General features: G+C 50.5%; 3 protein-coding genes across 3 annotated transcripts in view; 1 reads left to right on the top strand and 2 right to left on the bottom strand.

Moving 5' to 3' along the window:
- USP10 (ubiquitin specific peptidase 10) overlaps nucleotides 1-16,262 on the bottom strand; it is a 25,559-nt gene extending 9,297 nt beyond the window's left edge. Inside the window, 12 exon segments of the mRNA XM_040408970.1 lie at nucleotides 3,537-3,589; nucleotides 3,591-3,668; nucleotides 3,670-3,732; nucleotides 3,734-3,806; nucleotides 3,809-3,865; nucleotides 3,868-4,137; nucleotides 4,140-4,221; nucleotides 4,223-4,500; nucleotides 5,520-5,583; nucleotides 6,481-6,534; nucleotides 7,828-7,896; nucleotides 16,113-16,262. Coding sequence (XP_040264904.1) covers nucleotides 3,537-3,589; nucleotides 3,591-3,668; nucleotides 3,670-3,732; nucleotides 3,734-3,806; nucleotides 3,809-3,865; nucleotides 3,868-4,137; nucleotides 4,140-4,221; nucleotides 4,223-4,500; nucleotides 5,520-5,583; nucleotides 6,481-6,534; nucleotides 7,828-7,896; nucleotides 16,113-16,229 — 1,258 coding nt within the window. The 5' untranslated portion in view covers nucleotides 16,230-16,262.
- A 9,456-nt stretch (nucleotides 16,263-25,718) lies between these two features.
- Nucleotides 25,719-50,823, bottom strand: KLHL36 (kelch like family member 36). The gene is made up of 5 exons (XM_040410549.1): nucleotides 50,570-50,823; nucleotides 46,842-46,919; nucleotides 32,950-34,023; nucleotides 32,470-32,627; nucleotides 25,719-26,456 (listed from the first exon to the last, which is right to left on the bottom strand). Exons 2-5 carry the CDS (start codon nucleotides 46,899-46,901, stop codon nucleotides 25,901-25,903), a joined length of 1,848 nt encoding a protein of 615 aa, XP_040266483.1. The 5' UTR covers nucleotides 46,902-46,919; nucleotides 50,570-50,823; the 3' UTR covers nucleotides 25,719-25,900.
- A 72-nt stretch (nucleotides 50,824-50,895) lies between these two features.
- COTL1 (coactosin like F-actin binding protein 1) lies at nucleotides 50,896-62,093 on the top strand. The gene is made up of 4 exons (XM_040410574.1): nucleotides 50,896-51,125; nucleotides 52,271-52,353; nucleotides 59,854-60,011; nucleotides 61,038-62,093. Exons 1-4 carry the CDS (start codon nucleotides 51,049-51,051, stop codon nucleotides 61,146-61,148), a joined length of 429 nt encoding a protein of 142 aa, XP_040266508.1. The 5' UTR covers nucleotides 50,896-51,048; the 3' UTR covers nucleotides 61,149-62,093.
- The last annotated feature ends 8,891 nt before the right edge of the window (nucleotides 62,094-70,984 follow it).

The raw sequence follows: 70,984 nt of genomic DNA, 5'->3' as shown, positions 1-70,984 counted from the left end.
GGGAGGAGTGATTGTTTTACCATCGCTCCTCCCCATACCGAATCATTGCTTTCCGGCACCAGATTGTGATTAGACACCACGATCTGCCGCCTGCAAACAATCACTTTTTAAAAGATTTGGATTGCCTGGCGATCGAGCGTTTGCTTGTTCATCGGGCAACCAGTGGCAGTATTACACTGCCAGATCATCGCTAACAAGCGTGACTACGACTGGCTCATAGCGATCAGCTGGTGTAATACAGGCTTTACACAGACATCGACCCTGAGAGCGCTTGAAGCCAGGGGTGTTCTGCCTTCGCCTGCAGGCTCTGAGCGCCACCTTGTGGCCAGAAAGGCTATAGGAATACTACAGTCAAAAATAAAAGCAAACCAGGTAATGTGCAGTCACATCCCTGCAGCGAAGAAGGCTTTGTGCCCCTCACTGACAGCACGGTACCTACGGTTTATAGAGAGTAGGCTACTTTCACACTGGCGTCTTGGCTTTCCGTTTGTGAGGTCCGTTCAGGGCTCAGCGGTCGAAATCGGATCAGTTTTGCCCTAATGCATTCTGAATGAAAAAGGATCCGCTCAGAATGCATCAGTTTGCCTCCGATCCGTCTCCATTCTGCTCTGGGGCGGCCTCCATGCAGCGTTTTGGTGTCCGCTTGGCGAAATGAGCCAAGCGGATCCGTCCTGACAAAACAATGTAAGTCAATGGGGACGGATCCGTTTTCACTGGCACAGCAGAAAACGGATCCGTCCTCCATTGACTTTCAATGGTGTTCAAGACGGATCCGTTCTGAACGGATCCGCACAAAACGAGAGCGTGAAAGTAGCCTGAAATGTCATACATCCTATATGAGGGCTGACCATAATTTTTTTTTCTATTAAAAAGGCATTTGTAATGGAGGAAAGACCTAACATTTATTATAATAATGGGGCAGATTTACTAAGATTGGAGTTTCATTCACACAGTTTAAGTCAAAAGTCGGTTGAAATTGGATGCACCAAATGTATTAGATTCGCATGTCTCTTAACCTCCAAGTTAAATGACTTGTACATCATCCATGAAGCGGGAGTATATAGGGACGAGATCACAGGATGAACACGGTGCATACGCAGTGGGTACCGGCTGTGTAATACAACCGACAACCCCGGGAATTGAACCTTTATGGTGAAATTGTGGAGTCCCGATCAGATGCTATGGCAGCCTGCGGCCTTGTGAAGGCTCCCAGGCCTGCTATAGCAAGCCGCCTGTAGCAGTGCTTAAAAGGGAAGCCGCTAGCACGTCCGCAATACCCAGTCCCCATAGCTCTGTGTGCTTTTATTGTGTAAAAAAACCGATTTGATACTTTTGCAAATTACCCTGAGATGAGTCTGTCCCGCCTCATCTCACCTACAGGACTCATCTCAGGTTCATTTGCATATGTATCAAATCGTTTTTTTTTTACACAATAAAAGCACACAGAGCTATGGGGACTGGGGTATTGCGAATGTGCTTAGCGGCCATATAGCAGCCCATGTCCTCAGCTCTATACCAAAATCCCAGTGACAGGTTCCCTTTAATAGGTAGCCATATACTATTGCAGGTCTATGGAATAAGTAACCCCGCAATCACATTTTATAAAAAAAAAAAAACTAAAGAATTCTAAACCCAAATCACCCCCCTTCGATGGCATAAGGAGCTATTTGCACCCGTTGTGTATTTGTATGAGGATAATCTGCATGAAATCGTGCACCAAAACTGCCTAAAGACATGTTTTGTTAAGAGCCCCACTTAAAGGGGTATTCCCATCTCAGACAATGGAGGCATATCGCCAGGATAGGCCCTCATTGTCCGATAGGTGCAGCTCCCAGAGGTGGGACCTGAACACCTCTCTCTAAAACAAAGCTTTGCAAAGTGGTGGCGGGCAGCGTCGGGTCCGTCCGCCAGCAATCGTTCCTATTGGCCTGCCGCTCGGCTATTTTCAGAATCCCCACAGAAATTACTGTGAGCACACTGCATTGCGCGGTCACTGCTTCCATTCACTTTTATGAGGCTGACGGAAATAGACGAGCCAGCGAGGCTATTTCAGCGGCCCCACAGAAATTAAAGGAGACATCCACGCATGCGCGGACTGCACCCTCCATCACTTGCCGGCTGGGTTTTCAAGATGGGTGGGTGTCCCAGAGGTGGGACCCACACCTATCAGACAATGGGGGCACACCCTAGCAATATTCCTCATTGTCTGAGATGGAAATACCCTTTAAGTCTATGGGGAATATAGATAAGGAACGAGATCGCACAAATCATGATGCAGATTTGAATCCATTGACAAGACGCTGTAGCGGATGTCTCCTTAAAGATGGTGTCCGCTTCCGAGCGAAGGGAGCACCATAGCCACCAGGTCCCTGCCGTTTCTCAACAGCAGACACCTAGGGCTAATGTGTGCGATCGGAGGCAATGCAGATCGCACGCATTTAACCCCTCTAATGCAAAGTGCTGGAATGGCTCCCCCTTAGCATTCATTGCCTGTGGCAGCTTGGTCCCTCTGAAATAAAAAATATCGGCACCACCGCTAACACCAGTATTCATCCCAACCTGATAGATTGGCGACATATCGCTATGATATACAACGTCTAAGAATCGCCAGAATAGCTGCCCTCCCCCCAAAGTATTGGGGGACGCCTCCGTTCTCTGCCATGGGAGTTCTGAAAGTAGCCGAGGCCCTGGCCCACCTGGCAGTCCCATAGAGGTGCATGGAGAGGTGGCCTGCTCATACGCTGTGCACGCTCCGTTAACTTCAGAAAATAGCGGAGTGTTTGATCGGCCATTTTCCAAACTCCCATAAACGTTGAACGGAGAACACACGCGCATGTGCAGTACGCTCATTTTCTTTGGGGGGGGCCCATTCGGGAGATAGGAGCTGGTCCCAGATGGGGGACCCGCTCCTATCTGACATTGGTGGCATACCCTAGTGATATGCCACCAATGTAGATTAGACAACCCTTTAAAATGCACATGGCAGCACAATTTCTGCACATAAGCGTACATTAAATTTGGCAGATCTCATTCACTTGCTGGTACCGTTTTACACAGGTTTTTTCTGCATGGAAAAACGCAAGTAATCTGCACTGTGTGCAGTTATCTATATAGCAGTATAGGGCCAAACAAGCGTCCTAGGGGCCACAGGACAATGACACTACTGACATCTAATAGTCCTAGGTGGGGTACTGGTTCCTGTGTAAACGGTGTGAGCACCATTCATCAAGGCTCGGGCAGGACGGGAGCTCTATCAGTTTGCACCTGCAGCGCCACCTTGTGCTTAACAAGAGTATAAGGACAAAGTCAGAAGACCTACCAGAGCAGTAAAAGCTTCATAACTAGTGTTGAGCGAACTTGTGTTTTAAGTTCTGCGTCCAAAGTTCTGGTTATCGAAGAATCCCCGTTCTAGATTCCGCTACCACGGACCATAGCGGGATTTCTTCGATAACCCAAACTATGGACGCAGAACTTAACACACAAGTTCGCTCAACACTATTCATAACCACTGCACTCTGCTGCTGAACGCATCATACCTGCAATCTTTATGGCTACAGCGTCCTCTGTCACAGGAACGGGGCTCTCTTTATGTCAACCTGTTTCTCAGGGCCGGAGGGTCAGCAGGAGGGGGGTCAGGTTTAGTTTCAACATAAGCACAAGTGGGGTTGTGAGGGCTTGGAACTATGAAAGAGACTAGCCCAGGACTTAGCTGGTGGATTGCCGGGGGCCAATAAGAAGCCTGTTCACAGCCTGAGACCAGGACGTATCCTCTGGCTTTATTTGCTCGGCCTCAGGATGTAAATCCACCCATTAGAGGCGGCAGTGTCTTCTGTGGCTTCAAGTGTCTGTCCATTGGTTACCCCAGCTTTTCAGTAGTATCAGAGACAGCCAGTGGCTGCTCCTCAGCTGTCCTTAGTGGGCCTCTCCCGCCCATTGTCTGACGATGAGCATCCTCAGGCTGGCCAGCAGTCCTGCCATTATCTAGTGCATTAGGTACAGAAGTGCTGCCCTCATCGACAGCCTCGTTGCTGAAGTCCACAGAGATCTCTGGGCTGTAACAACTCCTAGGAGAGGCTGAAGATGCCCGAACATCTTCTGCAAGCTCAGGCTCGTCTGTGCTTATACTGTCAAGTCCTGTGAGGTGGCGTGCCCATTCACAAGGGTCTCTTCAGGAGCGCCGCCACCATCAACACCTTCTAAGTAACTGTAATACCCCGGGGGGCCGTTTTTTCTTCTTCTTCCTCTCTTTCTGCCGGCATGTCGCATCATTGTCTGCGCTGCCATCTGGGACAATAGTTTCATGGTCTTGACCGTCGTCATCGTTTAAGTCGTTTGTAAGAAGGATGTCAGGAGTTTTCTGGGTCGGGCTGCAGGAGAGGATGAACTCCGGAGCCTGTGGATTTAAGGTGCTGGAAATACTGTAGCCAGAGTTACCGAATTGGGCAGCATCTGGGTCGATCACTTCACTGACCCCAAACTCGATTCTCTGATATTCATCACCTTGACGGAAAAAAGAAATTATAAATATACTACAGAAGACAAACTGCAATATAACTGTTACCTGCGGATTATTAGGCCTCCCTATAAAGGGGTTCTCCGCTTATCCTATACTGACGAAACCAGACAACCCCTTTAACCCATCCCAACCCACTTCTGTTTAAAACTGATTCTGTTGACATAAATTTTTGTCTGCATCATCAATGGCAGGTAACAGCCAAACCTGGAGATAACTCCATTACCAACCATTTAACCCCTTAGTCCAGGCATGCTCAACCTGCGTCCCTCCAGCTGTTGTAAAACTCCAACAATGCCCTGCTGTAGACTGATAGCTGTTCGGGCATGCTGGGAGTTGTAGTTTTGCAACAGCTGGAGGGCCACAAGTTGAGCATCCCTGCCTTAGACCAAGTAACCTTTAAACGTTCGATTATGGCGTCTTTCACATGTCTGCGATGACATCCATGCCAAGATGGTCAGTCGTTCACCGTCAAGAACCTGAGTGGGGTCCGTGTATTCCACAGACACTGCTAGGATGAAAGTTAATTTCCAGGGAATCTCCTAGCAACAATCCGTGACAGCCACAGACTAAACATAGATTGCATCCATGTTGATTCTGTGGTTTTCACAGACCCATAGACTAATGTGCATAATCACGGAGCAAAACAGGGCATGCCTCCATAGTCATCGCAAACCGCGTAAAACCGCTGGTGTGGGAATACATGCATTAAATTCCACGGGCACGTGTGCAGTCCATGGAGACCACACATCCGTGATTCACTGACGTGTGAAAGAGGCCTGAAGGGACGGCAACTCTGTCACCCCATCAGCGAGCATGAAACACATGACCCATAAAGAAAGAAAGCAAAAAAAAAAAAAAACACAAAGCTTCACCATAAGACACAATAAAATCCATCACTGCCCATTAAAAATGTGTTCTGTGTGTAATTATTGCTGTCGGTCTACGCAGCGGCGCAGTATCCCCTCCTCCACTTCTATACACACGGGACACCAGAGACACTTACCATCATGAGGAAGATCACATGAAGTTTGGGGGCCACATAAAATGGTTTCATTAAAAGGAGGCAACTGCAGAGAGAAGAACGTTTTCAGTCTTAAAATCTCAAACCAGAATCCATAAAGACATAAAACACAACGCGAGATTTGTCAGACTGAAGAGGCTGATGGAGAGGGGGGGGGGGGGGGGGGAGGGGGGAGTCTTCTCCAGCGGGAACCCAAAACCCCCTGACTGCACCCACCCTATGAAAACCCCAGCTTCTGCCACAGCTAACAGGAAGCCACCAGTGGACTCAAATATCCCATTCTGGATTATCAGAAGCTCATGGGGAGAAGAATTTAAAAAAAAAAGTCTATAAAACTCTTCATGCACCCGAATATGTGCCAGCTGTGCCTTATTGCGGTCCTCAAACAGCGGGTCTGCAATATACGGGCACCAGCCATGTGAGCACAGTATCACAGATGTGGACCCATCCATATTCACTTGAATGGGTCCACAAACCGGAAGAAACGGAGCGGAAAGCACCTGCCAGCACCGGCCACACAGTTCCTGAGCCCTAAGGCCCCTTTCACACGGGGCTAGGAATTCCGCGCGGGTGCGATGCGTGAGGTGAACTTCAATGGGGCTGTACAGATGAGCGGTGATTTTCACGCATCACTTGTGCGTTGCGCAAAAATCATAGCATGTTCTATATTCTGTGTTTTTCACACAACGCAGGCCCCATAGAAGTGAATGGGGCTGCGTGAAAATCGCAAGCATCCGGAAGAAAGTGCAGATGCGGTTGCGATTTTCACGCACGGTAGCTAAGAGATGATAGGGATATGAAAGCAACCCAGGACCCCATTAAAGTAAATTGACTGTATTATTTTCCCTTTTAACATGGTTAGAAGGGAAAATAATATCATTCTTAATACAGAATGCTTAGTACAATGTGCCTTGAGGGGTTAAAAAAATAAAAATTAACTCACCTTTTCCACTTGTCCGCGCTGCCGGCATCCTCCTCTTTCTTCTTCTTTCAGGACCTGCAAAAGGACATCTGATGACGTAACCGCAGGTTCCAGAAAGAAGACTATGCCGGCTGCGCGATCAAGGAGGTTTTTTTAACCCCTTAGGGCAGATTTTTACTAAGCATTCTGTATTCAGAATGCTATTATTTTCCCTTATAACCATAAAATCTATAGAACACCTAATCCGAACTTAAGTGAAGAAGTCCAGGTTCGGGTCTGGGTACCATGCATTGCCACCCGCGCAATAAAAACTGAACAACGCAATCGCAGTCAAAACTGACCGAAATTGCGTGCGCACACGCGACGCATCCGGAGCAAATCGGGATGCCCGTGTGAAACAGGCCTAAGGGGAAGATAAAGAAGCCCAAAATAATAGAAAAGTTAAGGGGTTTTCCAGGTGTTTAATACTGACGACACATCCTCAGCACAGATGCACGCCAAGTCCCTTAATAGGGTAAATCCATTCTTACCTGGTTTAAATTCCGGACACAGTGGTGCACGCTGTGCGGTGTCCTGGCTCTGGATCCCAATAGGAACAGCAGTACAGAAATGCGCTGTGGACCTCTATACTGCATATCCTCAGGACAGGTCACCGGTATCAGATCAGTGGGGCCACGGCACTCACAGCTCTCTTCACAGTTTACCAAGCACAGTGCCATACATCATATAGTGGCTGTGATTGGTATTGCCATGTGACCAATGAGAGCGACGTCGCTGATAGGTGGGGGTCTGACTCCTCAAACCCCTGCCAATCTGATATGGATGACCCATCCTGAAGACAGGTCACCAATATCAAGAACTCTGACAAGCCCTTTAATCGGCAGAACATCCTCGTCGGTGCAGCCAGCTCCTTTCGTCACGTAGTGCAGCTCAGTTATGGAAATAATTGCTGATCATTAAGGACTCATTCAGACAGCCGTATGTTTTGTTCCGCACCTATACTGCATTTTTGCAGTACGGGTGCGGGCTCATCCATTTCAACGGGGCCGCAAAAGAAGCGGACAGCACACCGTGAGCATTTTCTATGAGAGTGACGGCCATGTGCAGTCCGTAAATTGCAGAACGCACATGGGCCGGGCAATTTTTGGACCGCAAAACACATACAGCTGTCTGAAAAAGCCCTAAAGGCAATGTACAGGGCTGGGCATATATGGCTTTGTCCCTAAAACAGCACCACCCCCCATCTACAGGTCGTGTGTGGTTCTGCAGCTCAGTATCAGGCACAACCCCTGGACAGGTGCGGCGCTTTTCTGAAAGAAAGCGTCTGGATGTAACGTAAATGGGGAGGGGCAGTCATATTCCTCTTACCTCTACCGTGCAGCGAGAGCTGGTGAAGAACTGCCGGAACTCATCATCCGTGAACTCCCCAAAAACGTACTGAAATAAAACGGAGAACAGGAGTGAGACACCGTGAATAAAATCAGCACCTACGGCTTTGTTCACACCTCAGAGTTCCTCAAAAATACACGCAGCTAAATGGCCCCCTCGGGTACCCCCTTATACTCTAGGGCAGGAATGGCCAACCTGCGGCTCTCCAGCTGTAGGCAGTGTGGGCATGCTGGGAGTTGTAGTTTTGCAACAGCTGGAGAGCCTCAGGTTGGCCATCCCTGCTCACTGGTGATCGGCTCAGCATTCAGGCCTCCTATAAGGATACCGAGCGCCCAGCATCACGCCTACTCACTGAGCCACTAATGACCCCAGAGGTCACAGGTCATCACAGCTTTTATGCAAATCATGGTCAATTGTAATGCAAATACCTAAACTTCTAATAGGCATGACATTGTGCTCCCCAGTTTCATGACTGCCGCTTGCTGTCAATGAATGGTAGGAATCCTTACAGAGCTGGCAGTTTGTTACAATGTATCAGTGTAGGTTTCAGCCTGGGATCTGCTGCTGTTTTGATCCCAGAGAGGATTGTCTACAACTCTACATGTATAGGCTGCAACAAGCCGGGCTGCTATGGGAGCAGGACTAGGTCAGGCTGTGAAGGGGCCCCCCATCACCCCACATGCCCTAGCTTAAAGGGGTTGTCCGCTTTTTTAATATTGATGACCTATCGGATAGGGTTAGGATCATCAACATTAGGCCTCATGCACACAAACGTGTGCGCCCAGTGGTCGTGCTGCAGCCCGCAAAATGCGGGCCGCAATGCACGAACACCGTCCGTGGGGCGGCCGCAGCGGATCGCGGACCCATTCACTTTAATGGGTCCGCGATACGGCCGTTCTGCAAAAAGATAGGACATGTATCTTTTTTTGCGGAACGGAAGCACGGGACAAAACCCCACGGAAGCACTCCATAGCGGGTCCGCAATACGGCCACGGAGCGCACACGTTCGTGTGCAATAGGCCTTAAAAGCAGACAATCCCTTTAACAGGGGCAGATGGACACATCGCAGCCGCCTCAGTCACAGCTCCCCTCCCCCCACGTTTCCCAATATCTGAATGCTGGCAGTGAATAGTTATATACAATTCTCTACGCTGTAATGTTGTAACAAACCCTCAGCTGTGAAGCATTAGGCTACTGTGGGTTTTAAGGATCTGAAATAATGTTCCTAATGCACTAAAAGCAAGCAGAGATCCTGCCGACGGATTGAAGCAATGTACCAGAAGCTTCCACTATACGAGACTAGGCATTGTCCCCGTCCCCTCCCCCACTGGGTACTTGTCAGGTTTGTATCTGTCCCGGTGTGGTCAGCGGTGAGAGATCAAAGTTCTGCAGACCCCCCCCCCCCCCCCCCCCCGTTTAGCGCAGCTTTTGTGTGGGAGGCGACTTTGTCCTGTACAATGTGACCTAATCCTGAGCTGTAACGGGCGGCAAACATCCAGAGAAAAGTGCAGCGGCAGCGCGGGCGGCTTTGTCCCATTACTGCTACTTCAGCAATAGACGCACTCATGTACAAACCCGCGTAATCCGCCGGCCCAGCGCCAGCAAATCCAATTACAACAGGCAGACCTTTCTGGGATCTGTTACACTGAGCAAAGGTCCGGGGCCCGGTCCCTGCGCGGACGCACAGATCACACGCCCCTCCCCCGCAGGCGACGGGCAAAGCTTCACCACACGGAGGAGATTTCAATGGGAACTTCTGCCGCTTTCTTCTAGACATGGTGTTCACCATGGTCAAGATCTCTGATGGCGGTCAGTGAACAGAAACACTTGTGTTTACACAGAGGATGAAAAACTGATGTTTGTTACAATGTATCAGGGCAGGTAAATACTATCCGTCTGCAGTCCAGAGAATTATCTAGACTGGATGCAACTGCAACAATCCACCAGCTGTGAAAAGTTAAAAGGTCCATACAGGTTTTCAGACTCTGCTTGTTGTCAGTGAATCATGTCTACTTCCAGAAAATGGTAGACTGAAAAAGCTGCGGGATTACTAACTATTCACACCACACCTGCAGAGCTGAGAACCGCCATAGTTCTCCGTTATCAGCCCGCGAGGGCACGCCGCCAGCCCCGAGAACATCCAGAAACATTACATACATGTGACCGACTGAGTCCAATCACGCTCCATCAACGAGAACGGACACAATCCTGTGGACTATAGAGCGTCCGATCATCCGCACAGGCGCCACGGAGGGAGGTAGAGGGTTAAGTGATGGGTAAGTACAGTGCCAGCGGGGGGGCAGCATATCTGCTGGAGGCGCTGGCACACACACCTCAGGAAGAGCACATAGCGATTATGGGTGTGTCCTGGCATGAGGAGCACCCGCCAATCATCTGTATGGGGTGCAGGGCGACACCCGAGTCTGTCCTCAGGACATGCGCAGTACGACGCCCCGTCCAACAGCGCTGCCGGCCCGTGTAACTGGTCAAATATTTAGGAGAGGGGGCTCTGCGCCTGCGCCCCGGATTAAGGGAACATTACTGCATAAACGTCCTATAACCAGACTAATGCATCTGCAGACGGAGGGGACACGGGGGAGCGAGCGCCCCAGAAACACTATACGTAGCCTTCCGGTGTGGGCTCCATTACTCGCACTTTATCCCGCCCAAGAAAAACTTCACACTAAAGGCCCCCTTTACCCGAGAAGGTAATTGATTTGATCGGGTGACGACCCTTTAGATGTGTCGAGCGCTGGGAACGACGTCCACACTGGTGGAACTCCGGGCCGCGATTTAGGCGTCTACAATTGTCGCTCAATGATTTTACACGTCGCGATAACTGATCGCTTTAGTTAGATTTTTTTTAAATTATCTACTCATGTAAAGGGCCGCAAAGTGTTTTTTTTATCTCACTTCGCCCACTTAACGGGTGAGCGCCAGACTCCCGGGCCAATTATGTTGCAGGCATTTCCGAGATAATATGGAGTACAAAGGGAATGTGATCCTACCCCAGCTTCAGCCAACAAGGTACAGGGGTTGCGCCTGCGCAGTCAGGCGGCCTCGGGTGCTCCGAGCTGTCTCACGGGACACAGACACAACCTGCAGGGTGAAACCGGGCTAGGGTCATACCCAACGTACAGCACGCGATGCCGGGGGCAGATTGTGTGGTAATGCATTATGATTTTTTACAATCCTTTGGGTGAGATAACCCCTTTAAGGAGTACACGGCATCCCGCTCTCCCGCATGGTTCGGGTTCTGTACGTCTGTTGTGCGGCCACACGAGATAATGAGGTGACAGGGAACATGCTCGCCCCCCAAGTGACTGGTGGGGATCCCAGCGATCCGGTGGACAGGCGATAGGTCACCTGTAAACCTCAATCCTGCGTATCGCCCACAAGTGACCCAAGAGATGATGCCGACACGAACTTGCCAGCCAGTGGTGTAAGGGTTAACCCAACCCTAACAATAACGGGCAGTCCTTGGCAGGGGATAAATTCTTGCAGGAGGTACTTAATCCGGGGCGCACATAGTCCTGTACGAATCACTGTGACTTGCAGTTCTAATGAATGGTAACGCTGGAAGTGTAGAGCGGGCGTGTAGACCAGGCAGCAAGTGATCCGGCCCCAGATGGAGGGGACTATAAAGCCCCTTTACACCAGGATCTGGATGACCCTCACCTACGACACGAGGAGCATTTACTGACTGCGCTGCCAATCATTGCCGACACTTGACATAAGAGCTAGGGATCAACCAATTATCGGATTTTCCAATATTATCAGCCGATATTCATGATTTTCAAAGTTATCGGTATCTAACCTTGCCGATAATGAGCCCAGCGCTGCTCGCTTATGCGAAAACATGGCGCTTGGCGCGCACCGCCATGTTCCGTGGCCAGAGTCAATCCCTCCCTCCTATGACGTGGCCGCCACAGAGCCCAATAAAATGAGCGGGCTCTGAAGCTGCCCGCACCACTGCCACCAATGAATGTCTGGCCAATATTAAAGCAGGAGGAGGGACAGGGGAGGGTTTACCGCTGCGCCGTCTCAGCTAGTGCGCTCGGCGAACGGCGTCCTCCCCAGAGTCAAGCAGCCAGCATAGCAGGCCTTTAATACAAATACAGGAGGTGGGTGCCAGCTGTACCCCCTCCTGTATCTGTATTAAACGTTAATTATCACTGGAGGTGCAGTGCACCCCCCCCAAATTTCTTCACTACCAGCAAGTTGGGCGGATAGTTGCTGGTAGCCGCTGCATCCTCGGTCTAAAAAAACGCCCCCTCCTCCACTTGATTGACAGGGCCAGCGAGCGCTCTTCCTCCTCTCGTTGGCCCTCTCTGCCCATAAGGACGCTCGCTTGCCCGCTCCTTCCTCAGTGCGCCTGCGCCGATGACGTCAGCCTACACCCGGAAAAGCAGCATCGGGTGTAGGAGGATGTCATCAGCGCAGGCACAGGATTTTATGGGCAGAGAGCGCTCGCTGGCCCTGTCAATCAAGTGGAGGAGGGGGCGTTTTTTTAGACCGAGGATGCGGCGGCTACCAGCAAGTAACCGCCCAACTTGCTGGTAGTGAAGAAATTTGCATATCACAAAAGTACTATTTTTAAGGAATTTAAAGCACGGCCAGAGGTAAGAGGGGTGTATATGGACTCTGCGTACATTAGCAATTATATTAAGTCCAATACTGAAAATTGCTGTTTGGGGGGGGGGGGGGGGGGGGGGGTGACAGAAGCCCTTTAAAGTCATTGGTGGCAGCTCTGATCGGAGCCCCAGCAGTGAAATCCTGGGGCTCCGATCGGTTACCATGGCAGCCAGGACGCTCCTGAAGCCTTCCATGGTAACCTCCCTGCTGCTGTGTGCACTATGCACAGGGCAGCAGGGAGAGTGCGAGGTCCATCAGGGTGAATAGGGAATATCGGCATAAGTTATCGGCCTCGGCTCTGGGATATCGGTCGATCCCTAATAAGAGCCTTGGGGTACGGCTGCACAGAGCAGAAGTTCCGCTGCAGATCTTACCCCATGCACTGCAAAGGGGGAACTCCGCAGCATAAAGTGACCTCTGAGGGTGTAAAATGTGCACCGCGGGGTCAATAAACGCTGCAGTAACCTGTGGATGCAAATCCCTGATCACTAGGGGATTATGAGGCCGGGGGTGTCCCTACTCAGAGCCCCCCCTAAGTCTGTGCATACACTGAGCGGGACAAACGCTTGTCCAAATAAAGGTGCTGCCAGTCACCCGATGGAGCTCCAGGGGGATCACATGTTTCATGTGGCCCCTAGGGCCCTCATATGTAAATAGCATATTGCTCCGTGCAGACATGGACTTGCTGCCGACAACCAATGAACCTGTATGGGAAGGAACAATCGCAGTGGGTAACGATCGGGAAAATCACTGCTGTGTGCATCATCCCAAGTAAAGGGCCCCGGGGGCCACATGGCAACGGCCTCCCCCTCAACCCCTGGTCAAAGAGGTCACATAAGTTAGTCAAAGTCGGTGGGGTGGGGTTGCGATAACATTCGCTGTCGCGCAGTGACATATTCGGCCGTGTGAAGTGTCGGGGGCCAGAAGGGCTCGTAACTGCAGCGCGGACGTCTACGGGAAATATTACACACAGGACACGCGCACGTTCAACCACGAGGTGCGTTTTTTTCGAATTGCAGGAGCCACAGTCCCGTCCAGTGTTGGGGTTCGGTAACGGCTTTTTTTAATCAATTCTTCCCCCCCCCCTCATAAAACTCTTCAGAGAAAGTGACATCACTTGAGGCACAGACTTCTCTCCATTATAAAGAATAGGCCTGGTGGTAAGCAAACAACGCCACCATACGGGCAATACGGTACAGACGCGGCTGGCTCCCATCGGCAGATAATCGGACAGACGCTCCCACCACCGGAACGTCTCCTGTTCTCGTGAGCAACCATAACACTCAGCAATTGTGCGGTGTGACTGCAGCGATGCAGATATTAGGGTCCTGGCCCTTTAAGCTGCACTTTCCTGTGCTGCACACACTCCTCGCTGCTCTACCACTGCCGCCGGTAATAGTACAAGATCACGAGCTGCACCCCAAGATCGTCACATCACCGAGACCCCAGGATATTCCACAGTCGTCGTGAGAGGCCGTGATGCAGAATCGCAGGTCACCACACAGTGGGGCAGTGCCCCGGAGCGCCACCCCGGAGGCACTGCACTGTGTCCTCGTGTGTAACCCTGGAGCCAGCACCACGGTGTCGCATACTGACCCCCTCCCGTCGCCCCGCTGGCAGTGCCCACCTCACCCCCTCCCTGGCAGTGCCCACCTCATCCCCCCTCCCAGCTGGCAGTGCCCACCACACCCCCTCCCAGCTGGCAGTGCCCACCACACCCCCTCCCAGCTGGCAGTGCCCACCACACCCCCTCCCAGCTGGCAGTGCCCACCACACCCCCTCCCAGCTGGCAGTGCCCACCACCCCCCCTCCCAGCTGGCAGTGCCCACCACACCCCCTCCCAGCTGGCAGTGCCCACCACACCCCCTCCCAGCTGGCAGTGCCCACCACACCCCCTCCCATCACCCCTCTGGCAGTGCCCACCACACCCCCTCGCGCCACCCCTCTGGCAGTGCCCACCTCACCCCCTTCCGTCACCCCTCTGGCAGTGCCCACCTCACCCCCTTGCGTCACCCCTCTGGCAGTGCCCACCTCACCCCCTCGCGTCACCCCTCTGGCAGTGCCCACCTCACCCCCTCCCGTCACCCCCCTGGCAGTGCCCACCTCACCCCTCTGGCAGTGCCCACCTCACCCCCTTCCGTCGCCCCTCTGGCAGTGCCCACCTCACCCCCTCCCGTCGCCCCTCTGGCAGTGCCCACCTCACCCCCTCCCGTCGCCCCTCTGGCAGTGCCCACCTCACCCCCTCCCGTCGCCCCTCTGGCAGTGCCCACCTCACCCCCTCCCGTCGCCCCTCTGGCAGTGCCCACCTCGCCCCCTCCCGTCGCCCCTCTGGCAGTGCCCACCTCACCCCCTCCCGTCGCCCCTCTGGCAGTGCCCACCTCACCCCCTCCCGTCGCCCCTCTGGCAGTGCCCACCTCACCCCCTCCCGTCGCCCCTCTGCCAGTGCCCACCTCACCCCCTCCCGTCGCCCCTCTGCCAGTGCCCACCTCACCCCCTCCCGTCGCCCCTCTGCCAGTGCCCACCTCACCCCCTCCCGTCGCCCCTCTGCCAGTGCCCACCTCACCCCCTCCCGTCGCCCCTCTGCCAGTGCCCACCTCACCCCCTCCCGTCGCCCCTCTGCCAGTGCCCACCTCACCCCCTCCCGTCGCCCCTCTGCCAGTGCCCACCTCACCCCCTCCCGTCGCCCCTCTGCCAGTGCCCACCTCACCCCCTCCCGTCGCCCCTCTGCCAGTGCCCACCTCACCCCCTCCCGTCGCCCCTCTGCCAGTGCCCACCTCACCCCCTCCCGTCGCCCCTCTGCCAGTGCCCACCTCACCCCCTCCCGTCGCCCCTCTGCCAGTGCCCACCTCACCCCCTTCCGTCGCCCCTCTGGCAGTGCCCACCTCACCCCCTTCCGTCGCCCCTCTGGCAGTGCCCACCTCACCCCCTTCCGTCGCCCCTCTGGCAGTGCCCACCTCACCCCCTTCCGTCGCCCCTCTGGCAGTGCCCACCTCACCCCCTCCCGTCGCCCCTCTGGCAGTGCCCACCTCACCCCCTCCCGTCGCCCCTCTGCCAGTGCCCACCTCACCCCCTCCCGTCGCCCCTCTGCCAGTGCCCACCTCACCCCCTCCCGTCGCCCCTCTGCCAGTGCCCACCTCACCCCCTCCCGTCGCCCCTCTGCCAGTGCCCACCTCACCCCCTCCCGTCGCCCCTCTGGCAGTGCCCACCTCACCCCCTCCCGTCGCCCCTCTGGCAGTGCCCACCTCACCCCCTCCCGTCGCCCCTCTGGCAGTGCCCACCTCACCCCCTCCCGTCACCCCTCTGGCAGTGCCCACCTCACCCCCTCCCGACATCCCTCTGGCAGTGCCCACCTCACCCCGTCACCCCTCTGGCAGTGCCCACCTCACCCCATCCTACCACTCTCCTGGAGCTGAGGTGCCCATGAGAGGTAAATGACAGGATCTGGCCCGGTCCCACAGCCCGGCCTCCATTTCCAGGCCCCACGTGTGATCGGAGCCCCGGGCCCCAATGAGGCTGCAGAAATGAGGCCGGGCCTAGCACCACCGCCCCCCGGCTCCTCGAACGGAGCAGTGACGGAGGCCCCGGTGGCTCACAGGCTGCTGTGTTGTCGCCGGCTGCCCGCCACCTACCTGCGCGCCCGGGGAGGCCATGCTGGACACTTTCAATGAGTGAGGCCGCTCATGCCGCTTCCCCCGCCGCCGCCATCTTCTCCCAGCGCGCCTACCCAGTTCCGCAGAAGAGCGCATGTCCAGCCACGCCGTCCTCCCCCCTCACACCTCACAAGGGGCGGGGCCTAGCGCGTACCCCAAAAGGGGGCGGAGTCCACCACGTGACCCTCGAGCGGGAAGGGAGACAGCATGAGAGGAAAACCTGAGAGGAAAGAGACAGCATGAGAGGAAAACCTGAGAGAAGTGAGAGGAAAGAGACAGCATGAGAGGAAAGAGACAGCTTGAGAGGAAAACCTAAGAGAAGTAAGAGGAAAGAGACAGCATGAGAGGAAAACCTGAGAGGAAAGAGACAGCTTGAGAGGAAAACCTGAGAGGAAAGAGACAGCATGAGAGGAAAACCTGAGAGAAGTGAGAGGAAAGAGACAGCATGAGAGGAAAGAGACAGCTTGAGAGGAAAACCTAAGAGAAGTAAGAGGAAAGAGACAGCATGAGAGGAAAACCTGAGAGGAAAGAGACAGCATGAGAAGAAAACCTGAGAACAAAGAGACAGCATGAGAGGAAAACCTAAGAGAAGTGAGAGGAAAGAGACAGCATGAGAGGAAAACCTGAGAGGAGTGAGAGGAAAACCTGAGAGGAGTGAGAGCAAAGAGACAGCATGAGAGGAACATCTGAGAGGAGTGAGAGGAAAGAGACAGCATGAGAGGAAGACCTGAGATGAAAGAGACAGCATGAGAGGAAGACCTGAGACAAGGGAGAGGAAAGAGACATAAAGCTAAGAAGAGCAAAAACAGAGGGAAGAGACATTGGGGGAGTTTTATTAAACCTGGTGTAAAGTAGAACCGGCTTAGTTACCCACAGCAACCAATCAGATTGATCTTTTTATTTTCCAAAGGAGCTTTGAGAAATGAAAGTTGGCAACGTACTGACAGACCTCTTGATTTCATGGGTAGAGAAGAGACAGACCCTCTGGTTTCAGGGGTAGAGAAGAGACAGACCCTCTGGTTTTCGGGGGTAGAGAAGAGACAGACCCTCTGGTTTTCGGTGGTAGAGAACAGACAGACCCTCTGGTTTCGGGGGCAGCGTAGTGACGGACCCTCTGATTTCAGGGGCAGCGTAGTGACGGACCCTCTGATTTCAGGGGCGGCGTAGTGACGGACCCTCTGATTTCAGGGGCGGCGTAGTGACGGACCCTCTGATTTCAGGGGCGGCGTAGTGACGGACCCTCTGATTTCAGGGGCGGCGTAGTGACGGACCCTCTGATTTCAGGGGCGGCGTAGTGACGGACCCTCTGATTTCAGGGGCAGCGTAGTGACGGACCCTCTGATTTCAGGGGCAGCGTAGTGACGGACCCACGTGATGTCCTCAGAGGGCAGCGTAGTGACGGACCCTCTGATTTCAGGGGCAGCGTAGTGACGGACCCACGTGATGTCCTCAGAGGGCAGCGTAGTGACGGACCCTCTGATTTCAGGGGCGGCGTAAGTGACGGACCCTCTGATTTCAGGGGCAGCGTAGTGACGGACCCTCTGATTTCAGGGGCAGCGTAGTGACGGACCCTCTGATTTCAGGGGCAGCGTAGTGACGGACCCTCTGATTTCAGGGGCAGCGTAGTGACGGACCCTCTGATTTCAGGGGCAGCGTAGTGACGGACCCTCTGATTTCAGGGGCAGCGTAGTGACGGACCCTCTGATTTCAGGGGCAGCGTAGTGACGGACCCTCTGATTTCAGGGGCAGCGTAGTGACGGACCCACGTGATGTCCTCAGAGGGCAGCGTAGTGACGGACCCTCTGATTTCAGGGGCAGCGTAGTGACAGACCCACGTGATGTCCTCAGAGGGCAGGATACGGCCGCTGGCAGATTCCCTTTGACTGAGAGAAAAGAGTGTCACCAGGAGACAGTCTCAGCTGGCTGAGATGGATGGGATCTGTGCCCTGCTCGTGTGAGGAAGGAGATGGCAGCCAACAGGTAAAAATCAGCACCGTGGACAACGCTGTGGGTTGTTCTGGATTTTAAAGCTCTTGGGAAAGGCCACGATGATCGCCATCTTGTCTGTACCCACCCTTGCCCCCGTCTATACAGCTTGCATAATATATACAGAGTGGTTACACTGCTCTCTGAAGGACTCAGTGGCATCTTGATATCATTGTGTGAGATGTCAGGATGGTTTGACCGGCAATGGCTGCAAGTGCAGGTTCACCTTCAGCGCCGTCTGACAGTTTGTACCCACTGGGTCAGGGGCATGTTTGCTATTTAATTTATACAACTTAAAACTGGACCAGGCAGCAAATCCTCAGGAATAGGTCATCAGTATCCGATCAGTAAGGCCCCTTTCACACGGGCGAGTATTCCGCGCAGATGCGATGAGTGAGTTGAACGCATTGCACCCGCACTGAATCCCGACCCATTCATTTCTATGGGGCTGTGCACATGAGCGGTGATTTTCACGCATCACTTGTGCGTTGCGTGAAAATCGCAGCATGCTCTATTTTGTGCGTTTTTCACGTAACGCAGGCCCCATAGAAATAAATGGGGTTGCGTGAAAATCAGGTGCGATTTTCATGCAAGGTTTCTAGGAGACGATCGGGATGGAGACCTGATCATTATTATTTTCCCTTATAACATGGTTATAAGGGAAAATAATAGCATTCTGAATACAGAATGCATAGTAAAATAGCGCTGGAGGGGTTAAAAAAAAATGTAACTCACCTTAATCCACTTGATCGCGCAGCCGGCATCTCTTCTGTCTTTGCTGTGTGCAGGAACAGGACCTGTGGTGACATCACTCCGGTCATCACATGATCTTTTACCATGATGATGGACCATGTGATGACCGGAGTGACGTCACCACAGGTCCTGTTCCTGCACACAGCAAAGAAAGAAGACAGAAGAGATGCCGGCTGCGCGATCAAGTGGATTAGGCGAGTTAAATTTTTTATTTATTTTTTTACCCCTCCAGCGCTATTTTACTATGTATTCTGTATTCAGAATGCTATTATTTTCCATTATAACCATGTTATAAGGGAAAATAATACAATTTACAGAACACCGATCCCAAGCCCGAACTTCTGTGAAGAAGTTCGGGTTTAGGTACCAAACATGCTCAATTTTTCTCACACGCGTGCAGAAAAATCGTGCATGTTCTTGCAACGTACCCGCACCTTTTTTTTCCGCAACGCCCGTCTGAAAGAGGCCTAAGGGCTCGACACTGCACCATCACCAGTTAGCTGTTTCAGGCAAGTAGTGGTCATGTACTGGCCGTGCTGGGGTCTTCCAGCTTAGTTTCCATGAGTTGGAGCTGAGCTGTAGTATGCTGGAAACTATGCAGTGTGTGGGGCCTTTTGCTTCTGCGGCTGCCTGTAACAGCTGATCAATCAAAGTGTCCTGTATCTGACCCATGTCTAGGCCATCAGTATCTAAGTCAGGGGTGCACAATGTTTCCTGGTTGGGGGCCACATTGCCAGACTGAACCAATGACGAGGGGCGAAATTAAAATTTAAAGGTGTATTAACAACTGAAATTTTGTACTTATGGCACATTATATACCATTAATGTCTAGTTATACTTCCAGGACTCCCATCTAATGGGAGAAATACATGAAAATTACATGTAAGCAGCCACAAGACATAGGCATACATGTCTGTTACCAGATGGTTGGGGGCCGCACAGAATGGTATCAAGGGCCGCATGTGGCCCCTGGGCCGCAGGTTGTGCGCCCCTGATCTAAGTCCTCGAAAACCCCTTTAACTGTGGCAGAGCTGGGAGCCTTCACAAGGCCTCAGGCTGCCATAACAGCTACACGGCTCCCGTGATCTTATCAGCAAGAGGAGCCTGAAGTAAGACAACCGCTTTAACCCCTTCACACATTTTAAAGTACAGGTACGTCATTGCATGCCAGGGGATGTATGGAGCGGGCCTCTGCAGTGAGCCCGCTCCATACGCGCGATCTGCCGGCTGTATGATACCGCCAGCATCCGGCCGCCCCTGCCATTTAACCCCTCAGGTACCACGATCAAGGCTGATCGTGGCCCCTGTGAAGTGATGCGGCTCCATCTTCCTTTTGATCGGAGCCCCCACAGTGAAATCGCGGGGCTCCGATCGGTTGCCATGGCAGCCTAAACGCTGCTGGAGCGATCCAGGCCTGCCATGGCTTTCTCCATACTGAGCTATGCACGAGGCACAGCGCTGAATGGAGAGTGTAAAAATCCTATTCACCTTAATAGATCTCTATTATAGTGAATAGGAGAGGGGGATCAAAAGATCCCATGTACGAGGCCTCTATGGGGGCTAATTGTTGTAAAAGAAAAAAAAAAAAGATGTAAAAAAACACCAATATATTAAAAGTTTGAATCACCCCCCTTTCCCAATTTTACATATAAAAATACATAAACAATAAAAAAAATAAACATATTGGGTATCGCCGCATTCGGAAATGTCTGAACTATTAGGTGTGCACACCCTCTTATAACTGGGGATGTAGCTGTGTCCAGAATGAAGCAATCACATTCACAATCCTGTTACATAGGAGTCCGCATACACCGGCCATCATGTAAAGGGCCTCTGATTAACCCCAGATAAAGCTCAGCCGCTCTAGTTGGTCTTTCCTGAAGTTTTCTTTGTCACATCCCACAGCAGAAGCCACGGTCCACAGAGAACTTCCAAAGCATCAGAGGGGTCTCATTGTTAGAAGGGATCAGTCAGGAGAAAGGGACAAAAGAATGTCCAAGGCATTAGATCTACCATGGAACACAGTGGAGACCGTCATCATCAAGTGGAGGAAATATGGCCCAACAGTGACATTACCAAGAACTGGACGTCCCTCCAAAACTGATGAAAAGACGAGAAGAAAACTGGTCTGGGAGGCGACCAAGAGGCCGACAGCAACATTACAGGAGCTGCAGGAACATCTGGCAAGTCCTGGCCGTGTGGTCCATGTGACAACCATCTCCCGTATTCTTCATATGTCTGGGCTATGGGGCAGAGGGGCAAGACGAAAGCCTTTTCTTACCAAGAAAAACATCCAAGCCAGGCTACATTCTGCAAAAACACATCTGAAGTCTCCCAAAAGCATGTGGGAAAAGGTGTTCTGGTCTGATAAAACCAAGGTTGGACTTTTTGGCCATAATTCCAAAAGATGCTTGGCGCAAAAACAACCCTGCCCATCACCAGAAGAACCCCATCCCCACAGTGAAGCCTGGCGGGGGCAGCATCATGCCAAGGGGCTGCTCTTCTTCAGCTGGAACTGGGGCCTTAGTTAAAGGGGTTCTGCAGTTTGTTTTAACTGATGATCTATCCTCTGTATAGATCATCAGCATCTGACCGGCGGGGGTCCGACACCCGGGACCCCTGCCGATCAGCTGTTTGAGAACCCGCTGGCCCAGTGACGTCACGACTAGTACCACTGGCCTGGGCGGTGCTAAGCTCTGTTCACTTGAATGGAGCTTAGCCCCGCCCAGGCCAATTGATACTAGTCGTGATGTCACTGGGACAGCGGTAAACAGTGAGAAGGCCGCAGCACTGCTGGAGCGTCGCTGCCTTCTCAAACAGCTGATCGGTGGGGGTCCCGGGTGTCGGACCCCCGCTGATGAGATGCTGATGATCTAGATCATCAGTTAAAACAAACTGTAGAACCCCTTTAAGCTAGAGGGAATTCTGAACAGTTCCAAATACCGGTCAATATTGGCACAAAACCTTCCGGCTTCTGCTAGAAAGCTGAACATGAAGAGGAACTTCATCTTTCAGCATGACAACGACCCAAAGCATACATCCAAATCAACCAAGGAATGGCTTCACCAGAAGAAGATTACAGTTTTGGAATGGCCCAGCCAGAGCCCAGACCTGAATCCGATTGACAATCTGTGGGGTGATCTGAAGAGGGCCGTGCCCAGGAGATGTGTGTTTTTGCCAAGAAGAGTGGGCAAATCTTGCCAAGTCAAAATGTGCCATGCTGATAGACTCAGACCCCAAAACACTGAGTACTGTAATAAAATCAAAAGGGGCTTCAACAAAGTATTAGTTGAAGGGTGTGCACACTTATGCAAACGCATTATTTTATTTTTATATTTTTTCTTCCCTCCACCTAAAAGATTTCAGTTTGTTTTTCAATTGAGTTGTACAGTTTATAGGTCACATTAAGGGTCCATTCACACGTCCGTTTTTTCTTTCCTGATCTGTTCCGTTTTTTCTGGAACAGATCTGGACCCATTCATTTTCAATGGGTCCTGGAAAAAAACGGACAGCACAATGTGTGCTGTCAGTTTCCGTTGTTCCGTATGTCCGTTTAAATATAAAACATGTCCTATTCTTTTCCTGAAAAATCGGATCCTGGTACAATACAAAGTCAATGGATCCGCAAAAAACGGAAGACATACGGATGTCATTCCGTATGTCATCCGTTTTATACGGAATCCGTTCCTGGAAATTACATTTTTTTTTTTCAAGAAATCCAAAACAACTTTATTTGCTTATTGAAATTTATACATGTTTCCGTTTTTTGCGGATCCGCAAAAAACGGATGACATACGGAAACATTTTCAGGAACAACGGATCCGCAAAAAACGGACAGAAAATCGGATTATAGAAAAATACTGACGTGTGAATGTAGCCTAAAGGTGGGAAAAGTTCTGAAATGATTTATCTTTGTCTAATTTTTTTACATCACAGAAACCTGACATTTTAACAGGGGTGTGTAGACTTTTTATATCCACTGTAGCTATGTAAACGGAAAAATAAAAAAATTTATGGCTTTTGGAACATGAGGAGGAAAAATAAAAAATGAAAATAGGCATGGTCTTCAAGACGTTAAAGTTTATGATTAGAATTGTCTCCTAACATGGACGCTGGTGGTGGGCGTCTGCCGTGTAAATCAGCAGGCACCTCCCGGATAGGGCGCCCACTCAGCTGCCGAGCAGGCTCCAACTCTACAGACCAGACATCCTCTGTACATGTATGGCGGATGTCAGGGAGGGGTTAAACCTGCATTGGCGACGCTCAAAAACAGACATGACACATTTTCAGGATTCAGTGTTTTTACAACTCTGAAATAAAATATTTAAGAGAACAACATTGTGTTATAAAACCCAGCTTGAAAAAATATTAGTAAAACAAGGAAGTCTACGAATAAACAGATGAAAACACCCTCCCGGGGCAAAATAGGGGGAAGTCACCGATATGAGATAGTACAGTGCAAGGCGTCTAAATCTCACAGACAACCAATCAGGAGCCAACGCTGCAGTGTTTTATACGTCACATGACCTATAGGCCGATGTCTCACAATTCTAGGGTCATTACCGCCCAATAAACTAATTTACTTCTAAAGCCAAAAATGTGCCTCATTAAAGGGGTTGTCTCATTGTTACTAAGGCAAGATGAGATACAGTTGCGACCAGCTCCCGAAACAGCAGATCCCTCCCTGCATGAGAGCTACGGAAACAGCGCAGCACAACAAGCTCTGCTGTTTCTGAGTTAGGGGATAGGTATAGCTTGCTGTGCTACGCTGTTTCCGTAGCTCTTATGCACAGAGGGCTCTGCTGTTTCCCGGCCAGTGTAATAAATGACCCCATATGTGTACCTTAAAGGGGTTTTCCTGGTGTTTAATACTGATGACCTATCCTCGGGATTGGTCATCCATATCTTATAGGGGGGGTTCGACTCCCAGCACCCCAACCAATCAGCTGTTCGAAAAGACATCAGCACCGCAGCCACCAACATCACATTCATTAGTTACATGGCCTACGTGCAGCTCGGTCTGTTCAAGTGAATGGCTCTGAGCTGCAATACCAAGCACAGCCACTATACAGTGCGCGGCGCTGTGCTTGGTAAGCAGCGAAGAGCCACTGTGCACACAAGAGCACCGCAGCCTCTTCAAACAGCTGATCGGCAGAGATTTCACGTGTCAGACCGCCGCCGATCTCATATTGATGACCAATTCTGAGGACAAGTCGTCAATATTAAACACCAATAAAACCCCTTTAAACCCAGAAGAGCAGAAATAAATAGAGAAGAGCTGCCATGATGATTTCACAGTTCACTGATGAGTGAGCCCCAAGATGGCATCATACAGCACTTTAGTTCGCGTAGGTCAGTAGTTTGCAATATTTTGGGTCATTTTTATAGATCAAACGCCCATTTCATTATTTTTATCTTCTGTTCCATGGCTGGAAAAATCTGGTACTTTTTCTACGCGCAAGAACTTTAAGGTTATGCTCACACAGTATTTTCTGTGCAGAAAAAACCTGATTCGGAAGCTGCAGGTTCTTTTTTCCTAACACAGTTTTTAGTGCATTTTGGCTACGATTTTTATTCCTGGCCATTTTTAATGGGAATTCTTCTTTTTCCGCTGTGTGGTTTTTAAATCGGCAATCCAAAAAAAAGCAATGTTTGAATTAACATGCTGATTCCCCATTGAAATCAAAGGGGAAGATCTGCATGTGTTTTTGGGGCAGATTTTTAGTGTGGAATCCACCATGTGAACATACTCAAAGGGCGCCTTTACATGCAGCAAACTCCGTTCCATTTATTTGGATAGGGCTTGCAGAAATCCATGCGCTTGCCGCCACAGCGGGAACATTTAAATGAATGGAACCTATTTTCATTCACATAAACTTCTACAACAGAATCTGCAGTGTGTGAAGGCGCCCTTAAACTTTTCTGGAAGCAGTCATTGTGACCTCCAATAATCAAGTCTAATGGCCGTTTCACACCAGCGAGTCCATTGCGGAAATCACGCTCCATGTTGTGCGAGTGTGATCCTCCGTTCTGGACTTGTAAGGAGGCACCTATATCGAGAACGGAGCCCTGCGCATGCACAGCAACCCTCCATTCATTTTCTATGGGGCCGGCTATTTCCGTCAGCCCCATAGAAATGAATGGGAGCGGGGGCCGCGCATGCGCGGTACGCTGCCATTCACTTCTATGGGGGACCCGGCTTGGTGGTGGCCGGACCGGAGTCCTCCAGCCACCACCTCGCTGGGCTCCGTTCTCGATATAGGTGTGGGTCCCAGCGGGACCAGCACCTATAAGACAATGGGGGCATATCCTAGCGATATGCCCCCATTGTCCATGATGAGACAACCCCTTTAAAGCATCAGTCACTAGTTGGGTGACATGAAATGTCCCACACATTAGAAGAATGTCAGCCAGCCAAACCTGCTGGCCAACTGTATTTGGAGTATCCTGCCTATCCAGCAACTGAAGATGTCAGAGATAGAAGAATTGGGCTGTTGGGTTTAGGGGGCGTTCACACAATTGTACGGGGGTTCTGCAAAAGATAGGACATGTCCTTTACGTCACCACAATATGCAGACCATGGACCCATTAAAGTCAATAGGTCTGCACCGTGATGCGGCATGCAACAATGGCTGGTATCTGTGGTTTGCAGACTGCAAAACATGGTGACTATCAGATTGGTGGTGTTCCTAACGCCGGGTCCCCAAACCCTGTGGTTACCCCTGAAATGGATGGAGCTGCTGGTCTTCACTCCATTCATTTCTAGTATGGAGTACAGAGGAGCGGCAGCACACTTTTCCAACCAGACGCTCCATCCATTTCTGGGAAGCTCCAGCAGTAGGACCCCTACCAATCTGATCCCCTATCATGTGGATATGGGATAACCTGTTATAGCCGGAATACCCCTTTAAACATACCCAAATCTTTTTTCTTAAAGAGATAAGCTGCTGCTAGAAGTGTCAGAAGGGCACAGAGGAGTCAGTAAGGAACTGAGGGGTCTGGGGGGGACAGAGACAGCGGTCAGACCATCATCGGCCTTTGTCTGACGGTCTCTTTGTTTTTGTTTTTTTAGCTTTGTCATGGCTCCGGTTTTTCAGCACGCACACACAGGCGGACACTCCGGCCACTGTCTTGGGCAGGTCCGTCCCTTTCGTCCACTTCTTCCTTTCTTTATCATATATTTGTACAGTCCTTGAGAAAGTTGTGTTCTCCCAGCTGTATCCGCCCAGGATATAGATCTTATTGCCTAGAACGGCTACCCCGGACTCACTGTTCGGATGGAGTAATGGAGCTACCTGTGTCCACTGATCGCACTGGGGGCTGTAGCACTCCACGGCAAGGATATCAAATCGTTCCATAGACTCCAGGTTGTCATCGCTCCCCCCTATAGCATAAATACTGTCATCCAGTGTGCACATACTGTGCCAGCCCCGGGCAACAGTCATGGGTCTCCTCTCCTCCCAGGCGTCAGCTCGAGGGTCATAGCACAGCAGGTTTTTCCTGTAGGGTCCAATCTGGTAATCATGTCCTCCAGAGACATAGACATAGTCCTTGTGTACGGAGCCAGCGTGGCCGTATGTGAATCTAAAATATAGGAGCATATTCATTATATTGAAATAAAGGCAATCACCAGTCTCCGGCACACTCCGCTATCAGGCCCCGTGCATACAACTGTATTTTTGGTCCGCATCTGATCCCAATTATGGCAGATCGGATGAGGACCCATTCATTTCAACAGGGCTGCAAAAAGCACTGAGTGCTGTCCCCATCCGTGTGCCTGTATTCTTGTCTGTGAACGAGAATAAGCATTTTTAACATAAGGCAGGATGTGCGGAACGGGAAAATGTGGGACGCACACGTCCGGTATTGGCAGTTGTGGACCGCAAAACAGATATGGTTGTGTGCATGAGGCGTAATAGTAAAAATCTTAAAGGGGTTGTCAACCCGGACATACCCTTTTTTTCACCCAGACAGCCCCCCTGAGGCTAGCATCGGAGCATCTCATGCTCCGATGCGCTCCCGTGCCCTGCGCTAAGTCGCGCAGGGCACAGGCTTTTTTGTTTTCAATAACACATTGCCGGGCGGTAACTTCCGCCCGGCAGTGTGTTCGGTGAAGTCACCGGCTCTGAGGGGCGGGCTTTAGCTCTGCCCTAGCCGTTTTACTGGCTAGGGCAAAGCTAAATCCCGCCCATCAGTGCCGGTGACGTCACCGGGGTTCCTGTCCGCCCCATGGAGAGCCCCGGTACGTCACCGGAACTCCTAAAAATGCCTTTGCCCTGTGCAATTTAGCGCAGGGCAAAGGAGAGCATCGGAGCATGAACTGCTCCGATGCTCATGTCGGGGGGCTGCCGGGGTGAAAATGGAGGGATGTCCGGGTTCAGCTCTGAACCCGGACAACCCCTTTAATGGGATTGTAGAGGATTAGAAAAACATGGCAGCACTGTCCATTAATCCATTAGGCTGGCAGTGCGGTTCAAGATAAATGCCCCAAGGTGGCGCTATGACAGAATCCACAACCCGTGGTATTGTTCCCGGAATGCTACCACCGCGTCCCAGTGATTTGCGGAGCTCTTCCTGTGGCCCTGTGAATGAGTGACTTATGTAGGAGCACGTTTATCTTTATCATGTCTCAGATAAGATGGGGCAGGTATCGGGTGCCACAACCTTTAACCCACGTTTATTCTCAACTCTACTTATCTGTGCTATCATGATAGGTTTGTCTACACAGGACACAGAAAAGCTCAAAACTAAAGACGCCTCCTCACCCTCATGTGATAAATGAGGCGGCTTGCAGAATTAATATTACACTGTGGGAGGGATGAGTGCTGGGTATGAGGAGGCTGGAAATGGGGTCTTCCTGAGTCACAGAAATAGGACTGATGGCACTGGGGGGAAGCTTGGCATAGGGGGGGTGATGAGATTTTATAAAGGAAAATGTTCTTTTAATTTGTTTTTTTCTTATTAGAGCACTTGATTAATCGTTGGATTAAATCGATAGAATACTTCATTACTAAAATAATCAATAGCTGCAGCCCTACTCCCCTCTGATTCCCACTCCCCAGCTCCCCTACCAGGGCTCCCCTCTCATTCCTGCTCCCCTACCAGGGCTCCCCTCTCATTCCTGCTCCCCTACCAGGGCTCCCCTCTCATTCCTGCTCCCCTACCAGGGCTCCCTTCTCATTCCTGCTCCCCTACCAGGGCTCCCTTCTCATTCCTGCTCCCCTACCAGGGCTCCCTTCTCATTCCTGCTCCCCTACCAGGGCTCCCCTCTCATTCCTGCTCCCCTACCAGGGCTCCCCTCTTATTCCTGCTCCCCTACCAGGGCTCCCCTCTCATTCCTGCTCCCCTACCAGGGATCCCCTCTCATTCCCGCTCCCCTACCAGGGCTCCCCTCTCATTCCCGCTCCTCTACCAGGGCTCCCCTCGCATTCCCGCTCCCCTACCAGGGCTCCCCTCTCATTCCCGCTCCTCTACCAGGGCTCCCCTCTCATTACTGACCCCTACCAGGGCTCCCCTCTCATTACTGACCCCTACCAGGGCTCCCCTCATTTCTGACCCCTACCAGGGCTCCCCTCTCATTCCTGCTCCCCTACTAGGACTCCCCTCTCATTCCTGCTCCCCTACCAGGGCTCTCCTCATTTCTGACCCCTACCAGGGCTCCCCTCTCATACCTGCTCCCCTACCAGGGCTCCCCTCTCATTCCTGCTCCCTTACCAGGGCTCCCCTCATTTCTGACCCCTACCAGGGCTCCCCTCTCATACCTGCTCCCCTCTCATTCCTGCTCCCTTACCAGGGCTCCCCTCATTTCTGACCCCTACCAGGGCTCCCCTCTCATACCTGCTCCCCTACCAGGGCTCCCCTCTCATTCCTGCTCCCCTACTAGGACTCCCCTCTCATTCCTGCTCCCCTACCAGGGCTCCCCTCATTTCTGACCTCTACCAGGGCTCCCCTCTCATTCCTGCTCCCTTACCAGGGCTCCCCTCATTTCTGACCCCTACCAGGGCTCCCCTCTCATACCTGCTCCCCTACCAGGGCTCCCCTCTCATTCCTGCTCCCTTACCAGGGCTCCCCTCATTTCTGACCCCTACCAGGGCTCCCCTCTCATACCTGCTCCCCTACCAGGGCTCCCCTCATTTCTGACCCCTACCAGGGCTCCCCTCTCATACCTGCTCCCCTACCAGGGCTCCCCTCTCATTCCTGCTCCCCTACCAGGGCTCCGCTCTCATTCCTGCTCCCCTACCAGGGCTCCCCTCTCATTCCTGCTCCCCTACCAGGGCTCCCCTCTCATACCTGCTCCCCTACCAGGGCTCCCCTCTCATTCCTGCTCCCCTACCAGGGCTCCCCTCTCATTCCTGCTCCCCTACCAGGGCTCCCCTCTCATTCCTGCTCCCCTACCAGGGCTCCCCTCTCATTCCTGCTCCCCTACCAGGGCTCCCCTCTCATTCCTGCTCCCCTACCAGGGCTCCCCTCTCATTCCTGCTCCCCTACCAGGGCTCCCCTCTCATACCTGCTCCCCTACCAGGGCTCCCCTCTCATTCCTGCTCCCCTACCAGGGCTCCCCTCTCATTCCTGCTCCCCTACAAGGGCTCCCCTCTCAATGCTGCTCCCCTACCAGGGCTCCCCTCTCATTCCTGCTCCCCTACCAGGGCTCCCCTCTCATTCCTGCTCCCCTACCAGGGCTCCCCTCTCATTTCTGGTCCCCTACTAGGACTCCCCTCTCATAACTGCTCCCCTACCAGGGCTCCCCTCGCATTCCTGCTCCCCTACCAGGGCTCGCCTCATTTCTGACCCCTACCAGGGCTCCCCTCTCATTCCTGCTTCCCTACCAGGGCTCCCCTCTCATTCCTGCTCCCCTACCAGGGCTTCCCTCTCATTCCTGCTCCCCTACCAGGGCTCCCCTCTCATTCCTGCTCCCCTACCAGGGCTCCCCTCTCATTCCTGCTCCCCTACCAGGGCTCCCCTCTCATTCCTGCTCCCCTACCAGGGCTCCCCTCTCATTCCTGCTCCCCTACCAGGGCTCCCCCCTCACTACAGAGACTGGCTGCCAGCTCCCACGATGCCTCTGGAAAGCTGGGTGACAACCCCTGTGAACACTGCATCAGCGGCCATTCCTGGTGGTCACTTGGCATGTGTCACTTATGTCAGTTATAAAATTAACATGAGATTCACCTTGGCAGCTCAGATACATAGGTCCAAACATCGAGCTGAGGGCAGTAGACTTCCACTGAAGACAAGGCGCCATTCTCGTTCCTGCTCCCCTACCAGGGCTCCCCTCTCATTCCTGCTCCCCTACCAGGGCTCCCCTCTCATTCCTGCTCCCCTACCAGGGCTCCCCTCTCATTCCTGCTCCCCTACCAGGGCTCCCCTCTCATTCCTGCTCCCCTACCAGGGCTCCCCTCTCATTCCTGCTCCCCTACCAGGGCTCCCCTCTCATTCCTGCTCCCCTACCAGGGCTCCCCTCTCATTCCTGCTCCCCTACCAGGGCTCCCCTCGCATTCCTGCTCCCCTACCAGGGCTCCCCTCTCATTCCTGCTCCCCTACCAGGGCTCCCCTCTCATTCCTGCTCCCCTACCAGGGCTCCCCTCGCATTCCTGCTCCCCTACCAGGGCTCCCCTCGCATTCCTGCTCCCCTACCAGGGCTCCCCTCATTTCTGACCCCTACCAGGGCTCCCCTCTCATTCCTGCTTCCCTACCAGGGCTCCCCTCTCATTCCTGCTCCCCTACCAGGGCTCCCCTCGCATTCCTGCTCCCCTACCAGGGCTCCCCTCTCATTCCTGCTCCCCTACCAGGGCTCCCCTCTCATTCCTGCTCCCCTACCAGGGCTCCCCTCTCATTCCTGCTCCCCTACCAGGGCTCCCCTCTCATTCCTGCTCCCCTCTCATTCCTGCTCCCCTACCAGGGCTCCCCTCTCATTTCTGCTCCCCTACCAGGGCTGCCCTCTCATTCCTGCTCCCCTACCAGGGCTCCCCTCTCATTCCTGCTCCCCTACCAGGGCTCCCCTCTCATTCCTGCTCCCCTACCAGGGCTCCCCTCTCATTCCTGCTCCCCTACCAGGGCTCCCCTCTCATTCCTGCTCCCCTACCAGGGCTCCCCTCTCATTCCTGCTCCCCTACCAGGGCTCCCCTCTCATTCCTGCTCCCCTACCAGGGCTCCCCTCTCATTCCTGCTCCCCTACCAGGGCTCCCCTCTCAATGCTGCTCCCCTACCAGGGCTCCCCTCTCAATGCTGCTCCCCTACCAGGGCTCCCCTCGCATTCCTGCTTCCCTACCAGGGCTCCCCTCTCATTCCTGCTCCCCTACCAGGGCTCCCCTCTCATTCCTGCTCCCCTACCAGGGCTCCCCTCTCATTCCTGCTCCCCTACCAGGGCTCCCCTCTCATTCCTGCTCCCCTACCAGGGCTCCCCTCTCAATGCTGCTCCCCTACCAGGGCTCCCCTCTCAATGCTGCTCCCCTACCAGGGCTCCCCTCTCAATGCTGCTCCCCTACCAGGGCTCCCCTCTCAATGCTGCTCCCCTACCAGGGCTCCCCTCTCATTCCTGCTCCCCTACCAGGGCTCCCCTCTCATTCCTGCTCCCCTACCAGGGCTCCCCTCTCATTCCTGCTCCCCTACCAGGGCTCCCCTCTCATTCCTGCTCCCCTACCAGGGCTCCCCTCTCATTCCCGCTCCCCTACCAGGGCTCCCCTCTCATTCCTGCTCCCCTACCAGGGATCCCCTCTCATTCCCGCTCCCCTACTAGGACTCCCCTCTCATAACTGCTCCCCTACCAGGGATCCCCTCTCATTCCTGCTCCCCTACCAGGGCTCCCCTCATTTCTGACCCCTACCAGGGCTCCCCTCTCATTCCTGCTTCCCTACCAGGGCTCCCCTCTCATTCCTGCTCCCCTACCAGGGCTCCCCTCTCATTCCTGCTCCCCTACCAGGGCTCCCCTCTCATTCCTGCTCCCCTACCAGGGCTCCCCTCTCATTCCTGCTCCCCTACCAGGGCTCCCCTCTCATTCCTGCTCCCCTACCAGGGCTCCCCTCTCATTCCTGCTCCCCTACCAGGGCTCCCCTCTCATTCCTGCTCCCCTACCAGGGCTCCCCTCTCATTCCTGCTCCCCTACCAGGGCTCCCCTCTCATTCCTGCTCCCCTACCAGGGATCCCCTCTCATTCCCGCTCCCCTACCAGGGCTCCCCTCTCATTCCTGCTCCCCTACCAGGGCTCCCCTCATTTCTGACCCCTACCAGGGCTCCCCTCTCATTCCTGCTCCCCTACCAGGGCTCCCCTCTCATTCCTGCTCCCCTACCAGGGCTCCTCTCTCATTCCTGCTCCCCTACCAGGGCTCCCCTCTCATTCCTGCTCCCCTACCAGGGCTCCCCTCTCATTCCTGCTCCCCTACCAGGGCTCGCCTCTCATTCCTGCTCCCCTACCAGGGCTCCCCTCTCATTCCTGCTCCCCTACCAGGGCTCCCCCCTCACTACAGAGACTGGCTGCCAGCTCCCACGATGCCTCTGGAAAGCTGGGTGACAACCCCTGTGAACACTGCATCAGCGGCCATTCCTGGTGGTCACTTGGCATGTGTCACTTATGTCAGTTATAAAATTAACATGAGATTCACCTTGGCAGCTCAGATACATAGGTCCAAACATCGAGCTGAGGGCAGTAGACTTCCACTGAAGACAAGGCGCCATTCTCATTCCTCCCACCAACTGCGACAAGTTTATCAGTCACTGCGGCTAAATAGAAATCCACACGATGCTGGTTCATGGGGGCCACCTGCAAACAAGAAGGTGAAGCAGCTCAGTTAAAGGGCCAGTCCATCTTATGCACAAGTAAATGTTCTGCGAGTTTCTCATTTTATATTTTTTTGCCTCCTGTCAGTGAATGGAAACATTCACATTAAGATCCAAAGGCTGAAGAACTGAATATTTAGGTGCTTTACTAAAATATGTGATGTCTTCCTCCTGAAACCCCCCTTTTAGCAAATACAACATTTTTTGATTTTTTTTTACTACTTGCGCTCCCTGATGCACATTGTGTGTGGCAGACAATGGCGCAGCTACATCTACATGATTTCTCTATTGGAAGAGGGTCTCACCTGGGTCCACTGACTCCAGCGGGGATCGTATCTGTAGAGAAGGTTGGATGCAGCATCCCCACCGTTGTCTCTCGAGAAACTTCCTCCAGCCACGTAGATGAAGTTGCCCAGAGCAGTGACACAGTGGTGACTCCTCCGAGCGGGAAGCTGCGTCTCCAACACCCACTGCTCCTTCTGACTGTCCAGACTGTAAACATCATCGCTCAACTCAAGGCAATGTTCAGAAACCTCTCCGCCCACGAAGAGAAGGCGCTCTGCCCCCACACGTAGGGTGCTGCGCATGTTCTGGAGCAGGGGCTGAGCTGCCACATTGCTGTGGTAATAGATGGCTTCCTCCACCAGACACTCACAGTTGGACTCTTTTGGGAGCAGAGAACATATTATTGGCTTGACTCGCTGCAGAAGCTCGCTCTTTAGGATCAGCTGGAATCGGATGTTCTGCAGAACCTGATAAGCCTGGCCCTCGCGCTGTGGACAGTGGGTCAGCCATTGTAGCGCGGACTGCAGGAGGTCGTGCTCGCTGCTGTGCTGCACCTGGCTGCTCGTCAGGTACTGACAGAGCTTCTGCAAAGGGATGTTCTGCAGGAAGGTGCTGGTGTCGCACAGGGAGCTGTAGCTGCGCAGGATAAAGGAGTCAATGTAACAGCCCAGGCGTTCCAAGCTGTAGATGGAGGCCAGTTCCTGCAGGTACAGATAGTTCTCCTCATTCACCTCATTCTCCAGGTACTCGCAGCAGAAGTCCACCACTTTCCAGATCTGTAGGAGATGAGCGGTTTCCAGAACATAATCAATATTCCCTCCATCCAGAGGCAGATCACCGGTGTACAGGAAGTCGATGACAGCTTTGAGGCCTAAGAACGAGGCACCGACCATCTCCACCTCCTTCTGGTGCACCTCTTTCATGCCTATGGTGAACATTGAGTTGAAATAGTCACTGCAGGCCGATAGGAAGTTCCTGTGAGCCGGGACTCGCTGATCATCTGCCACTAGTACGACGTCACAGAAGTGCCCCATCTGCCTCTGCTCATGTAGTCTCTGAAGAACCAGACAGGAGAGGTCGCTCCATCGATACAACTGTGGAAGCAGAAGAAGCATTACTGTTTATAGGAGCATGTGTACACAGGCCTATTCCTACTACAGTGAGAGATGGCAGAGTGCTCGGACATGGCATCACCTACTGATCAGTGGCAGAGGAAGGAGAGGCGCTCATAGGGTAAGGACGTCAAGTGTAAGGATCCTCTATAGGAACAAAGCCGCTCACCTGTTTGTTGTGCAAGTAGGCACAACACTAAGGAGCGCAGATGGTCTTCTGTGATAGGCGAGTGCAGCTGGGGTCTTCAAAATCACCCTAAAGGACATTTTAGTCTTTCAATAAAGATATTTCTTCACCCACACGATGGTGGTGACACTGCGCCAGCAGATATTTGTTCCGGGTCAGGATTTCATGGTGTAACCGTCCAGCATTCTGTCCTATGAACTACTGATCAGTGGGGAGCTGACTGCCGGCAAACCCACCATCATCACACTAACTCTGGAGGAAGGATATATAGGGGGTATCCCAGTCCGGGACCAGTAAATATAGGGAAGCAGCGGAGGCTGGAGCAGAACATGTATAGGTAGTAATCTGAGGCTGAAACAAGATATATAGGGGGCATAAGAGTATCGTAGCCTGGATCACAATATATAGTGGTCCTCTGAGGCTGGAGAAGGATATATAGGGTCCACAGGGGTAGCGTAGCATGGATCACAATATATAGGGGTCATCTGAGACTGGAGCAGGATATATAGCAGCAGCTGAGGCTGGAGCAGGATATATAGGGGTCATCTGAGACTGGAGCAGGATATATAAGGGCAGCAGAGGCTGGAGCAGGATATATAGGGGTCGTCTAAGGCGGGAGCAGGATATATAAGGGCAGCAGAGGCTGGAGCAGGATATATAGGGGTCGTCTAAGGCTGGAGCAGGATATATAAGGGCAGCAGAGGCTGGAGCAGGATATATAAGGGTTGTCTGAGGCGGGAGCAGGATATATAAGGGCAGCGGAGGCTGGAGCAGGATATATAAGGGCAGCGGAGGCTGGAGCAGGATATATAAGGGCAGCTGAGGCTGGAGCAGGATATATAGGGGTTGTCTGAGGCTGGAGCAGGATATATAGGGGTTGTCTAAGGCTGGAGCAGGATATATAAGGGCAGCTGAGGCTGGAGCAGGATATATAAGGGCAGCTGAGGCTGGAGCAGGATATATAGGGGTTGTCTGAGGCTGGAGCAGGATATATAAGGGCAGCTGAGGCTGGAGCAGGATATATAGGGGTTGTCTGAGGCTGGAGCAGGATATATAAGGGCAGCTGAGGCTGGAGCAGGATATATAAGGGCAGCTGAGGCTGGAGCAGGATATATAGGGGTTGTCTGAGGCTGGAGCAGGATATATAAGGGCAGCTGAGGCTGGAGCAGGATATATAGGGGTTGTCTGAGGCTGGAGCAGGATATATAGGGGTTGTCTGAGGCTGGAGCAGGATATATAAGGGCAGCGGAGGCTGGAGCAGGATATATAGGGGTCGTCTAAGGCGGGAGCAGGATATATAAGGGCAGCGGAGGCTGGAGCAGGATATATAGGGGTTGTCTGAGGCTGGAGCAGGATATATAGGGGTTGTCTAAGGCTGGAGCAGGATATATAGGGGTTGTCTGAGGCTGGAGCAGGATATATAAGGGCAGCGGAGGCTGGAGCAGGATATATAAGGGTTGTCTGAGGCGGGAGCAGGATATATAAGGGTTGTCTGAGGTGGGAGCAGGATATATAAGGGCAGCGGAGGCTGGAGCAGGATATATAGGGGTCGTCTAAGGCGGGAGCAGGATATATAAGGGCAGCAGAGGCTGGAGCAGGATATATAAGGGTTGTCTGAGGCGGGAGCAGGATATATAAGGGCAGCGGAGGCTGGAGCAGGATATATAAGGGCAGCTGAGGCTGGAGCAGGATATATAAGGGCAGCTGAGGCTGGAGCAGGATATATAGGGGTTGTCTGAGGCTGGAGCAGGATATATAAGGGCAGCTGAGGCTGGAGCAGGATATATAAGGGCAGCTGAGGCTGGAGCAGGATATATAAGGGCAGCTGAGGCTGGAGCAGGATATATAAGGGCAGCTGAGGCTGGAGCAGGATATATAAGGGCAGCTGAGGCTGGAGCAGGATATATAGGGGTTGTCTGAGGCTGGAGCAGGATATATAAGGGCAGCTGAGGCTGGAGCAGGATATATAGGGGTTGTCTGAGGCTGGAGCAGGATATATAGGGGTTGTCTGAGGCTGGAGCAGGATATATAAGGGCAGCGGAGGCTGGAGCAGGATATATAGGGGTCGTCTAAGGCGGGAGCAGGATATATAAGGGCAGCGGAGGCTGGAGCAGGATATATAGGGGTTGTCTGAGGCTGGAGCAGGATATATAGGGGTTGTCTAAGGCTGGAGCAGGATATATAGGGGTTGTCTGAGGCTGGAGCAGGATATATAAGGGCAGCGGAGGCTGGAGCAGGATATATAAGGGTTGTCTGAGGCGGGAGCAGGATATATAAGGGCAGCGGAGGCTGGAGCAGGATATATAGGGGTCGTCTAAGGCGGGAGCAGGATATATAAGGGCAGCAGAGGCTGGAGCAGGATATATAAGGGTTGTCTGAGGCGGGAGCAGGATATATAAGGGCAGCGGAGGCTGGAGCAGGATATATAAGGGCAGCTGAGGCTGGAGCAGGATATATAGGGGTTGTCTGAGGCTGGAGCAGGATATATAAGGGCAGCTGAGGCTGGAGCAGGATATATAAGGGCAGCTGAGGCTGGAGCAGGATATATAAGGGCAGCTGAGGCTGGAGCAGGATATATAGGGGTTGTCTGAGGCTGGAGCAGGATATATAGGGGTTGTCTAAGGCTGGAGCAGGATATATAGGGGTTGTCTGAGGCTGGAGCAGGATATATAAGGGCAGCGGAGGCTGGAGCAGGATATATAAGGGCAGCTGAGGCTGGAGCAGGATATATAGGGGTTGTCTGAGACTGGAGCAGGATATATAGCAGCAGCTGAGGCTGGAGCAGGATATATAGGGGTCGTCTAAGGCGGGAGCAGGATATATAAGGGCAGCAGAGGCTGGAGCAGGATATATAGGGGTCGTCTAAGGCGGGAGCAGGATATATAAGGGCAGCAGAGGCTGGAGCAGGATATATAAAGGTTGTCTGAGGCGGGAGCAGGATATATAAGGGCAGCGGAGGCTGGAGCAGGATATTTAAGGGCAGCTGAGGCTGGAGCAGGATATATAAGGGCAGCTGAGGCTGGAGCAGGATATATAGGGGTTGTCTGAGGCTGGAGCAGGATATATAAGGGCAGCTGAGGCTGGAGCAGGATATATAGGGGTTGTCTGAGGCTGGAGCAGGATATATAGGGGTTGTCTGAGGCTGGAGCAGGATATATAGGGGTTGTCTGAGGCTGGAGCAGGATATATAAGGGCAGCTGAGGCTGGAGCAGGATATATAGGGGTTGTCTGAGGCTGGAGCAGGATATATAGGGGTTGTCTGAGGCTGGAGAAGGATATATAGGGGTTGTCTGAGGCTGGAGCAGGATATATAGGGGTTGTCTGAGGCTGGAGCAGGATATATAAGGGCAGCTGAGGCTGGAGCAGGATATATAAGGGCAGCTGAGGCTGGAGCAGGATATATAGGGGTTGTCTGAGGCTGGAGCAGGATATATAAGGGCAGCAGAGGCTGGAGCAGGATATATAGGGGTTGTCTGAGGCTGGAGCAGGATATATAGGGGTTGTCTGAGGCTGGAGCAGGATATATAGGGGTTGTCTGAGGCTGGAGCAGGATATATAGGGGTTGTCTGAGGCTGGAGCAGGATATATAAGGGCAGCAGAGGCTGGAGCAGGATATATAGGGGTTGTCTGAGGCTGGAGCAGGATATATAAGGGTTGTCTGAGGCTGGAGCAGGATATATAAGGGCAGCTGAGGCTGGAGCAGGATATATAGGGGTTGTCTGAGGCTGGAGCAGGATATATAAGGGCAGCTGAGGCTGGAGCAGGATATATAGGGGTTGTCTGAGGCTGGAGCAGGATATATAAGGGCAGCAGAGGCTGGAGCAGGATATATAAGGGTTGTCTGAGGCTGGAGCAGGATATATAAGGGCAGCTGAGGCTGGAGCAGGATATATAGGGGTTGTCTGAGGCTGGAGCAGGATATATAAGGGCAGCTGAGGCTGGAGCAGGATATATAGGGGTTGTCTGAGGTTGGAACAGCAAACATATGGAAGCAGCAGAGGATGGAAAACTAAGAACTTGGGATATCCTCAAAAACATTGGAGTCAAAACTAAGTAACACAAGAAAACCTTCGCTGTGTACCCACATTATATTCTGGCCAGCAATTTGCTAAGAGGCAATTATCGCTTGTCTTCCTGCGCTCCTCAAGGGGCACGGCCGGATCAGTTTGCTAGTGGTCAGTGGATCACTTGGCTCTCACTTGATAAAAGTAGCATACAGTTGCAAGAAAAAGTATGTGAACCCTTTGGAATTATATGGATTTCTGCACAAATTGGTCATAAAATGTGATCTGATCTTCATCTAAGTCACAACAATAGACAATCACAGTCTGCTTAAACTAATAACACAGAAAAAATTAAATGTTACCATGTTTCTATTGAACACACCATGTAACCATTCACAGTGCAGGAGGAAAAAGTATGTGAACCCTTGGATTTAATAACTGGTTGAACCTCCTTTGGCAGCAATAACTTCCACCAAACGTTTCCTGTAGTTGCAGATCAGACACAACGGTCAGGAGTAATTCTTCACCATTCCTCTTTACAGAACTGTTTCAGTTCAGCGATATTCTTGGGATGTCTGGTGTGAATCGCTTTCTTGAGGTCATGCCACAGCATCTCCATCGGGTTGAGGTCAGGACTCTGACTGGGCCACTCCAGAAGGCGGATTTTCTTCTGTTTAAGCCGTTCTGTTGTTTATTTACTTCTATGCTTTGGGTCGTTGTCCTGTTGCAGCACCCATCTTCTGTTGAGCTTCAGCTGGTGGACAGATGGCCTCAAGTTCTCCTGCAAAATGTCTTGATAAACTTGGGAATTCATTTTTCCTTCGATGATAGCAATACGTCCAGGCCCTGACGCAGCAAAGCAGCCCCCAACCATGATGCCCCCACCACCATACTTCACAGTTGGGATGAGGTTTTGAGGTTGGTGTGCTGTGCCTCTTTTTCTCCACACATAGTGTTGTGTGTTTGTTCCAAACAACTCAACTTTGGTTTCATCTGTCCACAGAATATTTTGCCAGTACTGCTGTGGAACATCCAGGTGCTCTTGTGCAAACTGTAAACGTGCAGCAATGGTTTTTTGGACAGCAGTGGCTTCCTCTGTGGTATCCTCCCATGAAATCCATTCTTGTTTAGTGTTTTACGTATCGTAGATTCACTAACAGGGATGTCAGCATATGCCAGAGACTTCTGTAAGTCTTTAGCTGACACTCTAGGATTCTTCTTCACCAAATTGAGCAGTCTGCGCTGTGCTCTTGCAGTCATCTTTACAGGACGGCCGCTCCTAGGGAGAGTAGCAGCAGTGCTGAACTTTCTCCATTTATAGACACTTTGTCTTACCGTGGACTGATGAACAGCAAGGCTTTTGGAGATACTTTTATAACCCTTTCCAGCTTTATGCAAGTCAACAATTCTTAATCGTAGGTCTTCTGAGAGCTCTTTTGTGCGAGGCATCATTCACATCAGGCATTGCTTCTTGTGAAAAGCAAACCCAGAACTGGTGTGTGTTTTTATAGGGCAGGGCAGCTGTAACCAACACCTCCAATCTCTTCTCATTGATTGGACTCCAGTTGGCTGACACCTCACTCCAATTAGCTCTTGGAGATGTCATTAGTCTAGGGGTTCACATACTTTTTCCACCTGCACTGTGAATGTTTACATGGTGTGTTCAATAAAAACATGGTAACATTTAACTCTTTGTGTGTTATTAGATTAAGCAGACTGTGATTGTCTATTGTTGTGACTTAGATGAAGATCAGATCACATTTTATGACCAATTTGTGCAGAAATCCATATCATTCCAAAGGGTTCACATACTTTTTCTTGCAACTGTACATGGCAGAAATAATTTTCCAACCCTGGTATGAATACTGTAGTGTGCTGTAATCTCCTGAGCTCCCTCTAGTGGTTGCTGCATATACAGGAGAAACTCGAAAAATTTGAATATTGTGCAAAGTTCATTTATTCTAGTAATGCAACTTAAAAAGTGAAACTAACATATGAGATGGACTCATTACATGCAAAGCGAGATATTCCAAGCCTTTATTTGTTATAATTTGGATGATTATGGCTTAAAGCTTATGAAACCCCAAAGCCACAATTTGGAGGTACCATTTACTCAGGGGGTATAAATTATTTAGCTGACTAGAGTGTGACACTTTGAACCTAGAATATTGAACCTTTTCACAAAATTCTAATTTTAAGCTGCATTAATGCAATTCCTTTTAAGTTTCATTACTGAAATAAATGGATTTTTGCACGATATTCTAATTTTTTGAGTTTCACCTGTGTCTGTATGTAGTAATCTCCTGAGCGCCCTCTAGTGGTGACTGTATATATCTGTATGTAGTAATCTCCTGGGCTCCCTCTAGTGGTGGCTGTATATATCTGTATGTAGTAATCTCCTGAGCTCCCTCTAGTGGTGGTTGTATATATCTGTATGTAGTAATGTCCTGAGCTCCCTCTAGTGGTGGCTGTGGATATCTGTGTGTAGTAATCTCCTGAGCTCCCTCTAGTGGTGGCTGTATGTAGTAATCTCCTGAGCTCCTTCTAGTGGTAGCTGTATATATCTGTATGTAGTAATCTCCTGAGCGCCCTCTAGTGGTGACTGTATATATCTGTATGTAGTGATCTCCTGGGCTCCCTCTAGTGGTGGCTGTATATATCTGTATGTAGTAATCTCCTGGGCTCCCTCTAGTGGTGGCTATATATATCTGTATGCAGTAATCTCCTGAGCTCCCTCTAGTGGTGGCTATATATATCTCTGTATGTAGTAATCTCCTGAGCTCCCTCTAGTGGTAGCTGTATATATCTGTATGTAGTAATCTCCTGAGCTCCCTCTAGTGGTAGCTGTATATATCTGTATGTAGTGATCTCCTGAGCTCCCTCTAGTGGTGGCTATATATATCTGTATGTAGTAATCTCCTGAGCTCCTTCTAGTGGTAGCTGTATATATCTGTATGTAGTAATCTCCTGAGCTCCCTCTAGTGGTAGCTGTATATATCTGTATGTAGTAATCTCCTGAGCTCCTTCTAGTGGTAGCTGTATATATATCTGTATGTAGTAATCTCCTGAGCGCCCTCTAGTGGTGACTGTATATATCTGTATGTAGTGATCTCCTGGGCTCCCTCTAGTGGTGGCTGTATATATCTGTATGTAGTAATCTCCTGGGCTCCCTCTAGTGGTGGCTATATATATATCTGTATGCAGTAATCTCCTGAGCTCCCTCTAGTGGTGGCTATATATATCTGTATGTAGTAATCTCCTGAGCTCCTTCTAGTGGTGGCTGTATATATCTGTATGCAATAATCTCCTGAGCTCCCTCTAGTGGTAGCTGTATATATCAGTATGTAGTAATCTCCTGAGCTCCCTCTAGTGGTAGCTGTATATATCAGTATGTAGTAATCTCCTGAGCTCCCTCTAGTGGCGGCTGTATATATCTGTATGCAGTAATCTCCTGAGCTCCCTCTAGTGGAGGCTGTATATATCTGTATGTAGTAATCTCCTGAGCTCCCTCTAGTGGTGGCTGTATATATCAGTATGTAGTAATCTCCTGAGCTCCCTCTAGTGGCGGCTGTATATATCTGTATGTAGTAATCTCCTGAGCTCCCTCTAGTGGCGGCTGTATATATCTGTATGCAGTAATCTCCTGAGCTCCATCTAGTGGAGGCTGTATATATCTGTATGTAGTAATCTCCTGAGCTCCCTCTAGTGGCGGCTGTGTATATCTGTATGTAGTAATCTCCTGAGCTCCCTCTAGTGGCGGCTGTGTATATCTGGATGTAGTAATCTCCTGAGCTCCCTCTAGTGGCGGCTGTGTATATCTGTATGTAGTAATCTCCTGAGCTCCCTCTAGTGGCGGCTGTGTATATCTGGATGTAGTAATCTCCTGAGCTCCCTCTAGTGGCGGCTGTATATATCTGTATGTAGTAATCTCCTGAGCTCCCTGTAGTGGTGGCTGTATATATCTGTATGTAGTAATCTCCTGAGCTCCCTGTAGTGGTGACTGTATATATCTGTATGTAATAATCTCCTGAGCTCCCTCTAGTGGTGGCTGTATATATCTGTATGTAGTAATCTCCTGAGCTCCCTCTAGTGGTGGCTGTATATATCTATATGTAGTAATCTCCTGAGCTCCCTCTAGTGGCGGCTGTATATATCTGTATGCAGTAATCTCCTCATCTCCCTCTAGTGGTAGCTGTATATATCTGTATGTAGTAATCTCCTGAGCTCCTGTCACGGTGGGGAGTGGGGAAACCCCCCACCGTATAATGGGAACTGTTACTAGGCCAGACAACAATGAAGGGAGCAGGCCACAACCTACAGCCGCCCTAATCCTAACCCTGATCTCCTAACCGCATGAGCAAACCCTGAAGGTGGGAGGGCTCATGCACTGGAACCTGGATCCTGCTGACCCTGACTGTCCCTGGCATAGGGGTCAGGAATAGGAAACAACCGGTTCCTCAGGGACTCAGACGAACCGGAGTCTCCAGCTGCCTAGTAACAGGTGGAAGGGAAATGACCATATGCAGCATCTGGATCTGCAGGTAAGAACACCAGAAACACACTTACCTGCCGCAGCCACCACGACTGGAACCAGTGCATAAGTACAGGTGCCCACACACCAAACAGGACACCGCACAGACAACACACACACAGGTATCCAGCACTCCTGATACTGCCTGGACCCCATGCCGCAAGGAGCACGGCAGCCCCAGGCAGCACTGCATACAGACTAATGGTTAACCCCTCCAGGAAACCAGCCCCCCACGGAGGTATAAACATACCAGGTGACGTATAGCATACATGCAGGGACCAATACCAACAAGAGCCCAGACATGTAACAACCAACAAAACGCTTCACACACCCAGAACATAAACCCACACCACACATACAACAAGTGAGGGTAAAGGTACAAGGAGGGTACAGAAGGGAGGACAATTTATGTTCCATAAGGTGGCCCTCAAGGACTGGGCAGAAGCACCCAGGCAAGGAGCAAAGCTCCAACACCAAGCAAGGCTGTAGTACAACTGCACCCAGCCAGCAAGCCACAGGTTTATATCAAGCTTGCGGCCACACCCAGGAAACGCCTTAATCCCCACTAGCCAGAAGATTAACCCCTTGCTCACCAAACAGCAGGGAGGCACACCTTAAAGGGGAAGTGCACGTGCAAACCACAAACTACACGTTGCCCCTGGCAACCAGTCTGCACGGCAACTGCATCACAGTCAAACTCAGACTGTGACAGCTCCCTCTAGTGGTGGCTGTATATATCTGTATGTAGTAATCTCCTGAGCTCCCTCTAGTGGTGGCTGTATATATCTGTATGCAGTAATGTCCTGAGCTCCCTCTAGTGGTGGTTGTATATATCTGTATGCAGTAATCTCCTGAGCTCCCTCTAGTGGTGGCTGTATATATCTGTATGTAGTAATCTATGGAGCTCCCTCTAGTGGTGGCTGTATATATCTGTATGTAGTAATCTATGGAGCTCCCTCTAGTGGTGGCTGTATATATCTGTATGTAGTAATCTCCTGAGCTCCCTCTAGTGGTGGCTGTATATATCTGTATGCAGTAATCTCCGGAGCTCCCTCTAGTGGTTCCACTTTCTTCACTATTTGGAGTGCTGCCTTCATTTTTTTGCCTTGTATCTACAACTTGGACCGTGGTCACAGGTCTGATAAGGAGGATTTTTTGCACCCGCTTTCTTTCTTGAGTGCTGCTTCTTTTCTTTATTTCTCCCTCTAGTGGTGGCTATATATATCTGTATGTAGTAATCTCCCGAGCTCCCTCTAGTGGTATATATCTGTATGTAGTAATCTCCTGAGCTCCCTCTAGTGGTGGCTGTATATATCTGTATGCAGTAATCTCCTGAGCTCCCTCTAGTGGTCGCTGTATATATCTGTATGTAGTAATCTCCTGAGCTCCCTCTAGTGGTGGCTGTATATATCTTTATGCAGTAATCTCCTCTGTACATAGTAATCTCCTGAGCTCCCTCTAGTGGTGGCTGTATATATCTGTATGTAGTAATCTCCTGAGCTCCCTCTAGTGGTGGCTGTATATATCTGTATGCAGTAATCTCCTCTGTACATAGTAATCTCCTGAGCTCCCTCTAGTGGTGGCTGTACATAGTAATCTCCTGAGCTCCCTCTAGTGGTGGCTGTATATATCTGTATGCAGTAATCTCCTGAGCTCCCTCTAGTGGTGGCTGTATATATCTGTATGCAGTAATCTCCTGAGCTCCCTCTAGTGGTGGCTGTATATATCTGTATGTAGTAATCTCCTGAGCTCCCTCTAGTGGTGGCTGTATATATCTGTATGTAGTAATCTCCTGAGCTCCCTCTAGTGGTGGCTGTATTTATCTGTGTGTAGTAATCTCCTGAGCTCCCTCTAGTGGTGGCTGTATTTATCTGTGTGTAGTAATCTCCTGAGCTCCCTCTAGTGGTGGCTGTATTTATCTGTGTGTAGTAATCTCCTGAGCTCCCTCTAGTAGTGGCTGTATATATCTGTATGTAGTAATCTCCTGAGCTCCCTCTAGTGGCGGCTGTATATATCTGTATGCAGTAATCTCCTGAGCTCCCTCTAGTGGAGGCTGTATATATCTGTATGTAGTAATCTCCTGAGCTCCCTCTAGTGGTGGCTGTATATATCTCTGTATGTAGTAATCTCCTGAGCTCCCTCTAGTGGTGGCTGTATATATCTGTATGTAGTAATCTCCTGAGCTCCCTCTAGTGGTGGCTGTATATATCTGTACATAGTAATCTCCTGAGCTCCCTCTAGTGGTGGCTGTATATCTCTGTATGTAGTAATCTCCTGAGCTCCCTCTAGTGGTGGCTGTATATATCTGTATGTAGTAATCTCCTGAGCTCCCTCTAGTGGTGGCTGTATACATCTGTATGTAGTAATCTCCTGAGCTCCCTCTAGTGATGGCTGTATATATCTGTATGTAGTAATCTCCTGAGCTCCCTCTAGTGATGGCTGTATATATCTGTATGTAGTAATCTCCTGAGCTCCCTCTAGTGATGGCTGTATATATCTGTATGTAGTAATCTCCTGAGCTCCCTCTAGTGATGGCTGTATATATCTGTATGTAGTAATCTCCTGAGCTCCCTCTAGTGGTGGCTGTATATATCTGTATGTAGTAATTTCTTAAGCTCCCTCTAGTGGTGGCTGTATATATCTGTATGTAGTAATCTCCTGAGCTCCCTCTAGTGGTGACTGTATATATCTGTATGCAGTAATCTCCTGAGCTCCCTCTAGTGGTGGCTGTATATATCTGTATGTAGTAATCTCTTGAGCTCCCTCTAGTGGTGGCTGTATATATCTGTAGTAATCTCCTGAGCTCCCTCTAGTGGTGACTGTATATATATGTATGTAGTAATCTCCTGAGCTCCCTCTAGTGGTGGCTGTATATATCTGTATGTAGTAATCTCCTGAGCTCCCTCTAGTGGTGGCTGTATATATCTGTATGTAGTAATCTCCTGAGCTCCCTCTAGTGGTGGCTGTATATATCTGTATGCTGTAATCTCCTGAGCTCCCTCTAGTGGTGGCTGTATATATCTGTATGTAGTAATCTCCTGAGCTCCCTCTAGTGGTGGCTGTATATATCTGTATGCAGTAATCTCCTGAGCTCCCTCTAGTGGTAGCTGTATATATCTGTATGTATCTGTGTGCACTGAGCGCCCTCTAGTGGTGGCTGCATATATATCTTTGCATCTATTAACCCTTAGGATACTGGAGGTTTTTTCGTTTTTGCGTTTTAATTTTTCTTCCTTGAGCCATAACTTTTATATTTTTCCATTTACATGTCCATATGAGGGCTTGTTTTTTGTGGGACAAGTTGTACTTTCTAATGCCACCATTTAATATGGCATACCATGTAGTGGGAAGCGGGAAAAAAATTCCAAATGGGCTGGCAATGGAAAAAAATTTAAAAAGATTGCTATTCCTCCACAGTTTTACGGGTTCTGTCTCTACGGCGTTCCCTTTTGGCAAAAATCTCTGGGTCAGTACAATTGCAACAATACCACATATGTACAGGTTTTATGTCTAAATACTGAAAAAAAATAATAATAATGTTTTTTTAATTTTTTATATCACCATATTCTGACCCCCATAACTTTTGTACTTGTCTAAGGAGCTGTGTGTTTGCAAAAAATTTTGGGGGTAAGAGAAGCGAATAGGCCATAGAAATTAATTTTAAAGTAAATATTATTCGCTAGTAAACACAATAAGACGACCTGCACACGGTGCAGAATATGTGTGGTTTTCCACGTGGAATACAGCCTAGTACAGTACCAGCAAAGTGTATGGGATGACCTCATGTACACTTCGCGGATTGTTTCTGTGTGGAAATGGACCTGCCGCGTGGACTTCCAGATCCGCAGCATGTCAATTATGTTTATCTGCAGATTTCACCATTTTCCAGTGAAGGTTGAGATCTGTGGCAAAACCGCATCTTATCCACACCAAAATCTGCAGATATGGTGCAGAAACGCACATAAATCCACATGGAAATTAGTGCGGTTGTTATGTGCTTTTACCCGCACTCTTGTGCAGTCGCCACTACACGGACCTAAAGTGCGCGGTCTGGGGGGCGCTGTGTACGTGTCCTCACCTTTAAAGACTCACTGATCTTGTGTGGCCGGGAAACTCTGGTTTGCTTTGTACTTTCCATTTCTACTTGGATGGTTCCCTTAAGGGAGAAAAAGACAAAGTCAGTAAAGTCTCCCAGTGACGTAAAAGTATATAAAAAAAAAACGCACAGCAGATTGCGAGACCCAGCACCAGGGCCGAGCAGTGTCAAACGTCGCCTTACATTATGTGCGAGGGACAAAATACAACCTACTATTATTTGGTGGCTGTTAAAACAACTTAAAGAATCGTTTCTATGGTTACGACCACCCTGCAATCCATCAGCGGTGGTGATATTTGCACACTGTAGGAAAAAAAGCGCCGTCCTAGGTGCACTCCCACAGAAATGGCCACGAGAGAGGCCAGCACTTTTTCCTATAGTGTGCAAGCACGGCCACCGTTTCTGGATTGCAGGGTGGTCGTAACCATGGAAACGAGCAGTATATAATGTGATGGAAAAATGAATCCAGCAAAGAAGGCAATATGGAGAATCACAATACATTAGTAAGTGCTTGGTATTAACTGCATCTACATAATAATTGCCATTAGCTGAAGTGAGAGGACCCCTTTATAATCAGTTTACACCAGTTTGTGTCACTTCCGTAAGAGATCAGTTATTTTTGACAGAAAAAAAAAAAGTCCTTCAAAAAGTAATTTTTCTCCCATAAAAAAATAACGGATGCTCAAAATAACATATCCATTTTCTTATACTGTTCTTCCTGTATATAATGATATGAACCATGCTGGTATAACCTGGGCATCTCCTGTATATAATTCTATATGCACAGCTGGTATAACCTGGGCATCTCCTGTATATAGTTATATATGTACAGCTGGTATAACCTGGGCATCTCCTGTATATAATTATATATGTACAGCTGGTATAACCTGGGCATCTCCTGTATATAGTTATATATGCACAGCTGGTATAACCTGGGTATCTCCTGTATATAATTATATATGTACAGCTGGTATAACCCGGGCATCTCCTGTATATAATTATATATGTACAGCTGGTATAACCTGGGTATCTCCTGTATATAATTATATATGTACAGCTGGTATAACCTGGGCATCTCCTGTATATAATTATATATGTACAGCTGGTATAACCTGGGTATCTCCTGTATATAATTATATATGCACAGCTGGTATAACCTGGGTATGTCCTGTATATAATTATATATGTACAGCTGGTATAACCTGGGCATCTCCTGTATATAATTATATATGTACAGCTGGTATAACCTGGGCATCTCCTGTATATAATTATATATGTACAGCTGGTATAACCTGGGTATCTCCTGTATATGATTCTATATGTACAGCTGGTATAACCTGGGCATCTCCTGTATATAATTATATATGTACAGCTGGTATAACCTGGGTATCTCCTGTATATAATTATATATGTACAGCTGGTATAACCTGGGTATCTCCTGTATATAATTATATATGTACAGCTGGTATAACCTGGGCATCTCCTGTATATAATTATATATGTACAGCTGGTATAACCTGGGCATCCCCTGTATATAATTATATATGTACAGCTGGTATAACCTGGGCAGTTTCTGGTATTCATCATGACTGTTTATACTATAGTCCAGTATTGTATGGATGTAGGTGATGTGTTATTGTTAGGTTTTACATGTATTATTATTACATTGTACAGTAGTTTGCTGGTTATTTGTGTCATTCCCGCATCCTCCAGCAGATGGCGCCAGTCGCACACTGATAACATGCTGGCCTAGTGTTCTGTATATTGCTGTGAACCGTGTAACTATACCGGCAGGACTGGGGGGCCCGGACTCCACCTGTCCCCCGGACTCTCAGTGCTCACTGAGCAGAGGTTCTGCTGTGGATGATATACTCTGTGTGTGGCTGACACTCATCCTTATACTCGTGGCCTTCCAGTGAGTGTAACCCTACATTAACATAGGACCCCCAGGTCATTGGTTGCAGGGTCCCTACCTGTCACCCCCCCAGGTCATTGGTTGCAGGGTCCCTACCTGTCACCCCCCAGGTCATTGGTTGCAGGGTCCCTACCTGTCACCCCCCAGGTCATTGGTTGCAGGGTCCCTACCTGTCACCCCCCAGGTCATTGGTTGCAGGGTCCCTACCTGTCACCCCCCAGGTCATTGGTCGCAGGGTCCCTACCTGTCACCCCCCCCCCCCCACGTCATTGGTTGCAGGGTCCCTACCTGTCACCCCCCAGGTCATTGGTTGCAGGGTCCCTACCTGTCACCCCCCAGGTCATTGGTTGCAGGGTCCCTACCTGTCCCCCCCCCCCCAGGTCATTGGTTGCAGGGTCCCTACCTGTCACCCCCCCCCCCCAGGTCATTGGTTGCAGGGTCCCTACCTGTCACCCCCCAGGTCATTGGTTGCAGGGTCCCTACCTGTCACCCCCCCAGGTCATTGGTTGCAGGGTCCCTACCTGTCACCCCCCCAGGTCATTGGTTGCAGGGTCCCTACCTGTCACCCCCCCAGGTCATTGGTTGCAGGGTCCCTACCTGTCACCCCCCTAGGTCATTGGTTGCAGGGTCCCTACCTGTCACCCCCCCCCCCCAGGTCATTGGTCGCAGGGTCCCTACCTGTCACCCCCCCAGGTCATTGGGGTTGCAGGGTCCCTACCTGTCACCCCCCCCCCCCCAGGTCATTGGTTGCAGGGTCCCTACCTGTCACCCCCCCCCCCCCCAGGTCATTGGTTGCAGGGTCCCTACCTGTCACCCCCCCCAGGTCATTGGTTGCAGGGTCCCTACCTGTCACCCCCCAGGTCATTGGTTGCAGGGTCCCTACCTGTCACCCCCCCCCCCCCAGGTCATTGGTTGCAGGGTCCCTACCTGTCACCCCCCCAGGTCATTGGTTGCAGGGTCCCTACCTGTCACCCCCCAGGTCATTGGTTGCAGGGTCCCTACCTCTCACCCCCCCCCCCCCAGGTCATTGGTTGCAGGGTCCCTACCTGTCACCCCCCAGGTCATTGGTTGCAGGGTCCCTACCTGTCACCCCCCCCCCCCCCCCAGGTCATTGGTCGCAGGGTCCCTACCTGTCACCCCCCCAGGTCATTGGTCGCAGGGTCCCTACCTGTCACCCCCCCCAGGTCATTGGTTGCAGGGTCCCTACCTGTCACCCCCCCCCCCCCCCCCAGGTCCTTGGTCGCAGGGTCCCTACCTGTCACCCCCCCAGGTCATTGGTTGCAGGGTCCCTACCTGTCACCCCCCCCCCCCCCCAGGTCATTGGTTGCAGGGTCCCTACCTGTCACCCCCCCCCCCCAGGTCATTGGTTGCAGGGTCCCTACCTGTCACCCCCCCCCCCCCTCCCAGGTCATTGGTTGCAGGGTCCCTACCTGTCACCCCCCAGGTCATTGGTTGCAGGGTCCCTACCTGTCACCCCCCCAGGTCATTGGTTGCAGGGTCCCTACCTGTCACCCCCCCCCCCCCCCCAGGCCATTGGTTGCAGGGTCCCTACCTGTCACCCCCCCCCCCCCCCCCCCCCTCCCAGGTCATTGGTTGCAGGGTCCCTACCTGTCACCCCCCAGGTCATTGGTTGCAGGGTCCCTACCTGTCACCCCCCCAGGTCCTTGGTTGCAGGGTCCCTACCTGTCACCCCCCCAGGTCATTGGTTGCAGGGTCCCTACCTGTCACCCCCCAGGTCATTGGTTGCAGGGTCCCTACCTGTCACCCCCCAGGTCATTGGTTGCAGGGTCCCTACCTGCAGCTCAGGAGTCTTGCCTCTGGTTCCTGGTCCAGATCCTGCAGACCCTGCCCCAGGGCATGTCCAGGCGCTGTACCCCACAACAGCTGGCACAGCATGCCATGTGCAGATAGCTGCCTGCTATAAAGGGGGTACAGGGACTCCTGGGCCTAATGCATCTGTCGTGACATCAGCAGTCAGAAGGAAATCCCATCCCAGTAATGCTTTGCAGCTCAGCAGGAAGCAGATGAAACCATTGCACTGCACGGGGAGAGGCCCGGGGTCTTTTTTTTTTTTTTCAGACAAGAGGCTCCTCCCACTTTTTGCAGACGAATAAGAATGACCTGCCCCATCTCCAGGCTGGAAGCGCAGGGGTTAAGCGGCTGCTGAGCTGGTGGTAGGGCAGGAGCATCTGCTGCACTGAAGGCTGCTCCTCCTGCTGCTGAGCCCGTGATAGGATTGTGTCCCCTCTGACAACCGGCAGCAGCAGCCCCGACATGGCAACCAGGATCGACAAGGAGTCGTGCAGAGAAGCTTACAATCTGGTCAGAGATGACACCAGTGGCATCAGCTGGTGAGTGCAGGCTTACCACACCACAGCCCCTGGACTTACTGGTGTGTGGTCTGAAGAGCTTACACTCTGCTGTATGCATAGTCCTGGGTTATACTGGGGTGTGGTCTGAAGAGCTTACACTCTGCTGTATGCATAGTCCTGGGTTATACTGGGGTGTGGTCTGAGGAGCTTACACTCTGCTGTACACATAGTCCTGGGTTATACTGGTATATAGTCTGAAGAGCTTACACTCTGCTGTACACATAGTCCTGGGTTATACTGGGGTGTGGTCTGAAGAGCTTACACTCTGCTGTACACATAGTCCTGGGTTATACTGGTATATAGTCTGAAGAGCTTACACTCTGCTGTATGCATAGTCCTGGGTTATACTGGTGTGTGGGCTGAAGAGCTTACACTCTGCTGTACACATAGTCCTGGGTTATACTGGGGTGTGGTCTGAAGAGCTTACACTCTGCTGTACACATAGTCCTGGGTTATACTGGTATATAGTCTGAAGAGCTTACACTCTGCTGTATGCATAGTCCTGGGTTATACTGGTGTGTGGGCTGAAGAGCTTACACTCTGCTGTACACATAGTCCTGGGTTATACTGGGGTGTGGTCTGAAGAGCTTACACTCTGCTGTATACACAGTCCTGGGTTATACTGGTGTGTGGTCTGAAGAGCTTACGCTCTGCTGTATACATAGTCCTGGGTTATACTGGTATATAGTCTGAAGAGCTTACACTCTGCTGTACACATAGTCCTGGGTTATACTGGTGTGTGGTCTGAAGAGCTTACACTCTGCTGTATACATAGTCCTGGGTTATACTGGTGTGTGGTCTGAGGAGCTTACACTCTGCTGTATGCATAGTCATCGGTTATACTGGTGTGTGGTCTGAAGAGCTTACACTCTGCTGTATACACAGTCCTGGGTTATACTGGTGTGTGGTCTGAAGAGCTTACACTCTGCTGTACACATAGTCCTGGGTTCTACTGGTGTGTGGTCTGAAGAGCTTACGCTCTGATGTATACATAGTCCTGGGTTATACTGGTGTGTGGTCTGAAGAGCTTACACTCTGCTGTATACATAGTCCTGGGTTTATACTGGTGTGTGGTCTGAAGAGCTTACACTCTGATGTGTGACTTGTGACTCTTTATATTATAGGGTCACATTCAGATATGATGGATCCGTGATCGTTCCTGGGGAACAGGGGTCCAGCTATGGAGAGTTTGTGAACACCTGCGCAGGTAAGGGGGTGCTGACACTGGTGACTATGACTCCCATCCTCTCCAGCAGCCAGTGCCGAAATATGACCTGAGGCGAGGAATCTGGAATGTGGAGACTTCACAATGTATAAGACGTGTCCTGTCCTGACTGCGCCAGTCCCTGGAGATCAGCAAATACTACCTGCATGGATATATAGTACCCTATATACAGTGTACAGGGTCATATGTATTATATAGTATCCTATACAGTGTACAGGGCCATATGTATTATATAGTATACAGTATGCAGGGCCATATGTATTATATAGTATCCTATATACAGTGTACAGGGCCATATGTATTATATAGTATACAGTCTGCAGGGTCAGATGTATTATATAGTATCCTATATACAGTGTACAGGGTCATATGTATTATATAGTATACAGTATGCAGGGCCATATGTATTATATAGTATCCTATATACAGTGTACAGGGCCATATGTATTATATAGTATCCTGAATACAGTGTACAGGGCCATATGTATTATATAGTATACAGTATGCAGGGCCATATGTATTATATAGTATCCTATATACAGTGTACAGGGCCATATGTATTATATAGTATACAGTCTGCAGGGTCAGATGTATTATATAGTATCCTATATACAGTGTACAGGGTCATATGTATTATATAGTATACAGTATGCAGGGCCATATGTATTATATAGTATCCTATATACAGTGTACAGGGCCATATGTATTATATAGTATCCTGAATACAGTGTACAGGGCCATATGTATTATATAGTATCCTATATACAGTGTACAGGGTCATATGTATTATATAGTATCCTATATACAGTGTACAGGGTCATATGTATTATATAGTATCCTATATACAGTGTACAGGGCCATATGTATTATATAGTATACAGTCTGCAGGGTCAGATGTATTATATAGTATCCTATATACAGTGTACAGGGTCATATGTATTATATAGTATACAATGCAGGGCCATATGTATTATATAGTATCCTATATACAGTGTACAGGGCCATATGTATTATATAGTATACAGTATGCAGGGTCAGATGTATTATATAGTATCCTATATACAGTGTACAGGGCCATATGTATTATATAGTATACAGTATGCAGGGTCAGATGTATTATATAGTATCCTATATACAGTGTACAGGGCCATATGTATTATATAGTATCCTATATACAGTGCTCAGGGTCAGATGTATATAGTATACAGTGTACAGGGCCATATGTATTATATAGTATCCTATATACAGTGCTCAGGGTCAGATGTATATAGTATACAGTGTACAGGGCCATATGTATTATATAGTATCCTATATACAGTGCTCAGGGTCAGATGTATATAGTATACAGTGTACAGGGTCAGATGTATTATATAGTATCCTATATACAGTGCTCAGGGTCAGATGTATATAGTATACAGTGTACAGGGTCAGATGTATTATATAGTATATGGGGTCAGATGTATTATTATGTACAGTAGACGGGGTCAGACCTGTGCTGTATGCCATTACTATATATATATATATATATTCCTTTGACTGACTCTCATCATCCTCTCCTGTTTGCGGTCAGCGGCATTGGGGACCGCAATTTGCAGTTCCCAATGTACGGGCAACGTCCATGCGGCGGCCGGAAGGGATCCAGACCCATTCAACTTGAATGGGTCCGTGATCAGTCCGTTCCGCAAAAAGATAGAACAAGTTCTATCTTTTTGTGGAATGGAACACCACAGAAGCACTCCTGCTTCCACGACTGCTGCTTCCACGACTGCTGCTTCCACGACTGCTGCTTCCACGACTGCTGCTTCCATGGGGCTCCATTCCACACCGCATCTCCGGATTTGCAGACCCATTCAAGTGAATGGCATGGCACCTGCGTATCTCACCGGCAGGACAGGTGGATGGGTTTAGATGAGAGAGGACTGGTCTTTGGGTATTCCCCGTTTTGTTCTGCTGTTCCTCTATTATTCCTCCTGGAAAGTTATTCATAAATCGACCATACCCAGTTGAGGGTGTGTCCTGCACATTTTCACAGTCAGCGCTGCCTTATCAGAATGGAAAAGGACGCGCCCATTTGACCAGGAGAACGGTCACGCCCACTTGTCAGTCTGTTAATACATTTCCAGAAAGAATAACAGAACTCGGTCATACCTTTCCTCTAAGAGAAGATGCTCCAGAATTAGGAAAGCAATTACAGCCCTATGAAAAGAGGTGTGTAAGTATATATGTGATATCCTGGGGGATATGAGAAGCGGCGCCAGTTCTCCGCCCGTGTCCCTATTTGTTTCTTTGACGTGGAGAGCGTATCATTTGTCGGATAATTAATTGCAGGTTGCTCTCGCTGTTCCCATTACCATTGTGCTAGATTAAATCCCGGCCAGAAATTCTCCACGTCGGTCTCTCTGGTGACAGGCGGCCTTAACGCGACCGCGCCTGCGAGAAGGAACATGGAGGAACGAGTCATGAGATGACCGGGGCAGGAAGGGGGCAGACATTTATCACCGCACGGCCGCAGTCTCTGGCTGTCTTCCTGTTCGCTCTCAGGCGGCAGGACACGACTTCTGTCTGCACCCCCTGCTGATTCAGTGTCTGCGCAGGGCATACCGTGCCACTGGTGCATGGTGGGAGATGTAGAGATGACCCCCGACACTCTACGCCATTATCGCAGTGTCCAGACAGCTGAGCCAGGGTGGGGGGGTCAGTCAGCACGGTGCTGACAGGTTCCATCCCATGCTGGGTGCGATAGTCCAGTCTCGTGACTTTACACAGTTATTTAGTCCTAAGGAGCGGCTTGTCCCGAAGTAAGTTGAGATCCTGGAGTCGTCTTGTGTGTGACAACCAGCTTGGCGGCCATCACCGCCCCCGCGAGGGGTGCCCCTCAGCCTGCTCCTGTATCGGCGCCCTTCAGGACGCTAGGTAAGCCGGGTGACCCATGTTAACTCTTTATGTTCCTGGAGAGGAGGCAGGTGAATCATCAGTTGTCTTGGGGGCGGTCGGGTTCACATGACTTTGTTGTGACAAACAGATCCGCTATGTAATTATGGCGCTGTCACGGTATAATTGTGTGGCCCCCGGGGACCGCAGTGACAGGAACGTGTTTATCTGCCATGTTTGTGCAGATTCATCACCTGGTCCTCACACAAAACGCGCTCCTCCTCCTCGCCATCCTGCCGCTTTGTCCTTTTACTGATGTGAAGCCTTCAGATTTCCTCAGATATTTGGATTTTGCAGCTCGTTGTTTGCAGAGGCCGTAATAATGGCTTATATATCAGGTGCAAGTCGCAGGAGGGTGCCGCCTCCAGGTCGTGAGACTACAACTCCCAGCATCCAAATAACTAACAGTTTTCTGCCATTGCCTGCAAGTGCTGGGCGCCGACATGCCCGAGGACTGCACCGGCCGCTCCCTGACATTCTTTTTTTTTTTTTTTTTAATTAACTATCTTTATTAATTGATGTATCAAAACAGATTACAATACAAAAGGATTAAATAAATAATCCCCAACTTCAATATATTTTCCCCTTATCCCAATTCCCTGCACCCACCCCCTCCCCATACCTGTGATGCGTCCAAAAAAAAAAGAAGAAAAGAGAGACACAATTGTCACATCTAATCAAATCTTCCAACCACCCCATATCTTATCCACTTCTCATCAGCTTCCCTCTGTTTATACACGATTTGCTCATAGTTTTTTAAGAACGCTCCCTGACATTCTTCACGCCTCATACTTTCCTTATCCGTTTTTCATCCACGGAAGAATCTGTCTGTGTTTTCATCTGTGAAGATGTCTGTGAAGAATCCGTGTTTGCTCTGTGTGTCCGTTTTTTGCCCTCAGTGTGTCATCCGTCTTCCACGGACAATTTATTTCCAGAGCGTCTCTTACCAGTGGTCAGTGAAAAACGGACCAAATATGGCCGCCATCCATGTTGTGTCCGTGACTTTAAATGTACCCATAGACCTCAGTGGGCATGTGTGGTCAATAGTAGTGCATGTCTCTGGGAAAGTTTAATTAGTGCTGAACTAGGAGTCTAACTGCATCCAGTAAATCACCCCCTGAAGAGGCAATCAGGAGGCCAGAAAAAGCAAGCCCCGCCCCCGCCACTTCCTATTAGTCAGGGAAGTGTGTCATGTGACCTCTCTGTGCATTCTGACTGGTTGAGAGGCCTGTGGACGGGATGGTCTTATTTCACATCTTCCCAACAGATAACTGTTCAGTGGGTGCAAGTCTGCCCCCTAGTGGTGAGTTATCAGGGTGTCTGTAAGGGCTGAGCTGGTGATGGGAGACAGTCTGTCTGTCCATCTATCTCAGGGCTCATGCACACGGCCGTTGTTGTTTTGCGGTCCGTTTTTTTCACAGATCCGTTGTTCCGTATCTGTTTTTTTTTTTTTCTCTCTCTGATTTAAGTCCTCTTCCATTCCGTCCACAAAACATATCCGTACGGCTTCCGTTTGCTATCTGTTTTTTTGCGGTTTGAAAAACGGAAGAAGTAACTTATTAATCACCAAACACATGAGCAATATGGGCTCGCCATAGCATTTCTACAGTATGGATCGCAAAATACGGATGACATATGGATGTGTTCCATGTGCTTTCCGTATTTTTTGCGGACCCATTGACTTGAATGGGGCCTCGGACCGTGATTTGCGGACAATAATAGGACAGGCACTACTTTGTGGAACTGAATGCACACGGAGCACCTTCCATTGTTTTTGCCGACCCATTGAATGGTTCCGCATCTATCTACATCTCCTATTTATCCATCCTTTGGTCGTGCAGCATTGTCCCGTCTATTGCCGCACTACACTCCGGCATTTCCTCCTGTACAGAAGAGCAGGATGTGTTGTAACAGTCTTTGTCTTCTGCTGACGCCTCCTGACATGTCCTCTGTGGCCGGGAGCGGATCACCCGGGGTCACTTCTATCTATAGGGGAATGCAGAATATTTGCTGCTTACTCTTCCGATCTGTGACATCCCGGAGCAGAGCCATGATATTCACTGCACACTGAACGTCGCCCTTGAAGGCCATTTTGTGTTTTTAGTTAAAGGGGACCGGTCACGTAGAACATGGTGTCTGAGCTGCAGGCGGTATGTTATAGAGCAGGAGGAGCTGAGCAGATCGATTATATAGATTTAGTAAAACGTGTAATTTATACAATTAAATTCCTGCTCATTCTGGGCTTTGAAGTCCAGGAGGCGGTCCTATCAGTGATTGACAGCTACCTCTGTATACACCACCATAGAGGGCAGGCTGTCAATCACTGATAGGACCGCCTCCTGGACTTCAAAGTTTTACTGAATCTTTTCCTATAAATCTATATATCGATCTGCTCTATAACATGCCGCCTGCAGATTAATTAGCATTTTCATGGTGACAGGTTCCCTTTAAATCTCTCTAGAATCCTGCTCTGATCTATGATCTATCTTTATAGCAGTCGGCTCAGTTCTTCTGATACAGAGCTCCAAATCCCCTGAGCGACTTGGGCCTCTTGCACACAAACGTATTTTTCTTTCCATGTTCGTTCTGTGTTTTTTTTTTTTTTTTCTTTGCAGAACCATTAACTTCAATGGGTCCGCAAAAAAAAATCGGAAGTTACTCCATGTGCATTCGGTTTCCGTGTGAGCTGCTGGAGAGGTCACCAAACATTTACGACAGTTTCCAGTATAAGTGAGGAGTGCCCCGAGGTCTCAGGATTTCCCGAACATAACCTCACACTAAAAGGGTCCATGAACAGGTGCGGACCTATTCAGTTTCAATGGGGCCGGAATGTGCTATCCGCATTTGCGGATCCGCACTTCCGTTCCGCCAAAAAATAGAACATGTCCTATTCTTGTCCGCAATTGCATTTTCTATAAGAGTGCCCGCGATGTGCGGTCCACAAAATGCGGAACGCACATTACTGGTGTCGGTGTTTTGCGGATCCACAAAACACATACGGACGTGTGAATGGACCATTAGGCCTCTTGCACACAAATATTTTAATTTTTTTTCTGTTCCTTATACGGAACCATTCATTTCAATGGATCCGCAAAAAAAAACAGAAGGTACTCTGTATGCCTTCCGTTTCCATATTTCCATTCAAAGATAGAACATGTCCTATTATCGTCCGCATAACGGACAAGGCTAGTACTGTTCTATCAGGGGCCAGCTGTTCCATTCCGGAAAAAAAAAGAATGCACAAGGACGTCATCCGTATTTTTTGCGGATCAGTTTTTTGCGGACCGCAAAATACTGAAAAAGCCATATGGTCGTGTGCAAGAGGCCTAACCCCTTTGGTCAGTCAGAGAACACAAGCCGCCTGTGCTGTGGACTGCAAATTGAGGTCTGTAACGCGCGGGCACCGGCCGTATGAATCCTGTACTGTGGCACATTGACTTGAATGGGTCCGCGATCCGCAATATACGGCAAAAGAATGGACATGTCCTATCTTTTGCAGTGTGGAGGAACGGACCAAAAAGCCCATGGAAGCGCCTCCGTTCCACACTGCGCCATATTTTGAGGATTGTGAACCCATTCAAGGCAATGGGCTGTTTGCGGTCCCTGTAATACGGGCACAGACCGCCTACGGTCGTGTGAATGCATCCGTAATGTCGGGATCGTCAGAGAATTTACAGGCTGTATGTGAATGAAGACCAATCATCCATCACTTTTCTGCTTTTACAATTCTTTGCTGTTTTCAAGATCTCTGCTTTCTGTTTCCGCTTGCTGTAACTTTCAGTTTTGAGAATGACTCTTATTCACTGACAGCAAGTAGAGATCTTAAAAATGGATAGGGACTGAAACAAAAAATAATTTAGAAAGTTGCAGAACATTTCACTACACGATGACTTCTTCACCCTGATGCTCCGTCACCCCCCCTCACCCTCTTTTCTCCATGTTGGGTGGGGTGCACGGATCACTGCTTTCCTGTTACATTGTAACGAGGTGACATGTGCTTCCTGCGGCTGCGTCCTCTGTCGTTCTCGTGTCTTGGATCTTTTGATGTTTCGACTGCGAACGATCGGACCGATAATTCCCCGCGCTGACAGAACGTCTAGGAGATGTTCACATGCGGCAGAATCGGGGATGTTTTGGCACCAAACGCATGGATTTCTGCAAGGGCCGGGTGCAGACATGTCTGCTGTGTGACTGCAGCCTCATTCATTCCTGGCTTCCTCCATTACTGCTCTGGACTCTTAATAAGTAACTTCCATAAGTAATAGCCCCATGGACCAGCGGCGGCCGCAGGGACGTCACGTGGAGCCTCGTGATTCCAGAGCCGACAGTACAATAGCGATCAATTCTGCAGTCACCATGACCCAGGTGACAGCCCTCTGCTCGGTCATGGGGAAACCGCATTTTAAAGGTAAAAAAATATCTATTTCTGTGAAGGCTGGGTGAGTGAGAGTTCAGTCATTGACTTTAGACGTGGCTGACTGCGGAGCGTCCTCTATATAATAGCGCAGCGTATGTGACTGCAGTGTCTCCTCTTCTTCTCCCCGGTCACAGATGATATTCGCCAGTACGCCTACGTCAGATTCACCACTGGAGATGCCTTGAGCAAGAGGGTGAAGTTCGCCTTAATCACCTGGATCGGCGAGAACGTCGGCGGACTGCAGAGAGCCAAGATCGGCACCGACAAGACCCTGGTGAAAGATGTGGTCCAGGTGTGTGACCTCCCAGCTCAGTCCGTGGAGGAACGGTGGATAAATGTTTGATTGAGGGGGGGGCACCAACGTTAGGAGGGGGGGGGGGGGGGGGTCCCAGGTTCACAGTAATTCTCATTCCAGGAGCATTAACACCACGAGAAGCATTAACAAGATGGCTGAGAGCGTCCTCATCAGTGTGACCGCCATATGGTGCAGCCGGCCTCAGCCACAGGTCACTCTGGGTGGGTAGAGGAGACCGGCTTCATAATGAGACCTCAAGTCAATAGCAGCCACTGTTCAGACCTGAACAAGAAGCTGTCTGTACTGCATTACCCAGGAGGGGGATGCCTGTCCTGTGTACCCCGGGAGGAGGGGATGCCTGTCCTGCGTACCCCGGGAGTGGCGGGGGGTTTGCCTGTCCTGTGTACCCCGGGAGGAGGGGATGCCTGTCCTGTGTACCCCGGGAGGAGGGGATGCCTGTCCTGCGTACCCCGGGAGTGGCGGGGGGTTTGCCTGTCCTGTGTACCCCGGGAGGAGGGGATGCCTGTCCTGTGTACCCCGGGAGGGGAGATGCCTGTTCTGCGTACCCCAGGAGGAGGGGATTCCTATACTGTGTACCTGGGGGGGTAATATCTATCCTGCACATGCAGGGGTGTATGGTCTATCCCAGGGGTAGGCAACCTCCGGCACTCCAGCTGTTGTGAAACTACAACTCCCAGCATGCATACTTGCTCTTTTCTTCTTAGAACTCCCATATAAATGAATGGAGCATGCTGGGAATTGTAGTTTCACAACAGCTGGAGTGCCGAAGGTTGCTGATCCCCTGGGGGGAGGAGTTAGTCCTGTGGAAGGAGGGTGTCTGACCTTATACCGGAGAGGAATCCTGTCCTGCTTTTCCTGGGGGGGATTCTGTTCTGCGTACACCAGTGGGGGGGGGTCTCTCTCTCCCCTCAGGGGGTTTTCACTTCTCACTTCTCTATGGCTGGTACAATGCGATTATATGCTTATTTTTTTATTTTCTAATTGTTTTTATATTTTTCTTAGACTTTTGCCAAAGAGCTGGTGATCACCGAGCACAAGGACCTGGATGAAGACTACATTCGAGGGGAGTTGAAGAAGGCCGGAGGTGCCAACTACGATGCCCAGACAGAATAAAGGGCGACCCCCCCCCCCCCCACCGGCCGCTCACACCGAGAATCGTCTCTGATAAGAACTGGTTATTTCTCTGCATAAACCTCTCCCCAGGACTCCACCTCTGCCCCCACCAGTAATGATGTCATCGCGCCCTCCATGCTGGCTGATCTATAGGCATGCGCCATTTTCGCTCTGTCACAGCAAAGATCATTGCGCCACTTCCTTCATGATGTTGTACAGATTTCTTTACCCCGCAGAACCCAACCCCCCAGCGTTATCGACCATGTCTTAGATCTTTTCTGACTGTCAGCCATTACTATACAGCGCACAACACCGTCCCATAATAATCCGACAACTCCAGCCACAGGGGAATTCTCCTACCGTCCCATAGGGGGCAGTTGTAGCAGGTTGTCACCACTCTTCCCTGCGTCGTGCCCTGATGATGGGAGGGACGCAGAGGATATAAAGGGGTTGAGATCTCTGCACTGTGAAGTTTAGGAACGATCCTTATAGCTGTCATGTCACTATCGGAGGCTGAAGTGGTCCTTTAAGCCATTTTTATTTGGGGTTGGGGGGTACATTTTTTACCTCTACTAAACATTCCATCAATCACCGCTGAGCTACACCAGACCCTGTCCTGTGCGGCCGGCCCCTGGTTCCCGTAATCCGAGGGGCGCGTTATCACCTAGCGAACATCTCATTACCCGAGTCGTTCACAGCGTTCCCGGGCCCTAATTTCCTTTTTATAGATGATAGGAGTTTTGCTTTTGAAATGAGCTGAATCCGCTGCTCCGGGTGGGCGCCGCTTATCACACACAAAAGACGATTCATCCCGAATGTTTCTCATTTTTTATTTCCGGCCCCAGAATGTGAATTATCTGGATACAGAAACCTTGTGAACTGGAAGGGAGACGCACCCACTGCTCAGAAAAACCACTGGAAAAATAAAACTGGTTGTTTTTTTTTTCAAAATGTGTTGCTTTGCATTTTTGTAGTGGGGGCGGGGCTGTGACAACCTCTCAGACATGATATACAGGCAGGTTGTCAGCAGTAATGGATGAATAGATATTACTATAGTATAAGGGGTGTGGATCTCATGTCATTATATCAGTGATGTCATCAGCAGGGGGCGGGGCTGTGACTACCTCTCAGACATGATATACAGGCAGGTTGTCAGCAGTAATGGATGAATAGATATTACTATAGTATAAGGGGTGTGGATCTCATGTCATTATATCAGTGATGTCATCAGCAGGGGGCGGGGCTGTGACTACCTCTCAGACAGGATATACAGGCAGGTTGTCAGCAGTAATGGATGAATAGATATTACTATAGTATAAGGGGTGTGGATCTCATGTCATTATATCAGTGATGTCATCAGCAGGGGGCGGGGCTGTGACTACCTCTCAGACATGATATACAGGCAGGTTGTCAGCAGTAATGGATGAATAGATATTACTATAGTATAAGGGGTGTGGATCTCATGTCATTATATCAGTGATGTCATCAGCAGGGGGCGGGGCTGTGACTACCTCTCACACAGGTTGTCATGCAGTTGCTCTAGTAGGAGCTGACGGTGTAGTGCAGGGGGAGATCTGGGCACCCCCCGGGGTCTGGACATGCTGCCTACACATTCAGTCAAATATGTGAATTTACATAGAAAAAATCTCAAACGTGGACTCCCTCCTCTGCTCATACAAGAAGAATTCAGGGGGTCAGAGAGGAGAGTGAGAAATCCGGGACACAGACAATGGGTGATCTGTGTGATGTCATGTGTGTCACCCGCAGGCGTTGGCAGTGACACGCAATTGGCACACACTATGAAATTGGATGACGTGTGTGCGGAGTAATCACCTGTAGGCAGAAGGCGCTGCCTTCGAGGAATTTTCCAGGAGCCTCATTCCTGATATTTTCTATGCGATGTAAGCAGGAACATGTGGAGTCACTGACACTTAGGCCTCTTGTCCACGAACGTAAGGGCTCCGTGCCCGTGCTGTAGTCCGCAATGCCTGGGCACCAACCGCGGGGCAGCCGCATGCGGATCGCAGACCTATTCACTTGAATGGGGTCCGTTCCACAAAAAGATAGAACAAGTTCTATCTTTTTACGGAACACCAGAGAGGCACTCTGTAGTGCTTACGTCGGGTTCCGTCTAGATTTGTGGACCCGTTCGGAATGCACACGGCTGGTGCGGCCCGCAGCACAGGCATTGAGCCCTTACGTTCGTGTGAAAGAGGCTTTACCCTGATGCACCCTCTAAGTGCTGGTGAGAATAAAGTACACCATGCCTTGTGTGACTGCAGCTCGGACTATGAAGGGAGGCCATGGGGGTAGGACAATAGTCAGATTTATCAAAACAGGTGCAAAGGAAAACTGGCTTAGTTGCCCATAGCAACCAATCAAAGCAATCATTTCACTCTATCGGCAGTTTTCCATTGAAGCAGTTGTGATGAATGTCTCCCTCGGTCGGCGGCAGCTCTGCAGGTTGTGCTACAGTCAGAATGCTCTGGCGGAGGCGGCGGATTCAGCAGATCTTAAATAAATATTCAGCTACCCAGTTAGTAAATACAGCAATCGGATCATGAAACATTCTGCTACAATGTATCTGCTGAAATGGAAACTACGTTTACCTACAGATTGTGCACTCCGCCAGCTCACAGCGAGGCAGCTGAGGCTATCGCAGGAGGCACTCGGTGCCTCTCTGCAAAACTGCTTAATGCCTCATTCACACAGTCAGTGTTCGGTCAGTGATTTCCATCAGTGATTTTGAGCCAAAACCAGGTGTGGCTCTAAACACAGAACAGGTGCAGATCTTTCCCTTATGCCTCATGTCTGTGGAGGCTCCAATCACTGACTGTGTGAATGAGGCATTAAGCAGTTTTGCAGAGAGGCACCGAGTGCCTCCTGTGATAGCCTCAGCTGCCTCGCTGTGAGCTGGCGGAGTGCACAATCTGTAGGTAAACGTAGTTTCCATTTTAGACTGACGTGTGAATGAGGCTTAAATGACCAATAAGACGATTTCTGGAGATGGATACTTAGGCCCCTTTCAGACTAGCAAGTTTCTCGCAGCACAGCACCCGTCCTGACCTCCCAGCACTGCCGGGGTCGCATAGCGTTATATTGATTTACGATGCTATGTAACCCTTACAGTTCTGGAATGTATTAGATGACACTGACATAATGCTGCCAGTGTTATCCAATACATTCCAGAACTCTAAGGGTTACATAGCATCATAAATCAATATAACGCTATGCGACCCCGGCAGTGCTGGGAGGTCAGGGCGGGTGCTGTGCTGCAAGTCAGGAGTGCGACACTCGCTTGTCTGCGAGGGGCCTTATTTCGGAAAAATGTAATCAATAAGAAATGTGCTTGGCACAGTAAATGGTACATGTTAGGCCACTCCGTTTTCTCATACAGACGCAGATTATTTCCGTAGACCTAGACGCACCCCATTAGTAAATGTGGGCCAATGTGTTATTTTACAGGACTGTAGTTTATAGACCCCGGCGGCCATATTTCTGATACTGGGCTTCCCTGCACATGTTGTGGAAAAAAAAGCGAAGTTTCACTTCCGTGCGGAAATGGACCTGTTGTGCGGATTCTGAAATCTGCTGCCTGTCAACCATTTCCGGATTTTACCATGAGATCTGTGGAAATCTGCAAGTAGTTACACATGCCGAATTTCTGCAAGTCTTCCACCCCCAGGTACCCAGAGGTGAGTCTCTGCCGCAGGTCAGGGTCACTCCTCACGCTGCAATGCGGTATATAGTCTATACATCGTCCTCGTCCCCTCAGCGCTCGGGGATGATGGGAGTTCACATGAATCGAAATTAATTAACCTACTTACCCAAGAACTCATTTCAAAAAAGCTCGCCCCACCCCCGCAGTCTTACAGTGATCCCCTCCATGGTACGTGCATCGCTTATCTTATACTGATCCTGATTTACCAAAACCTTATGTAGTGTTCTCCAGTCACATCCAAAGCTGCATGGGAGCTGGAGATCTATTTCCAATTAATAGTCAAACATGTGAGCTGTGTGTTATCTGATCCCCCACAATGCACTGCACCCTGGGAGCTGAAAACCAGCGGACTGCAGCTCTGGGTGTCTGGAGTATAAGACATGAAGTAACGGGGACACTTTATGGCGCACAGCGGGGGGGGCTGGTCATGTGACGTGCCATCTATAAGGCTAGGGTGACACTGGTCGCGGCCAGGATCGTTGAGTAGCAGTGATCCCATAGAAATGAATGGGACCGCGGTGACAGTCGCAAGAAATCCAAAGGAACAGTCATAGATTTCTACCCTGGCAAAGTCAATCCGTGATACCCTTAGGGTCCATTCACACGACCGGTGAACACACACAACCGCTATCCGTGTTTTACTGATCCGCAATTTGCGGACCACAAAACACGGTCGTCTGAATTTAGCCTTATAGGAAGGTTTAACAACACATTTGTGCAGTTTTCCATACGGGCTTTTCCTGTGAAGCAGTGGTCTCCAAACTGTTAGGGCATGCTGGGAATTGTAGTTGTCGAGGAACAGGCTGGGAACTCTGGGGGGCAGGGGTGGTCTCACTAGTGGCTCCCAGTGGCCCTGAGGAGGCATGGCCTCAGGTGTGGGGTCACATGACCGCTGCGTCCATGTCTCAGGTTGCACCTGGGTGTTGTATTCAGAGGAAGTCGCACTTGATCTGAGCTGTTATAATATGATTACGTGAGGCGGCTTCTGCTGCCCAAACAATGGAAAATGTTAATGATTGCAGCAGCGCCAACTGGAGACAGAGCCAAGGGGCGAACCGCGCAGAAACCCTCCACCTGAGGGCAAAGTGCAGCTAAGGAGACCCAGGTCAAGTAATCCCGGCTACCAACCTGCAGGAAACCACACCCCAGACCTGTGCGGTGTACCTGCCCCTCGCTGTCAGCACATGGGGTCCGGGGCCTGCTCTCTAATCGCCAACTGCCCCAGCCTCTGCATTCCACTGCCCCAGCCTCTGCATTCCAGCAGTCTACTGCCCCAGCCTCTGCATTCCAGCAGTCTACTGCCCCAGCCTCTGCATTCCAGCAGTCTACTGCCCCAGCCTCTGCTATCCAGCAGTCTACTGCCCCAGCCTCTGCTATCCAGCGGTCTACTGCCCCGGTCTCTCCTATCCAGCGGTCTACTGCCCCAGTCTCTCCTATCCAGCGGTCTACTGCCCCAGTCCCTGCTATCCAGCGGTCTACTGCCCCAGTCTCTGCTACCCAGCGGTCTACTGCCCCAGTCTCTCCTATCCAGCGGTCTACTGCCCCAGTCTCTCCTATCCAGCGGTCTACTGCCCCAGTCCCTGCTATCCAGCGGTCTACTGCCCCAGTCTCTACTATCCAGCGGTCTACTGCCCCAGTCTCTCCTATCCAGCGGTCTACTGCCCCAGTCTCTCCTATCCAGCGGTCTACTGCCCCAGTCTCTCCTATCCAGCGGTCTACTGCCCCAGTCTCTCCTATCCAGCGGTCTACTGCCCCAGTCTCTACTATCCAGCGGTCTACTGCCCAGTCTCTCCTATCCAGCGGTCTACTGCCCCAGTCTCTCCTATCCAGCGGTCTACTGCCCAGTCTCTCCTATCCAGCGGTCTACTGCCCCAGTCTCTCCTATCCAGCGGTCTACTGACCCAGTCTCTCCTATCCAGCGGTCTACTGCCCCAGTCTCTGCTACCCAGCGGTCTACTGCCCCAGTCTCTGCTATCCAGCGGTCTACTGCCCCAGTCTCTCCTATCCAGCGGTCTACTGCCCCAGTCTCTCCTATCCAGCGGTCTACTGCCCCAGTCTCTCCTATCCAGCGGTCTACTGCCCCAGTCCCTGCTATCCAGCGGTCTACTGCCCCAGTCTCTACTATCCAGCGGTCTACTGCCCCAGTCTCTCCTATCCAGCGGTCTACTGCCCCAGTCTCTCCTATCCAGCGGTCTACTTCCCCAGTCTCTCCTATCCAGCGGTCTACTGCCCCAGTCTCTCCTATCCAGCGGTCTACTGCCCCAGTCTCTCCTATCCAGCGGTCTACTGCCCCAGTCTCTCCTATCCAGCGGTCTACTGCCCCAGTCTCTGCTATCCAGCGGTCTACTGCCCCAGTCTCTGCTATCCAGCGGTCTACTGCCCCAGTTTCTCCTATCCAGCGGTCTACTGCCCCAGTCTCTGCTATCCAGCGGTCTACTGCCCCAGCCTTTGCTATCCAGCGGTCTACTGCCCCAGTCTCTACTATCCAGCGGTCTACTGCCCCAGTCTCTCCTATCCAGCGGTCTACTGCCCCAGTCTCTGCTATCCAGTGGTCTACTGCCCCAGTCTCTCCTATCCAGCGGTCTACTGCCCCAGTCTCTCCTGTCCAGCGGTCTACTGCCCCAGTCTCTCCTATCCAGCGGTCTACTGCCCCAGTCTCTCCTATCCAGCGGTCTACTGCCCCAGTCTCTCCTATCCAGCGGTCTACTGCCCCAGTCTCTCCTATCCAGCGGTCTACTGCCCCAGTCTCTCCTATCCAGCGGTCTACTGCCCCAGTCTCTGCTATCCAGCGGTCTACTGCCCCAGCCTCTGCTATCCAGCGGTCTACTGCCCCAGTCTCTGCTATCCAGCGGTCTACTGCCCCAGTCTCTCCTATCCAGCGGTCTACTGCCCCAGTCTCTCCTATCCAGCGGTCTACTGCCCCAGTCTCTCCTATCCAGCGGTCTACTGCCCCAGTCTCTGCTATCCAGCGGTCTACTGCCCTGGTGTCTTGTGTAGGAGAGGTTCAGTCATCTGGCTGCAGTTCCTATGATGAGGCAGAGATTCTCCATTACTTGTCATCACAAGGAGCGGCTGTCATCTGGCTGCTCCCCCTCTGCTCGTCTGGTGCAATGCTCTGCAGCACTGCTCCACCATTACACAATCTCTTTATATAATAACTTATATTTCACGCAGTTCACACCTCACCAGCCACAGTCCCCCATAGGGGGCGCTAAATATGGAGACAGCGGAGGTGCAGAGCGCGTGTCCTCGGAGGTTACTGCGCCTTATAGGGCAGGAGCCACCAAGGAGAGAGTCTCATCCAGAAATAAGCCCACCACAGTTGTCACCTCCCCTCCCCCGCTCCTCTGGGCAAACCACACACTATATCCATCAGGGGGCGACACTGAGCTCAGGAGAAAGCTCCTGCCACTGTATGGAGAATGGGAAATCATTCATGGGGAGGGGGGCTCTCAGTGTAAAGTCTCTACTGGGGCCCCGCACCACACAATGTGTCACTTATACTGTGACAGAGGGGTCTATTGGGCCAGGTATAATGGCTGCCTCTGCACCCCCTATAGCTACACCCCTGGTTCTGGGTAGTTACACGTCCTCTTTACTCTGCCCCTGTCCCCGGGGGCTGCAGAGGGACATATGAACATATGTTCTGACTCTACAGCTGTGGCCCCAGACGAGCAGGGAGTGAAGATGGCGTCCTGTGGAGAGTGACTGCACTTCTCACAGGTCATTGGAGAGCGGCTGTGATTGGTAGTGACAGGAGGAGCAGCAGAGGCGCTCAGCCCGTCTCTATGGACAGCAGCTTCAGATCGGCTTTTCTCCTGAACAGCAAATCTGTCTCATGTTGTAGCAGGACCTTCCCTGTAGCACAGACAACTGCAAAAAAGTATGTGAACCCTTTGGAATTATATGGATTTCTGCACAAATTGGTCATAAAATGTGATCTGATCTTCATCTAAGTCACAACAATAGACAATCACAGTCGGCTTAAACTAATAACACACAAAGAGTTAAATGTTACCATGTTTTTATTGAACACACCATGTAAACATTCACAGTGCAGGTGGAAAAAGTATGTGAACCCTTGGATTTAATAACTGGTTGAACCTCCTTTGGCAGCAATAACTTCCACCAAACGTTTCCTGTAGTTGCAGATCAGACGTGCACAACGGTCAGGAGTAATTCTTCACCATTCCTCTTTACAGAACTGTTTCAGTTCAGCAATATTCTTGGGATGTCTGGTGTGAATCGCTTTCTTGAGGTCATGCCACAGCATCTCAATCGGGTTGAGGTCAGGACTCTGACTGGGCCACTCCAGAAGGCGGATTCTCTTCTGTTTAAGCCATTCTGTTGTTGATTTACTTCTATGCTTTGGGTCGTTGTCCTGTTGCAACACCCATCTTCTGTTGAGCTTCAGCTGGTGGACAGATGGCCTTAAGTTCTCCTGCAAAATGTCTCGATAAACTTGGGAATTCATCTTTCCTTCGATGATAGCAATCCGTCCAGGCCCTGACGCAGCAAAGCAGCCCCAAACCATGATGCCCCCACCACCATACTTCACAGTTGGGATGAGGTTTTGAGGTTGGTGTGCTGTGCCTCTTTTTCTCCACACATAGTGTTGTGTGTTTCTTCCAAACAACTCCACTTTGGTTTCATCTGTCCACAGAATATTTTGCCAGTACTGCTGTGGAACATCCAGGTGCTCTTGTGCAAACTGTAAACGTGCAGCAATGTTTTTTTGGACAGCAGTGGCTTCCTCTGTGGTGTCCTCCCATGAAATCCATTCTTGTTTAGTGTTTTACGTATCGTAGATTCACTAACAGGGATGTTAGCATATGCCAGAGACTTCTGTAAGTCTTTAGCTGACACTCTAGGATTCTTCTTCACCTCATTGAGCAGTCTGCGCTGTGCTCTTGCAGTCATCTTTACAGGACGGCCACTCCTAGGGAGAGTAGCAGCAATGCTGAACGTCCTCCATTTATAGACCATTTGTCTTACCGTGGACTGATGAACAGCAAGGCTTTTGGAGATACTTTTATAACCGTTTCCAGCTTTATGCAAGTCAACAATTCTTAATCGTAGGTCTTCTGAGAGCTCTTTTGTGCGAGGCATCATTCACATCAGGCAATGCTTCTTGTGAAAAGCAAACCCAGAACTGGTGTGTGTTTTTTATAGGTCAGGGCAGCTGTAACCAACACCTCCAATCTCATCTCATTGATTGGACTCCAGTTGGCTGACACCTCACTCCAATTAGCTCTTGGAGATGTCATTAGTCTAGGGGTTCACATACTTTTTCCACCTGCACTGTGAATGTTTACATGGTGTGTTCAATAAAAACATGGTAACATTTAACTCTTTGTGTGTTGTTAGTTAAGCAGACTGTGATTGTCTATTGTTGTGACTTAGATGAAGATCAGATCACATTTTATGACCAATTTGTGCAGAAATCCATATCATTCCAAAGGGTTCACATACTTTTTCTTGCAACTGTAAGTAGACTGAATGCTCAGGCGCCTGGTAAAGCTGGGTGGGGGCGTCCGTGGCGACACCTCCTGCTCAGTGGCCGCAGTTTCCTTATATTTCGCTTTACAACCTTTTCTGTGTGAAGTAATCTCCCCTCGCCCATTTCCTTCTTCTTACTACGATCCATAAATAGGACACTTCCCCTTTAATTCTGTCACCGCCGTCGTTTTCGGAAGCATTTGATAATTTTATTGCATCTGTTCATTTTCTCGGAGCGTCTTCCACCGACCACTTCATCACCCCCAAAAGACATCAATTGTCCACAACCGCGCCCCAACCTTTCACAGCGACAATTAATTAGCAACGCAAAATGTCACAGGGTTTACGGCAGCGGCTTAAATGTCTCTCAATTCTGACAGATAAAGGCGTTAACCCCTCGCTTGCTGCAGTTCCTTGTAAGGTTCATACTCTGCCCCGTGTCCATCAGCACGCAGTAACGACTGGGTTAACGGTCATCGTCAGTCATTAGTCATCTCTGTTCCCATAAAAACTGAACTGCATTTAAAATGTAAATGTCGCCGGGTGCGTGTTAGCGCTGACCCCTCAGAATTGATTGACGCCGCTAAGATAAATAAATTGAGTGACATTAAGGCAG

The sequence above is a fragment of the Bufo bufo genome, chromosome 10 (genome assembly GCF_905171765.1).
Source record: "Bufo bufo chromosome 10, aBufBuf1.1, whole genome shotgun sequence".
In the NCBI taxonomy this organism is placed as follows: domain Eukaryota; kingdom Metazoa; phylum Chordata; class Amphibia; order Anura; family Bufonidae; genus Bufo; species Bufo bufo.
This window is presented reverse-complemented; position numbering and strand designations above follow the sequence as displayed.

What these genes read in the sequence shown, in the direction of transcription:
- KLHL36 (XM_040410549.1), bottom strand. Translation starts at nt 46,901, where the DNA reads ATGGAAAGTACAAAGCAAACCAGAGTTTCCCGGCCACACAAGATCAGT. An exon ending in GCTGGAGTCAGTGGACCCAG is followed by an intron (nt 32,628 to 32,949) that starts GTGAGACCCTCT and finishes TCTTGTTTGCAG; the next exon opens with GTGGCCCCCATGAACCAGCA. An exon ending in TATGTATCTGAGCTGCCAAG is followed by an intron (nt 26,457 to 32,469) that starts GTGAATCTCATG and finishes CCTATATTTTAG; the next exon opens with ATTCACATACGGCCACGCTG.
- COTL1 (XM_040410574.1), top strand. Translation starts at nt 51,049, where the DNA reads ATGGCAACCAGGATCGACAAGGAGTCGTGCAGAGAAGCTTACAATCTG. An exon ending in GACACCAGTGGCATCAGCTG is followed by an intron (nt 51,126 to 52,270) that starts GTGAGTGCAGGC and finishes TTTATATTATAG; the next exon opens with GGTCACATTCAGATATGATG. An exon ending in TGGTGAAAGATGTGGTCCAG is followed by an intron (nt 60,012 to 61,037) that starts GTGTGTGACCTC and finishes TATTTTTCTTAG; the next exon opens with ACTTTTGCCAAAGAGCTGGT.